This window comes from Pistacia vera, unplaced genomic scaffold, assembly GCF_008641045.1.
Source record: "Pistacia vera cultivar Batoury unplaced genomic scaffold, PisVer_v2 Contig78, whole genome shotgun sequence".
NCBI lineage: Eukaryota > Viridiplantae > Streptophyta > Magnoliopsida > Sapindales > Anacardiaceae > Pistacia > Pistacia vera.
In genome coordinates, this window is record NW_022196645.1 from 822,842 (window position 1) to 894,770 (window position 71,929).

The 71,929-nt window shown below is 33.9% G+C and overlaps 5 protein-coding genes and 1 non-coding gene across 7 annotated transcripts; 3 read left to right on the plus strand and 3 right to left on the minus strand.

The window, feature by feature from the left end:
- Nucleotides 1-14,927: 14,927 nt before the first annotated feature.
- On the minus strand, nt 14,928-17,004 carry LOC116116536 (probable 6-phosphogluconolactonase 4, chloroplastic). The gene is made up of 3 exons (XM_031402597.1): nt 16,630-17,004; nt 16,412-16,547; nt 14,928-15,618 (listed from the first exon to the last, which is right to left on the minus strand). The coding sequence occupies exons 1-3, from the start codon at nt 16,983-16,985 to the stop codon at nt 15,154-15,156; spliced, it is 957 nt and encodes a 318-aa protein (XP_031258457.1). The 5' UTR covers nt 16,986-17,004; the 3' UTR covers nt 14,928-15,153.
- A 5,645-nt stretch (nt 17,005-22,649) lies between these two features.
- LOC116116537 (ubiquitin-60S ribosomal protein L40) lies at nt 22,650-24,999 on the plus strand. The gene is made up of 5 exons (XM_031402598.1): nt 22,650-22,814; nt 22,913-22,999; nt 23,546-23,648; nt 24,501-24,567; nt 24,705-24,999. Exons 1-5 carry the CDS (start codon nt 22,712-22,714, stop codon nt 24,729-24,731), a joined length of 387 nt encoding a protein of 128 aa, XP_031258458.1. The 5' UTR covers nt 22,650-22,711; the 3' UTR covers nt 24,732-24,999.
- Nucleotides 25,000-28,477: 3,478 nt separating this feature from the next.
- LOC116116539 (ubiquitin-60S ribosomal protein L40) lies at nt 28,478-30,498 on the plus strand. The gene is made up of 5 exons (XM_031402599.1): nt 28,478-28,613; nt 28,712-28,798; nt 29,327-29,429; nt 30,251-30,317; nt 30,457-30,498. The coding sequence occupies exons 1-5, from the start codon at nt 28,511-28,513 to the stop codon at nt 30,481-30,483; spliced, it is 387 nt and encodes a 128-aa protein (XP_031258459.1). The 5' UTR covers nt 28,478-28,510; the 3' UTR covers nt 30,484-30,498.
- A 1,430-nt stretch (nt 30,499-31,928) lies between these two features.
- Nucleotides 31,929-35,972, minus strand: LOC116116535 (pyridoxal reductase, chloroplastic). 2 transcript variants are annotated; one of them, XM_031402595.1, is made up of 9 exons: nt 35,780-35,972; nt 35,467-35,695; nt 34,380-34,473; nt 34,075-34,198; nt 33,731-33,832; nt 33,231-33,382; nt 33,009-33,102; nt 32,240-32,421; nt 31,929-32,154 (listed from the first exon to the last, which is right to left on the minus strand). In XM_031402595.1, exons 1-9 carry the CDS (start codon nt 35,891-35,893, stop codon nt 32,151-32,153), a joined length of 1,095 nt encoding a protein of 364 aa, XP_031258455.1. In that variant the 5' UTR covers nt 35,894-35,972; the 3' UTR covers nt 31,929-32,150. The 2 variants fall into 2 exon arrangements, with proteins under 2 accessions (XP_031258455.1, XP_031258456.1); XM_031402596.1 differs by lacking the exon at nt 31,929-32,154 and having other exon boundaries at nt 32,236-32,421.
- A 991-nt stretch (nt 35,973-36,963) lies between these two features.
- TRNAL-UAG lies at nt 36,964-37,043 on the minus strand. Its single transcript has one exon. It is a non-coding gene; the product is annotated as a tRNA-Leu (tRNA).
- Nucleotides 37,044-56,424: 19,381 nt separating this feature from the next.
- On the plus strand, nt 56,425-57,782 carry LOC116116706 (homeobox-leucine zipper protein ATHB-12-like). Its single transcript, XM_031402764.1, has 3 exons — nt 56,425-56,850; nt 57,142-57,288; nt 57,319-57,782. Exons 1-3 carry the CDS (start codon nt 56,509-56,511, stop codon nt 57,394-57,396), a joined length of 567 nt encoding a protein of 188 aa, XP_031258624.1. The 5' UTR covers nt 56,425-56,508; the 3' UTR covers nt 57,397-57,782.
- The last annotated feature ends 14,147 nt before the right edge of the window (nt 57,783-71,929 follow it).

A 71,929-nucleotide genomic window follows, 5' to 3' on the forward strand; every position in this document is an offset into this window, starting at 1 on the left:
ATATCCGTTGGAGGATATATTCCATAGACACCGGTATTACCATCTTGTGGTACTCTGGTGGGTTGGTCTAGTGAACTTGTCATTAGCAAGCACCCATGCATCGCACCAGGTTGCCACCTAACAACTTTGGCATGTGAGAACTATCACTACCTCTCCGTAGGGTCATTCAACGCTATGATAACCTTACCGTAAATCTGTGTCCTGGTTAGATTAATATTAGGGCTACAGAGTTTTAGAATGGTCACCATATGTGATCAAAAGGTCCTCACAATTAAGATTTGAAGTACTTATTCCCTCGTTAAGATTCAACCCTTATATATATATATAGGAATATATAAATGAATGTAATGATATAGAGTTATGCCTTTATTGATATTCAATAATATTATTACAAATTTCCTAACATTATTGCTCTAGTGCACCTATCCTAACACTTCCTTCAAGGAACGATTAAATTAGATTTTGCGTCTTGAAAGTAAATAAGTGCCATCAAACTAACATCACATACACATACAAAATTCAGACCTGTGATCTAAACTGGTAGGTTAATCAGAGCCACATATAAGCAATAAAATAAGAAGCTTTTAATCATTCAAATTCCACGAGTGGTTTTCATCCACAACCACAAGAGTACACCGTCACTATCTAAACTGTTGAATATTTTAATAAACTGAATGAAATAAATGGAATGAAAGTGGTGGTGTAAGTTGAGAATTTGAAAGATGAAAGGTTAGTGGATTAATGGAGGAGGTTTTAAATATTGGAAAGTGAAAGATGGAAAATAATGATGGAATTCAAGTGTGTCCCACATTGAGTAGTATAAAAAGGTGTTTTTCCCTCATTTCAATTTTCAAACACACCAAAAATTTTTAATCTCTCATTTTCTCTCTAGTTTTTAAGGTTTCCTTTGTTAGAGTTAAGACTTAATTCAGTTCATTAGAATAGAAGAGTGGTGCTTCTCTTGCTTTCATTTGTCGTTGTATCATGGGAACAGACGTTGCTCAATCCTTGTGCACCGAGTAAAGGAGGCTGATCTGTTTTAAAGAAACTGTGTGTTACACAGATTCGGCATTCATCCTAAGGTTGTATCTCCGGATCTCTTCCTGTCATTCTGAAGGATTTCCTACACTGATCACGTTGTTGGTATGTTAATTTTATTGTATTGTTTTCATTTTATTACTGACTTTAATTCTATTGTTTTATATTCAATAGATTTATTATTTGTAGTTACTAATATAATAGTTGATTATTTTATAATATAATAGTTGATTATTTTATAACAATCTTAAAACACATTTGATTTTATTAGTAACTGTAATTATTTTGTTAAAAAACATTGGATTTTGATATTCCTAAAGGTTGTCGTCCTTGTGCAGTAAAAGTGTGTGGTGTGAAATTTGAACAGTACGATTTAGAGAAATTTGTCTAAGGAGACGGATTTTAAGAGGGATCGTTTTGTGGCCCCTCTAGTGTTTCTTGGGAATTATTTATTGACTACTGTTCAAAAATTCGCACAATAATTTTTTGGTTTGGATTTTTCAAAAAATGACATCTAAATCAAACCCCAATGATGTGTCGAACCAAGTTGTGGCTCCCACACCAACTCGTGGTACCGGCCTCTGTTCCTATGAACCATGTGGAAAAACCAAAAAAAATTTGGTAGAATGCATTTCAAGAGGTGGCAACAAAAGATGTTTTTTTAATCTGAGCTCCTTGAATCTTGCGAGATTCTTGACTGAGGATGCTCTCACACTCAAAGAAGATGAGCACAATGTTCAAGTTATCAGTGTTGTTGATGCTTGGAAACATTCTGAATTTTTGTGCCGAAATTATGTCATGAATTGTCTGACAGATTCATTGTATAGTGTGTACGCTTCGAAGAAAATGGCCAAAGAATTATGGGAGTCTGTAGACCGTAAATATAAAACTAAGGATGCTAGGTCCAAAAAGTTTGTGGTGGGATGATTCCTCGATTATAAAATGGTGGACTTAAGAGTTGTTATCAGTCAAGTGCAAGAGATCCAGTTGATTTTACATGAAATTCATTATGAAGGGATAGTGCTAAGTGAAACTTTCCAAGTAGCTGCTATTATTGAGAAGCTACCTCCCGTATGGAAAGATTTCAGCAACTATCTTAAGCACAAGTGAAAGGAGATGAACCTTGAAGAACTCATTGTTAGACCTCAGATTGAAGAAGACAACAAAAGTTCTGAAAATAAAGGGTTTAGTCCTATAGCAGCAAAAGCAAATGTTCTGGAGCATGGTCAGAGTTCTAATTCTAAGAAGATGGAGAAAAAGGCCAAGCTGAGGTCGAAAGAAGGCATATCTAAGAAGCCAAAAAAGTTCTAAGGCAAGTGCTTTAATTGTGACAAGAAGGGTCACAAAGCTTCTGATTGTAGATTTCCAAGGAGAAACCAATTCAAAGAGGTAAATGTTATGGAGAATATTACTCAGGATGTCTCTGACATGAGTCTCTCTACGGTAGTTTCAGAAATGAATCTCATTAGGTCTAACCCAAGCAAATGGTGGCTTGACACTGGAGCCACTCAGCATATCTGCTCAGACAAATGACTATTTAATTCCTTTGAATCAAGTCAAAATAGGGAAAAGTTGTACATGGGAAATTTAGCTAATTCTGAGATTGAAGGCCAAGGAAGGGTGGTTTTAAAGATGACATCTAGGAAAGAGCTAACTCTAAACAATATTCTGTATGTGCCAGAAATCCGTAAGAACCTGGTGTCTAGTTCTTTACTGAACAAGCATGGTTTTTGTATAGTTCTTGAGTCAGACAAAGTAGTTTTGTCAAATAATGAAATGTATGTTGGAAAGGGTTATGCGGGTGATGGGTTGTTTAAGCTCAATGTTTGTGTTGTAAAACCTAATAGCATTAATAAGAGAATTTCTTCTACTTATTTACTTGAGTCTTCCTATGTGTGGCATGGTAGACTAGGACACATTAATTATAATACTTTGCGTAAATTAATTAACTTAAATCCTATACCATTTTCCAAATCGATTCCAAACATAAGTGTAAAACTTGTGTTGAGGCAAAATTGACAAGGTTATCATTTAATAGTATTGAAAGAATCACAAATCCTCTTGATTTAGTTCACTGTGATATTTGTTATCTAAAGTTTGTACAAACAAGGGGTGGCAATAAGTATTTTATTACTTTTGTTGATGATAGCACAAGATACTATTATATGTTTTTGCTAAAAAGCAAGGACAAAGCTATTGATAAGTTTATTTTTTATAAGAATGAAGTTAAGAATCAACTCAATAAAAAGATAAAAGTGTTACGAAGTGACCGAGGTGATGAGTATGAATCACCACTCCGTGATTTCTGTGCACAACACGGAATTATACACGAAACCACAGCACCTTATTCACCTCAGTTAAATAGAATTGCTAAGTGAAAGAATCGTACTTTGAAAGAAATGATGAATGTAATGCTAATAAGTTCTGGGTTGTCTCATAACATGCGGTGGGAAGTTGTGTTGTCGGCTAATTATCTTTTAAATAAGATACCAAAAAAAAAAAAAAAAAGGAAGAGAAAACCCCTTATGAATTATGGAAATGAAGGAAATCTTCCTATAAATACTTGCGAGTGTGGGGGTGTCTTGCCAAAGTAGCAGTTCCAACACCAAAGAAGGTGAAAATAGGTCCAAAAACAATTGATTGCATCTTCATTGGCTATGCACATAATAGTAGTGCTTATTGATTTCTCGTGCATGAGTCCAAAATCCCAGACATACACGAGAACACAATAATGGAATCTAGAAATGCATCTTTCTTAGAACATGTATTTCCATGTAGATCCAAAGAAGGATCAAGTTCGTCTAAACGAACATATGAGACTATGGTTGAAAATAGTCAAAAAATTGAAAATGGACCTAGACGTAGCAAAAAAGGAAGGACAATAAAATCTTTTGGTCTAGATTTTCTAACTTATTTGTTAGAAGATGAACCTCAAACATTTGAAGAAGCTGTGATATCTTCAGAAGAACCTTTTTGGAAAGAGGCTATTAAGAATGAAGTTAACTCCATCCTGCAAAATCATACATGGGAACTAGTGGATCTTCCTCTGGGATGTAATCCTCCAGGATCCAAATGGATTTTCAAGAGGAAAAAGAAAGTAGATGGTTCAATTGACAAGTACAAGGCTAGACTTGTAATTAAGGGATACAAGCAAAAAGAAGGCCTAAATTACTTTGATACAAATTTCCCTGTGACGAGAATAAATTCCATTATCTCTGCGAAATCTAGAAGTACATCAAATGGACGTAAAAACAACTTTTCTTAATGGAGACTCGGAAGAAGAAAACTACACAGAACAACCCAAGGGTTTTTTTTCCCCCAGGGCAAGAAAAAAAAAGTTTGTGAACTGATCAAGTCTTTATATAGATTAAAGTAAGCACCAAAACAATGGCATGTAAAATTTGATACTGCTATGATGGCTAGTGGCTTCAAAATCAATGAATGTGACAAATGCGTCTACATCAAAGAAACGAATGATGGTTATGTCATTTTATGTCTTTACGTTGATGACATACTCATTGTTGGTAGTAATGATAAGATGAACAAGTTTACCAAAGATATGTTGAATTCAAGATTTGACATGAAAGATATAGGTTTGGCTGATGTAATATTGGGAATTAAATTTTCAAGAACTTCGAAAGGGCTTATTTTAAGTCAATCGCGTTATGTGGATAAAATTCTTGAAAATTTTAATAAAGATGATTCTAGCTTGGCTAGAACACCTTTAGATACTAGCCCATATCTATCAAAGAATAAAGGAAAGAGTATTTCTCAAGTAGAGTACTCAAGAATTATAGGAAGTCTGATGTACTTAATGAGTTATACTAGACCAGACATAGCTTACACAGTTAGTAAACTGAGTAGATACACAAGTAATCCTGGAGCTGATCATTGGAAAGCAATAATAAGAATACTTAGGTATTTACTGTATACTCGTAGTTATGGGCTGCACTATACTAAATATCTTAAGGTGCTAGAAGGATACAATGATGCAAATTGGGTATCTGATATAAAAGACTCAAAATCTACTAGTAGATATGTGTTCACACTAGGAGGTGCAGCTGTATCATGGAAATCCTCTAAACAAACTGTCATAGCCATATCCACTATGGAATCTGAATTTATTGCTTTGGATAAGTGTGGTGAAGTGGCTGAATGGTTATGCCAATTCTTAGAGGATATTCCAAAGTGGCCAAAGCATGTGCTAGCAATCTGCATTCATTATGATAATCAATCTGCAATTGGAAGGGCACAGAGCAATATGTACAATGGTAAGTCTACACATATACGTCGTTGACATAATACCATTAGACAACTACTCTCAACGAGAATTATATCTATTGATTATGTGAATCAAAAGATAATTTAGCGAATCTGCTAACCAAAGGGTTAAATAGAGAGGTTGTTGAAAAATCATCAAGAGGAATGGGACTAAAGCCCATGAAATAAGTCGATATAATGGAAACTCAACCTAATTGACTAGAAATCCCAAGATTTAGGTTCAAAGAGACAACTTAATTATAAAGACTTAGATAGATCATTGTGAGAGTTACTCTCAGTCCGTTCCTATTATTAAATGAAACAGTGATTCCCGTAAGGAATAAGGTTAAGCAAAAGCTTTTAATGATTCTTATGTGTTGGGTTTCCAAGTAGAGTAATGCGGGTTACTCTTAAAGGAATCGCCTATGTGAGAAAGAAGTAGGGCCGCTTCAAAGGGAATTGTATATGGCTCAATTCTTAAGAACTTATCATAGAACCAGGGGTATGTTCATGGCCAAAACGAACATAATAATGAGAACTGAATAATGTCAGGAAGGATTCTTATGTGAACTATGTCATCATTTACATAGGACATCATGTCTACTAATCAGTCAATAAAGTAAACATACTTTCACAATGGAATGTTCAAAGGGTAACACCTACCTATCCTATGCAAGTCCAATTGTTTAAACTCCATCGCTACATCATGTGTCTAGATCTGTCAATTTCATTCATGTGGGGGATTGTTGGAATATTTTAATAAATTGAATGAAATAAATGGAATGAAAGTGGTGGTGTAAGTTGAGAATTTGAAAGATGAAAGGTTAGTGGATTAATGGAGGAGGTTTTAAGAATTGGAAAGTGAAAAGTTGGAAAATAATGGTGGAATTCAATGTTTTGTCCCACCTTGAGTATTATAAAAAGGTGTCTTTCCTCTCATTTCAAACACACCAAAAAATTTTCAATCTCTCATTTTCTCTCTAGTTTTTAAGGTTTTCCTTTTTTGGAGTTAAGGCTTAATTCAATTCGTTAGAATAGAAGAGTTATGCTTCTCTTGCTATTCATTTGTCGTTGTATCATGAGAAACAGATGCTGCTTAAATCCTTGTGCACCCGAGTGAAGGAGGCAAATCTATTTTAAGGAAACTGTGTGTTACACAAGCCTTGGCATTCATCCTAAGGTTGTATTCTCCGGACCTCTTCTTGTCATTTTGAAGGATTTTCTACATGTGATCGTGTTGTTGGTATTGTTAATTTTATTGTATTGTCATTTTATTTTATTGACATTTAATTCTATTGTTTTTATAGTCAATAGATTTATTATTTACAGTTACTAATATAATAGTTGATTATTTTATAACAACCAATATCATTAGTGACATGAAAGATGTCGACACCACAGCCATGCACCAAACAGAGGCTAACCATAGACTGTTGTGTTGAGTTTGCTGACTAGTTGTGATTCTTGTGAAAAAGTTAAGTGAACGAGATAGAAACATTTGGAGACAAGAAAAGGGACGGAGAAGGACTACAGTGAGTTAGTGACTGTTGTGCTAACTGGTTGTGATTCTTTTGAAAAAGTGAAGAAGTGAACAGAAGCGGCGGAAGAGTTAGGAACAAAGTGTCTCAGGGTTTAGAACTTTAGATAAGGGTTCAAACTACTGATTTTAATTTTAGATTTAGGGATTTTAAAGATAACGATTCTGATTAACCGGTTTTGAATTTTGGATAAACTGGTAACCGAACTGATTTTTCTATTTTCTCACTTTCACAAACCAAAACCAAACTGGTTACTTTAGAAAACCAATTTTTTGAACTGGTTACGATCCGATTTTCCAGTTCGGTTCGGTTTTTGGATTTTTTATTTTTTTTGCAGCCTTAACTGTGCAGGATCGCCTTTTGGGACACTGTCCATGAACCATGTCACATGAGCAACACAGATGTCTGGGTCACACTCTTAAGATCTGCTACACTTTGAAGTCTTGTGAAGATAAGGAGAAGAAGGGTGATAGAAGAGAGGTTTAGTAAAAGACATAGGGAGAAAGGGCAAAATAATATCAGAGAGGACAAATGGGAGGGTGTGATGTGAGATTAGAGTTAGGGGTGGAAAAAGTGGGTATATAAACTGCACCTTGGGTGGCTAGGGCGAGGCGACCTTTATCCTCATCCTTGAGGATGAAGAATTTTTTTGTAATATCCCACTTGAGGTACGTATTTAAGATTTGTTGTATTAGTTAAAAGTTTATTGTTTTAACTTAAATTGAGTTTGTATGTTGAGTTGGTTGAATTGTTGCCTTGAAATTGGTAGAGTTTTGGTGAAGTTGGAAATCCAATCTTCGTCGGGGCGAAGAAGAAGTTTCGCCGCGGCGAGGAGGAGAAGTTGCACTACGGGTAGGTTCTGCCCTATTTCGCCGAGGCGACGAAAAATGCTTCGCCGCGGCGACGAGCCTAGGACAAAGATTCTTGAGTTTTCTAGAGAAATCTTCTTTTGGGACATAATGACCATTCTACCCCTAATTAGTAGGAAAAGTGGGGAGTAAAATGAAAGGAAATTTAGTAGAGATTGTGTTTGAATGGGGGTGTAGTTGTAAAGAATCAAAGGATATAGATGGAATTTCCAAGGAAGGACAAGGGCAAAATGGGAAATGAAGCTTATAATATGAACTAAAAAGAGTAAAGTGTAGGAAAGCATTTATTCATTTCATTCCACCGCCTCTTCCATTTGCCCATATTCTCTCAATTTCTCACCCAATTTTCAGGTTCTAAGGGATTTAAGAGGGGTTTTGAGTAGAGATTTCATCTAAAGCTTTTAAGGTAGATGACTGCTTTAGAGTGAGTTTTCTTATATATAGTGAAGTCTTATTTGGTGTTGCTGTCCTTGTGGTTGTTTTGAAGTAGAGAAGAGACAAGTCCACAAAAGGAAGGAAAGGTGCTAAAGAAGCCATCTTTGCACAAGGTAAGTAAATCCAACCAACTTGAGTTTTAAACAAGCTTTTGTGTAGAGATGTATGCATGTCAGTATGTAGTATGATTAATGAGAAAATTGAAATGAGATGAGTAGCTATTGTTGTAGTTGTTGGATAGATTCCATGTATGAGAAGTGTTTTAATGGGTATTGAGATTGGATTTTGAGATGAAGTTTGAGAGATGTTGTGTGAATCTTATGGGATGCTTTTCTGACAGGGATTATGAGTATTTGAGGGAGTTTTTCCCCATTTTGGATGGCTAGAAAAAAGAAGTTTAGTAGTAATTTTCGTAGGGTGTTTATATGCACTGAAATGTTTGAGGAAATGCCTAAGTGAAATCTGCCCTGTCATGCTGTAACTTTCTAAGTAATGTTTGAGTATCTACGGTTCGAACTGGGTGAGACCAAACAGAGAAACGTAGCCCTGTTCTAGCTTTAAAACGAGACCAGAACCGTAGTAATCCGAGGTGTATAGCATAAGTTATGGCCGTTTTGTTGTGACTGGTGCAGAATGATTGTTTTGAGGAAATCTGTAGTTGGCTTCCATTAGTGCATTAGGGAGCATGAGATAGCTCTAACCTTTGTTATACACTTGAGAAGTAGCTTGAGATTTAGTATAGAATGTGAGTATAAGTTTTTAAGAGTTAAGAGAATAGAGTAGGTTGTGCGATGGGGAATCCGTGAGTAAGGGTAGAGTATTCCCGCATGTACGCCGCATTGAGACGGCGCATGAGTATCAGATAGAGAAGTGGTGTAGCCCGTGAGGTGCATGCGGATGAGGGTATACCCGAGTACCGAGAGAGAGAGGATTATTACTCACATGGCCAAGGGTTCCGAATCCATGCATAACCGAGCCGATCGGCTAGAGTGAATAGAGGTCACGTAGAGCGGGGTGAGTCCGGCCGTGCCCCCGGTGAGATGGGGTCGTGATTTATGAAAGAGTATGAGAAAAGAGTTTCTAAGAGAAAGAGAAAGAGGAAAAGAAAGACTACCAAAGAGATATTGAACGGGGAGTTGGAAAGACTTAGGATAGAGAGTTACGGGGCTAGCATGAGTAGAGGATTTATTAATGAGCATTGTTGTGCTACCCCGTTGTTTTCCTATGTTTTGCAGGACCTAGGGGGGGACACTGTCGGATGGATGTCGGCGTTCGAGAAGGATGGCTACACTGTCCTTATGTTTTTGATGACTTTTGGATATGTCATACATTTTGTGTAAAAATTATATGTTTGAAAAAGATATGTATATTGTTTATAAAAGAAAATTTTGGGCCCAATTTCTTTTTTATTTTTATGTATTCATTATAATTTTTGGGTGTATGGCTATTACAGTTTGGTCCCCATCCCCGATTTTTTGGGGAATCCCAACCCGGTTGGGGTAGGACGGCACAGGGAAAAGGCCCATTGTTGGCATGTTTTACTTTGGTGGAATAGACAGTGCACTCCCATTACACCGTTACTTTAGCAAAGTTTTGAGATAATAGGCATTCAAGGCAATGCTCTTTCCTTGAAATGTGAGAATCCCATTCCTCTCAAGAGAGGAGGAGTACTAGAGAAATTCCATTTGCCCCTATTTTTTTTTTTTTCCCTGAACTTATTTAGGATTAAATTTTATAATTATATTAATGATAAAATATTTAAAAATTAAATAACTGGTTTCGTCACCTAACCTCCCCCACCATCAACCAACACCTCCGTCAATGTTTACGACCATCAATCATCGTCGAAACCACTTATCAATGTCATCACGACACGTGCAAAACCTATGTTCGACAAACTTTTGGTGGGCTAATTCTCCAACCAAAGCGTCGAGGTGAGTCACAGTGTGACGTGGCAGCATGAATAATTTTTCGTTGTGCGTGACATCACTCAAATTATCTTCAGCGGCAGAATCTACTCGATCAATAGATCGTTGAACACTGACTCCCCACATGTGGTAGAGACGTCAGAATGTGAAGAAATCTTTTGGGCCAGGAAGTGACTGCGGTTGATCATTTTAAAATTTAATATTTTTAATTTTTTTGTTTAAGTAAATAATATTTTTAGTTTATTAAATAAATAAAATTTATAATATATTTATTTATTTATATATATCCGTTGTTTTGGGGGTAAAATAATCAGTGTTTATCATACAAAAATTAACGAGTTATGATAAAGAAACTACAATAAAAAAAAAAATCCTCATAAAATTTATAATTTTATATTAAATAGAGGAATGTAACACTTTTCCCAACCAAATAATGGTTTAATGAACTTCCTACCCATAGAATATTAAATACCACTTATTATCAAATTATTATTTCGGCAGCGAAGAAAGAAACTCGGTCTAGACTATAGGGGCTTTAAGATGGGAGTTGATGAGCTTTTGGTAATGGAAGGTAGGATTTTAATTGTTGGGATTGATCGAAATTTGACTTAGGAGGCATGGTTGTGCAAACGTAATCGCTTAATTGCCGACGATTGACGAAGTCAATGAGAGTAGGGTTTGAGGCGTTTTGGTGAGTGATGATAGGGAAAGAGAATGGTGATAGTGGAGGTCGCAATAATACCGGAATCAGAAACGGAATATAAATTTTGGTAGTGAAATGGTATTTTAAAAATCTATGAGTAGAAAAGTGTCATTAAGCCATAATTTTGGTGGGAAAAAGTCGTTTACTCTAAATAGAGTAGAAAAAAACGTATGAAAACAAGAGAAAACGATGACTTATGATGAGTTCTATCTACGATGTCTTCATATCTTACCTCATAATTTAATGCAACACATAACAATAAGATATTGATTCACATGGCAAATAATAGAAGCTCAATATCTAACTCAGAAAAGTCTTATTATAACAACTTATGTATAAAACCAATTAAATTAAAATAATGAAATAGAGGTATGACTAAGCAAGTAGGTACAAGTTAAGTTCACCCAACCGATTGCATGCAATAGAATTGAGTATTGTATTACAAGAATTTTAATGAAGATAAAGCAAAGAGTTGAATAAGCTTCATTTCTTCAAATTTGGCTTACACTTAAAAGTCCCACCTTTCTAGTTCCCACTATCATTATTAATTTCTAACAACTCCTCAATCAAGGACGAACCCAAAAATTAATTTTAAGAATATAATCATTGAATATATATATACACGAAATAGTAAATGAGTAGAGTCAAATTTAATAACATTATTACAAATATGCGCTTAGTCAAAACAAAAACCCAAAACAAATTAATGATTTTTTTTAGTGAGTGGGGTCACTAGCCCCCACCCACTAATATGTAGGTCCATCCTTGGTGCCAAACCATATTTTCTTGATTTAAAGTATACAATTTTCTTTTTCTTTTCTTTTTCTTTTTCATAATTATTCATTAATTTTAGTCAAAACAATTTTAGGTAAGACTTTAATTTTAAGGTAAATTTTAGAGGTTTTTTCATAGTAAACCCCCCCGTATGTTTGGCATTTTTATTGTGAGCATTCTCTGGTTTTAAAAATACAATCCTAACTCCCATTTTTTATGGACTGTTATATTATTCTGTTTAAGTTTGAAGAAAATAACGTTCTATCAAATTTGATAATATTGTTGAAAGGTTAATATATTTTTTAGAGGTTGGATTGATGAAATTATTGATAAATTTGAAGGTTTAATTGATGATATTTTCGAGACCAGCAAATACTCATTACAAAATAGGCCAAACACATGAGGGCTAGTGTTATATTTCTAAAACCAACAAACACTAGGGCACATTTCTTAAACTAACAAGTGGTCACTGCAAAAAGGCGAAACAAATAGGGGTTTACTAAAAAAAATCCAATTTCCAAGGGAGCATAGGATGCTTTTTGATGTGAGCATAGGGGTTATTTGCACTTTCATCCTTCAGGTTCATAGTATATTCACTTATTTTAGTTTAGTCTATTAGATATGAACAGTTTAATCTAGTAAGGTGAGACTTTTAAGCAAAAGTCTAAAATAGCCCGTCATCTTATTCACATACTATTAGAATGAATAAAATAAATATGTTAGAAAAAGAAAAAAATTGGATATTTTAAATTTTTATGGTGTTCATTTTGGTTTTTGCTTTGATAAATTTTTGTATTTATAATGATAATTTAATAACAGTAATAAGAAATCAAGGGTATTATAGATTTTTTATTGAAAATTTTCATTTGAATGGTTAAACTGTTCCCATCGCATAGTACTAGAGATAATTGCAATAAACTATAAAGGGGCGTTTGGTTCAAGAATGTTAGATTACTGGGAATATTGAATTACTGGAAAGATAGATTACCTTGGAAGATTACTGGGAATCTTTAGAAAATATGTTTGGTTAGTGTGGGGTATGTATAGTATATTGATATATTTTGGTTATGGGAATAAATTGGTGGGTATGTTATTTAAATTACTAAATTGCCCTCTTTTAAATATTAATATAATATTATTTTTATTATTAATTTTTGAATAATTTTTTAACCCCAATATTTCAGATAGCTAAAACACCCCCGCTTATAAAAAACTTTAATTCATGACGAAATCACCCCCACTCCTGCCGCCGCCTGCCACCACCGCGAACAAACCGCGGAAATCGCCGGAGCCCCTAAAAAGAAGGAATTCTGTGGGAGGCTCCGGAAGGCTTGTTATGGCCGTTTCGGCCATATTGATGGCCGAAAACAGCCAATCAGGCCAGATCTGGCCGTTAACGGCCAGATTCCTGGCCATAGCGGCCAGTTCTGGACCAGATCTGGCCGTAACGGCCAGGTCTGGTCCAGACCGGCCGATAATGGCAGGGATCTGGTCGGAAATGGCAGAATAGATCTGGCCATTTCCTATCTGGCCATTTCCGGCCAGATCTGGCCCGATATGGCGTTTTCGCCATCAATATGGCCAAAAACGGCCATATCGAAGCCTCCCGGAGCTCCCACATAATTTCCAGTGTTTTTAGGGACTCCGGCAATTTTCCGGCGGTGGTCCATGGTGGTGGAACCGCTGTCGGCGGTGGTGGCTGGGTGGCTGTGGTGGTGGTGGCTTGGTGGCAGTGGTGGTCTGTAAATTATTTTAAATATAAGGGCATTATTGTCCAAAATTTTAATTAAACAAGGGTAAAATTGAAATAGGATATTAATGTAAATTTGTTTTAAAGTAGAGGTATTATTGTCCAAAATTTTTATTAATAAGGGATAAAATTGTAACAAAAAAAGATAACCCCTGGTAATCTCAGAAAACCTAAGAAAATTGAGGTATTCAGATTACCTCTTATATTACCAATAGTAACCACTATTGGTATTTGAAGATTACTGGTATCTTATATTATTTGACAACCAAACGTGGTAATCAAATAATATAAGATAATATTACCCCAGTAATGCCACTTAACCCTGAACCAAACTACCCCAAAGTATAAACCTTAAGGACGAAAGGTCGCTAACCCGGAAATAGTACAAGCTTTTAAAATTTTAAAATTTCTTCAATTAGGATTTGGTCAAATCCAGCCAAACTTGTGCTGATTTAGACAATAATGATAATCTTGTCCTTATCGTGGATGTCAATTAGACTTAAAAAATATTTGCTAATGGTCCACCTAGCAGAATTAAGACTTCAGAGCTCAATCAATTCCAGTTTTCACTTTTTCAATCCAATCCATTTTCTATCTTCATGCCTTTAAATCCTGTTGGAAACTATGAATATCATTTTATTATGTTTAAATTTTTTTTTCATCTTTTTCTCTTTCTAGAAATTGGTGAAATTATTGAGACAAAATGATAGGTGTTGATGTTGGGCTTGGGCGTGATTTTGGATAATAATATTTAATGATCTTTGGGAAAGTTAAATGGTTCCCAAATATGGCTTTGACACTCATACAAAATGTGAAAATAATAATGAATTTGAGTCAACAATTTGAGGCGCAGTGTCTATAAAAGATAAAGAGGAAACAAAAGAAAAGATTGGGACACTAAAATTAATTAAAAAAAAAAGATAGGGCAGACTAACTTTTTGGAATGATGAAAGGGATTGAAGAGAATAAATGAAGAGCAAAGAGAGGGCTCAATCTTCCATAAGACAGTGACTTCATTTCAATATCTTATTTTCAATTTCATCTTTATGCTAACATCTTTACTTTTTTTTGGGGGGGATAATAAAACCATTAGCATTATTACTTTTCTGTTTCAGCAATGGCATGCTATGGTATAGTTGCTTCAACAATTATACCACAATTTCAATACAATTATTAAAGAATGAGTTAGTAGCTTATGGAAGCAAAGTTGATTAGTAGATCCCAAGGTTTAAATAAGAAAGATAAACAAAAGATTATCTTCTTGGGCAGAGCATCTTCCCATACAAGACATTACTTGCTAGGAATTGATGATTTTGGTGGGTGATAATTCTCTTCTGTAGACATTACAAGAAAACTCTTTCGGTCACAATGTTCATGGCCATGGGCTTCTCAATCCAAGGAAACTCTTTGTCATTGGACCCACCCATGAACCTTGTAACGAGCCCACAAACCCATAATGAAATTTAACCAACTCATTACTTAGCCATTCACCCACCACCAACACCAAAAATAGATGAAATTGTTTACGTCTTCAACTGATTATATGAAAAATAAGAACCAAATGGTAATATCAGTGGCTACTCTAGCTCATCACAACTACACCATCATAAGGAATATTAATTCAAGAAAAATAAAACATAACTATAAGAGCCTTGGACGTAAAATTTTATTCGATTCAAACCCTTTTCTCTTGCCATAGCAGAAGAAGAAAAGCCTTATTAGTCCATACCTATTACCAGTATTACAATATCCAGTAGCTCCTATCCATCGATCAAACAAACCACAAAGTACACAAAGCACAAAATAAAGACAGTAGATATTACATGGATCTGCTCACATCGCTAGATTTTCCAACCACTTAAAGTTTTGAAGCTGCATCTTTGTCTAGAAACCAAGCTAATTCAACTTCTGCTGAAACCATTTGAACAGGCAGCTTATCAGAATTCTGACTATTTCCCAAAGCAGCCTGCACTGGACCAGCTTTCCCAGCACCGCACACCACAAGTGCATTATATGCAGATGAGTTGATTACTGGAAAGGTAAAAGTGATCCTCTCTGGAGGTGGCTTTGGTGAGTCTTTAATGAAGGTAACCCATTTCTCTTTCTCGTTTACAAGAGGATGCCCTGGAAATAGAGAAGCTACATGTCCATCCGGGCCCATACCCAGAAGCATGAGATCAAACTTTGGCAACCCAGTGGCTGGTGATACATCTATTATATTACTCTTAACCAAATGTTTGAGACAGATCTCATAATCTTCAGCTGCACCCTCCGCCGACAGTGAATCATTGATAGAATAAACGTTACCAGGGGTAATTGGTACCTTTCGGAAAATAGGGAAGAAGATTTAAAAGGTTAAGCAGGCATTTCAGAAAAAATACGACTAAAGATGCAAACTGCCTTGACTGAAAATTCACATTGTTATTCATACAAAAGGAATAAAAGCATATGACCAGCTAACAATTGCCAAATTAACAAAAGATCCCAAACCGTAAAAAGTTACTAGCAGATGTGAATTTTCTTAAATATACAACTGAATAAAAAAGAACAGAGTTTCAAACAAAAGCAATCATAATACGAGTATGAACTCACTAAGAACTCAAGATTGAGCAATTAAAGAGACAAATCACCTAAGTCTTATAATCAGAAGATTAGTGGCTGAAGGTTAGCCATTCAACTCAAGCTACAAATACCCAAATGTTCAAATACCATTATGCATTCCTGTGCTCCTCGGTAAATTGAAACCTATATGTTATTGACCAACTTGGTATCTTTTGATGTCTAATTGAGATTCTTGGAGCAGAATAAATAATCAATTAATTCCTAAGCGGGGACCCAAAAATACTTGTTGGTAAACACTTTTAAAAGTGATTGATTTTCAAGGGGATTAAAATTTAATCAGGTTTATAAAGGATGTTACAAAAACTAACTATATTATTTCAGTGTGCAGTGTGCAAATCCAATTAATTATCATTGAACAGGTGTGGCAAACATCAAAATAATTATAAAATCCAAAAGAGTTTCACTTTCAAAATGTTGATAAACATTTCCCATTTAATAAAGATTAATGATTCTAAAACGTTAAATGGTAAGTAAAAGACTTGTAAAAATTATACCTTAGAGAGAAAGCCATCAAACGCTAGTTTATAATTACTATCTTCATGATCCTTCGGAACAACTCTCTCATCCACCCAAAAAACGTGCCATTTCTCCCATTCAATTGAATCAACATACGGCTGATCCACCAATTTCCTAAATTAAAAAAAAAATCAACCACAATTTAATCAGCTCTATTAAACAGTCCCGAAACTTTAATTTCATTCCAATATGATACCTGAGTGACTTGATGAGTGAACCACCGGACAAAACGACAGTGAAACTACCCCTCTCTTTACAAAACTTCTCCGACAAGTCGGCCGTGTATTTGGCCAGTGAAACAGCGAGATCTTCCTCAGAATCAAACACTTGCACCTTCTTTTTGTTGTCAGTGGAAGTCTCAGCCATTGATGCCTTGGTTCTTACGCACTTGAACTTGCTCGGATCCGTGGCGATCACAGAAACGCTTCGAAAAACGATTGGCCGGCTTGATCTGATCAGTTGAAGAGCGTGGAGTTGAGTGTTAAATATGCTTCGTGGGGAGCAGGAAAGAGTGCGTAGAGCATTACAAAATGTGATAGAGGTGGAGGCCATTTGTGGGTTTGGTGGTGAATTTTACCTTTTGACTTTCGGCTAAAGATGGGAAATTATCGGGTCTGTTTTGACCCGGTTTTAAAATCTGTCAGACCTTATGTTATGACCCAAAAAAAAAAAAGGGAAATTATTTATTAAGTAATTCTTGGTGTGAGTCCATAAATAACTTATTTATAAAAGAAATTTTCTTATTCTGAAAATTTCAATGTTTGTTAGACTAAGTTATCTATTTTTTAATTAAAAAAATTTAAATAATCGAGACTAATTATTGATGAACAGATGAAATTAATTTTGTTTTAAGATGTTATTTTTATCAGTTTTCATTGATAATAGAGACTTACGTTTAGATTGTATCTCCAAATTTTATTCGATATTAATTTTTTTTTTAATTTTAAGACATTATACATATCAGTTTTTATTAGTAATTGATATAAAAGTATTTTAGTTCAATTGAAAACTTTTGAGGTATGACTATTTCTTGAATTACTTTTGGGAGCAAACTATTTTTAATTGAGTCTTTAAAAATAGTTTATTTAATATAATTTCTCTAAAAAGTTTGAATGTAATAGAATTTTACTATTTTTTTTCAAAAATAAAATATTAGAAAAACATATTCAATTGAAATAAGTTTTTTTTTTTTTTGAAATTTTATATGATATAATAATAAACACTAATTAAAATAAAAGAATAATGTTTATATACTATTAAACCCGATTGGAATTTGGATCTGTTAAAACCCGGGTCGGAAACAGGTTAATGGCTAGGTGGAACAATGCTAAAACGACAATGGTTGGAAAGTGGGTAAGTGCTCAGTGACGTGGCGTTAGTAACGAGGCATGACGACATTTGTAATAGGCACGTGTTGGTGTGTATGATGAATCGACCCCACGTCTAAAACAAATAAAACATCTTACCCTATTTGATAAAGAATTAGCTTTAAAATCAAGGGATCCTAAAATCTTTAACAATGTGTTTATTCAAACTATCTTCGGATTTTTTTTAATATTATCTGAATAAGAAATCTTTTTTTTTTTTTTTTTAATATTATAGCACCTTTTGTCTCTTACATTATATTAAATATTAAAATCTTGCTTTCTCAAATCTCCATTATAATCATTGACATAGGTATATTATTAGGTACGTTTGGTTTATTATTTTGGGTAGGATTTTAGGGATAGTATTGGATAGTTGGATAGGGAAGTATTACGAGATAAAATTTAAAAATTTATGAAAAAGCCCCCAAAGTTTGCTAATTTAATAAACACCCTAATATATTAAAATATTGTAAAATGATAAAAACACTCCTACCACCCGCAATGCCAGATTCCGGCCACCACCGTCGGAATCTGGCCGAAAAAATGGATAATCACACATACCGGTCGGATCTAGCGGGTATTTGATCGATATGGCCTTTTCCAGCCATATCCACTACGGATCTGGCCGGAAAAGGCCAGATCTAAGGCCGGATGTGGCCTTCGATTGCCGGAAAAGACCATCTTTGGCCAAAGATATGGCCGTCGTTGACGGCCAGATCTGGCCTTTTCTGGTGGTCGTGTGACAGATTCCGGCTACCACCGTCGGTGGTTGCTGGAATCTGGCAAATATTGGGGGGTGGGGGTGTTTTTGTTAGTTTTTAAACTTTTTTTCTGGGGTATTTAATGAAATTAATAAACTTGTTGGGTCTAAAAGTAATTAAAAAATAGACTAATATTTTGGGAATAACGTGCCAAACAACATTTGAAGAATATGATTGGGAATATGGATAAAAACATAAGCCAAAACCACCAATTTATTATATTATTCACTTCTTTATTATTAAATACTATTAGTATATTTTTAATATAAAAAGGGTGAACAATATATTACAACTTTGTCCAACATAGAGAATTTAATTAAAAAAAACAAAAAAAAAAAAAGGGTTAAAATGTGATATAAAATGAATGATGGATTAAAGAAAATGGAGGGCTTTTGTAATGTCACTCATTCACCCATTTCCATATAAAAACATTTGCATATGCAAGCCAATATTTAGGGAACTGATTAGTATTCCCTAGAGGCAGGAGTGTTCGTTGGTTTGAATCCAGTAATTTTTACTCAATCCAATTCGAACTAAGTTTATATTGGATTTTAGATTTTTCAATTTGGTCCAATCCAATTTTAAATTAAAATTCGATTCAATCCAATATATAGAAAATTAAAATATGATTCAGTTCAATTTGTACAATATTAAAATTTAATTCAATTCAATCACATCAAATTTAAGAAAACTGCATCCAATTGAATAAAAAATTAAATTGATTTTGTCTAAATCCAATTTGATTATACAACGTATTAAACTTTTTGTCAAAGTTTCATAATTAAATAATTTAGTCATTAGAGAGCTATTATATTATTTAAACATAGGGAAATGACTATTTTCAAATTTTAAAAAAATACTTCTATTATAGAGAGACATAAGTTGGTTGTCTATTACAAAGATAAAATAACAAATGAAAACAATCCTAATAAAATAAAGGGTTATTATAAATTGGAGAACATTTTTTGAAAAAAAACCAAAAGAAAAAGGACACGGGTTTCATTTATATTAATAAACAAACATTTTTATCAATCAAATTACACGTTTTAATTAAAAAAAAAAATGAAACCTTTTTTTGCCAGATCCACTGTGGATTTGGTCAGAAAAGTCCGTATCGACACACAATTCGTCAGATTCAGCCAGTCGTGCGCTATTACTATGATATCTAGCCACTCTTCGGCGGTGGTGGCCAGCATTTAATGGGTGGGTGGAGGTGTTTTTGTTAATTTTTAATGTTTTATTGTAAAAGTGTTTAGCTAAATTAACAAATCTAAGAGGGTGTTTTTGTTATTCAAATCTTATCTTGTAATAACCACCCAACTCAACTTTTTCAAAAATTCGACCCAAAATAATAAAACAAACACATTCGAATAGTTTCAATCTTTTAAACCCTGTTAACCCGGAATTTGTTATAAAACCAAACCAAACTGCATGGGTCAGTTTGGTTCAATTCAGATATTCGGGTTTTGCGTACATGCATACCCCTCATATACCCTATTACTAAATACATCTTTATTCTATTTAAAAAACAAAAATCTATTTAAACCCTATTTAATATCAAAGTAGTAGTCCTACTTAATTAGGTTTAATTGAGTTTTTATTTTTTATTTTTTATTTGTACCTCTTTCACTAATTTTAAATTTAATTAAGTTTTTTGTTTATACTATTTTTTCCCAGTTTCAAATTTGAAACATATTTTTTCTTTTTTCAATTCATATTCATCCCGTGGTTCATATTATGTGATTACTTTATTTATAGATAATCAAATACAAATATACTTGAAATTAAAAAAAAATGTTTTAATGGTTTAACAAATTTAGAGTTAGAGTTTATGTAGAAATAAAGGTTAAAAAAAAAAAAAATAGAGTATGAATGTATTTAGAAACTATTATTATTAAAAAAAAAAAAAAAATAGAGTATGAATGTATTTAGAAACTATTATTATTAATTTTAATTATGGTTAAAGAATATATTAAAAAGTGGGGATAATAATCAGCTTCATGGGCTAAAAATCACTTGCCCATATTTATGGCCAACCCACCAACCACATGGCCGATTGCCACTAAACTCTAAGCAGGCAGGAAGTGATTTATACCTTTGAGTAATGCTATATTTACATCATCTATTATACCATTTTCATTATATCATGATATCTCACATCCACACAAATTTTTAATTATTTTAAATTTTTAATACTATAATAAAATAATTATTAGTAAAATTGTGATGGTGTAAGAAAATGATGTAATAAGTGGTGTGTATGTAATATTACTCTTTACCTTTTTAGTACTCATTATTTTTGTCTTTAGCTTCTATCTTCAAGTTTAACTGTTTAAGTGGGGAAATAACTATAATTGAAAAAAAAAATAATTCTCTCCTTCCATACTTTTACTTCAAAGCTTTATGTTTGTAGTTATAAAAGTTAAAGTAAATTCAAATCAATCAAATTTAACAATAAAATATGAGATAAAACAAAACACCCAATATAAAAAATTCCTATTGATGAAATTTCGTATTTTATTGTTAATTCTAATTATTTATATTTACTTTTATTTTTTCATAACCGCAAGTATAATACTTTAAAGTAAAAGTATGGAAGATGAAAAATTAATTGTTTTATCACAATTATACCCTTTCTTAAAATTGAAGATAAAAAGTGTTATGCCTGGGAAATCAAGGGCTGACGTGGGAAATCACGTGATGAAGTGTGACCTGCTCCCGTCAGAATGGTAAGCGCACGTTAGGCCTGCCAAACGCTATGGAGCTCCCACGTGTCCATTTCCTTGCTCCAAATCGCGTGAAATCAGCTTGGGAAGTGGGCAATGTGACGTAAAGCCGGATTATGTCCTGACATTCACACTAACCCAAAGATTTAATGATGATTACTTGCATTCATCTTGTTACAAAAGGAGGAAGACCCCTTCATTAAGGGGATTTGGCTATTTTCACACTCGGAACTAGCTCTCTCTCGCTCTATGTCTCTCTCTCTTGTAAACTTTGTATTTATTTTTCCCAATCATTTGTAAGTCAATCCGCCGTGCGACCTGACCCACAATACTAATACAAATCAGTGGACGTAGAACTTGCTACCTTAGCATCCGAACCACTTTAAAAAGCTCTCATTGCATTTATTTCACATTTTTCTACCCATAATCACGTGTACCTCTTGACCAATCGACGTTGCGCACATATCGATTAATTGGTGTTAGAATCACGCATCAACAAAAAGGGTGGGGACTAAAAATGACTTCCGCGGGGCTAATCCATATGGATAGGGTTGAAGTGGGTTTGGTCCAACAAAAGACAATAGGAAGTGAAATCCTCTCTTGCATTTCCAGCATTTTATAAATAATTGCATTTAATTCGGTTAAAGAAAAACTTAAGAGGGTTAAAAACCTTAACAGAAGACATACAATCATATAATGAACTTTAAAGTTGAGCACAAAGCTTAGTTTATGTACTTTTTTCCAGCCTTAAACCTTGAAGATGTGTTATGAGCATGTATATTAGATCACTTAATGTTAACGGTATGACTCATGGAGCTCTATATGATCAAAAATGTACTTCATATATTTGTTGGAATAAGATTGGATAAACAAAATTGTTTGGGCCTCTAATAAATTAAGTTGATCAAAGAAAAACTTTGTATAATATAGATCATCATATGTGGAACTCGAATTTAAAGTTTGAGATTTTGTCCTTACAATATCCGTATATTTGTCGGAGAAATTGTAAAAAATTATCAATGTATTTGTTCAAGTGAAAATAGAAGAACGTAATCAAGAAAGAATATTAATTCTTCCAAACATGATTATAAATATAAAGATGAGAATGAAAACATAATAAATTTGTTACAACAAAAAGGATGTAAACTTGAAAGATTAATTATTTTTAATTGAATATAAAATGAAAATAATTTTTAAAATTAAATAGATAGTATCTTGATAAACAGGTCAAGTTTCAATAAAAATAAATGAATCCTATGTGCTTTTGTAATTCCGTAACCAATCAGGGACTGTACATAACCTTGTAACCAAACAAACCCTCTAAAAACCCTAATCCCCACCGCTAACCTTCAGATATAAACAAACTCATAACCAAAACCCTCAAACCGGTCTTTAGAGTTTGAGAGCTAGAACAGAGAACGAAAATGCAGATCTTCGTGAAAACCCTAACGGGGAAGACCATAACCCTCGAGGTCGAATCAAGCGACACCATCGACAATGTCAAGGCTAAGATTCAAGACAAGGAAGGTGCGTGTTTGAAAATAAAACGATGAATTTGCTATTTGTATTTGATTATGAATCGAGATCTGATGGCTGTGAGTTTTTGTTGTAATTTCTTTCTTCAGGTATTCCGCCTGACCAGCAAAGACTGATTTTCGCCGGGAAGCAACTCGAGGATGGCCGTACTCTTGCCGATTACAATATCCAGAAGGGTCAGTCTTTTGTTTTTGAGGGAATTTTTTGGCTTTACTTGTATATTTGACTCTTAATTAGTGCAGATGAAATTCAAATAAAATGAGTATTAATTTATTTTTATTATTGGGAAATGATTATTAATTTGCTTCACTTTTCACTCTTTTTTGTATTGAAGTTAAATAATCAATTAAGATTGTTTTGGTAGGGTTAGTCATTTGGTATGTTTGGATCTATAAGTTTTGATAAGATAATTGATGCTTAATTAATTAATGTGAATATTCATCTAAAATGGATGCTTAATAGGTTAGGTAATTGTGTAGAGTATTGGGAAGTTGTTTTTAGTTTGTTTTACTTTTAATGCCTAGTTTTAAGTGAAGCAAAAAACTAGATTATGAAACTTCAGTAACCATTGTAAATATGAAAATTGCTTTTGAGCTTGCTTGTTGTTTTACGTATGTTATGTAGGGGATTTTGTTAGAGTAGGTTGGTTTTCAGTATTTTGCTTTTAACCCTTTTGTTTGCAGCTAGTTAACTCACATAAATATTGATTTCGGTTGTTTCAGAATCAACTCTGCATCTGGTTCTGAGGCTTCGTGGTGGTATCATTGAGCCTTCTTTGATGGCTTTGGCTAGGAAGTACAACCAGGACAAGATGATCTGCCGAAAGTGAGTCTTGAGTGTTGTTATTTTCGTGATTAAAGATGAGTGATTGAATTTATATATATTGTATTATGGTTTCATGTTACATGGTAATTATTCACAAATGTTAAATAATTCCTATCTGTTTTTCTTCTTCAAATACCTTGGTTGCCCTCTCATTTGTTTAAGGTAACAATCTATTTTTTATGTGTCTGGAATTATGCATACTATTTGTTTATCTTGGAGTTATCTTTTTATTGTAAAATTGTGGTTAATTACGTTTGACTTCTTGGAGCTAAGAGCTAGTGTTTGTGGTAGCCCAGCCTGTTACTGGATGGCAAACCCTTTAGTCATTGGGGTTAGCTATACCTAGGGGTCTTGTGTTTGAGTCGTGGGAGAGACACTTACTGGGTTTCTTTCCTGAGTATGATGAGTAGATGGGTTATTTGATTAGGGTTGCATATGGCTTTCTTCTTATTACTTGTTCTGTTGTGGAATACTCTGTGCTGCATTAATCTTATAACAGATAAGCAAACTTGCAATGTCTTTGAGCCAAGTTGTTGCAATATGAATCGTTTTACCCTTTGTGGAAGAATTTTATTTCAGCTTTCACTTAATTGTATCCAATTTTGGTGGAGATATTGATTAATCCTCCCAAGGAAATTCTGTGATAATTTTTATAATCATGTAGATGACTATATTTTAAGTTGTTACCACATGGTTCCCTGGATGTTTGGGAGTTCTTTGTTGCTCTGTTTTGTTCCTGTTTTTCTTACTTAACATTTATAAATGAATAGTCCTCATTACTCTTTTTCTGTTAATTTGCAAATATTTGATATCTGATACTTAAAAGTTCTTCATGATTTATATTTGTAACAGATGTTATGCACGTCTGCACCCTCGCGCTGTGAACTGCCGGAAAAAGAAGTGTGGGCACAGCAACCAGGTAAATCTTACTTAAAAGTATTAGACCTTTTATATTGGACAGCTTTAAGAGATGGTGGTGTCTCGACGTTAATTTTTCTTCTTTTAATCATTTAATCACTGTAATCTCTTGACATTTCCCATTTCTTTGTATTGCAGCTGAGGCCAAAGAAGAAGATCAAGTAGAGTGTTGATTCTGAAGGGATGCTACATGTTTTGTTGTGTTGCTGGATAATTTACTTAAATGATGTAGCATCAAAGAGTCGGCTATTAATAGAACGTTTAGAATTTGACTTTTGTTATGATATTCAAATGTTTTGAGATTTCTGTAGCTCATTACTCTGGTCTTATATGCTTTTGACATTGGTTCATTTTTGAATGTGTTGATGAAACCATCGTTTTCATACCCTGAGCAATATCTTGTGTTAGTATTATGGGCTTACCGCATTATGTTTTATTTTATACATATTCACTCAAGAATTTGTGGGCAAAGAAATCGGCTAGTAAAGATGTGTATATTAGACTTTGGTAGTTCTTGGGAATATGACGATAAAAAAAGTACTTATATATTTTTGGAAAAGATTGGATAAACAAAATTGTTTGGGCCTCTAATAAATTAAGTTGATCAAGAAAAACTTTGTATAATATAGATCGTCATAGGTGGAACTCGAATTAAAGTTTGAGTTTTGTCCTTAGAAATGAGTTTTTCCAACTATCAATGATATCAGAAAGAATTTATTCTTCCAAACATGATTAGAATATGAGATGAGAATGAAAACATAATAAATTTGTTACAACAAAAAGGATGTAAACTTGAAAGATTAATATTTTAATTGAATATAAAATGAAAATAATTAATAGATAGTATGTTGATAAAAATAATGAAACTCTATGCTTGAAAGCATTTCTTGAGTTACTACACTAACACCATCTGGTAACTCTATCTTAATGGGACAATCCACTCTAATAGGTTTTAAACCTAATCTCTCTAAAATCCCATGTGCAATGAATGAATGTGTGACTCCAGACTTAATTAATGCAAAAAGGGGAACTAAATGAAATAACAACTGACCCGTAACTGCGGATGGGCTAGCTTCAGCTTCACTCTGGGTTATTGTGAACACTCGAGCATTGGTACCTCTAGGTGTCTGTGCTGCGGGTGTATGAGGGGCTTTACAATCTTTCATCATATATCCTGGTTGCTGGCACCTATATCATACATTTCGGCCCAAATCTCTAAGACACTCCCCATAATGATTTCTTCCACACTTCTGGCACTGGGATCAATTGGCTCATATTTACATTAAAGAGATAAGGAGATTGCATGGAGTACCCAAGACAATAGTATCAGATAGATATTCTAGATTTGTCCCAGCTTTTTGGAGTAGTTTACAGAGGAACTTGGGTGCCAGATTGGCTTTTAGTACCATCTACCATCCTTAAACAGATGGTCAGACAGAGAGAATGAATCAAATACTTGAGGATATGTTGAAGACTTGTTGCATGGATTACAGAATGTATGTAAAGTTGCTTAGGATTGAAAATCTACTCAAAAATACCCAAAATCTATGAATTTCTTTTGAAAAATAAGTGAAGAAATTGAGAGGATTTGGAGGAGAAGTGGCATGAAAATGGGTTGAAGAGTGACTAGGGTTTCATTCTTCAATCCTTGATATAACATAAAATTATATATAGTTTCCCATTGCCCTTACACTTTCTTTAAAATTTCATCTATATCTCTTAGTCAATTACCATAATGCCATCATTTTTATTGCATTCTCCATCAAATTCTCTCTCTTTTCACTCCCCACTTTTTCAACTAATTTTGAGTGAAAAAACCATTTTACCTTTAATGCAAATTTAAGGCATTTTCTTCACATTTTCTTAAAATAACTTTAGCAAAAATCAACCAAAGGTATAAGAGCATAAATTAAATTACGTACCTCCATGTGGACGTTTTCAGCCAGTCGTGCGCTATTACAATGACTTCTAGCCACCCTTCGGCGGTGGTGGCCAGCTGCCGGCATTTAATGGGTGGGTGGGGGTGTTTTTGTTAATTTTTAATATTTTATTGGAAGGGTGTTTAGTAAATTAACAAATATAGGAGGGTGTTTTTGTTAATTTTCAAATCTTATCTTGTAATAACCACTCAAGTCAACTTTTTCAAAAATTATACCCAAAATAATAAAACAAACACATTCGAACAGTTTCAATCTTTTAAACCCTGTTAACCCGAAATTTGTTATAAAACCAAACCAAACCGCATGGGTCGGTTTGGTTCAATTCGGGTATTGGGGTTTTGCGTATATGCATACCCCTCATATAACCTATTACTAAATTCATCTTTATTCTATTTTTTAAAAAAAAAAAAAAATCTATTTAAACCCTATTTAATATCAAAAGTAGTCCTACTTAATTAGGTTTAATTGAGTTTTTATTTTATTTTATTTTATTTGCACCCCTTTCACTAATTTTAAATTTAATTAGGTTTTTTGTTTATACTATTTTTTCCCAATTTCAAAATTGAAACATATTTTTTCTTCTTTAGATTCAGATTCATCCCGTGGTTCATATTTTATGTGATTACTTTATTTATAGATAATCAAATACAAATATACTTGAAATTAAAAAAAAATGTTTGAATGGTTTAACAAAGTTAGAGTTAGAGTTTATGTAGATATAAAGGTTAAAATTTTTTTTAAAAAAAAAAAATAGAGTATGAATGTATTTAGAAATTATTATTATTAATTTTAATTATGGTTAAAGAAAATATTAAAAAGTGGGGATAATAATCAGTTTCATGGGCTAAAAATCACTTGCCCATGTTTATGGCCAGCCACACCAACCACATGGCCAATTGCCATTAAACTTATAATTCGGTCCAAGGGAAAAAAGAAAATGAATTGTTCAAAACTCTAAGCAGGCAGGGAAGTGATTTTTACCTTTTTAGCACTCATTATTTTTGTCTTTAGCTTCTATCTTCAAGTTTAACTGTTTAAGTGGGGATATAACCATAATTAAAAAAAAAACTATACTTCAAAGCTTTATGTTTGTAGTTATAAAAATTAAAGTAAATTCAAATTAATCAAGTAAAATATGAGATAAAACAAAACACCCAATATCAAAAATTCCTATTGATGAAATTTCGTATTTTATTGTTAATTCTAAAGTAAAAGTATGGAAGATGAAAAATTAATTGTTTTATCACAATTATACCCTTTCTTAAAATTGAAGAAAAATGACTTCCGCGGGGCTAATCCATATGAATAGAGTAGGAAGTGAAATCCTCTCTTGCATTTAATTCGGACTTAGAGGGTTAATAACCTTAACAGAAGACATACAATCATATAATGAAGTTTAAAGTTGAGAACAAAGCTTAGTTTATGTACTGTTTTTTCAAGATGTGTATATTAGACTTTGGTAGTTCTTGGGAATATGACGATAAAAAATGTACTTCATATATTTTTTGGAATAAGATTGGATAAACAAAATTGTTTGGGCCTCTAATAAATTAAGTTGATCAAAGAAAAACTTTGTATAATATAGATCGTCATAGGTGGAACTCGAATTTAAAGTTTGAGATTTTGTCCTTAGAAATGAGTTTTTCCAACTATCAATGATATCAAGAAAGAATTTTAATTCTTCCAAACATGATTATGAATATGAAGATGAGAATGAAAACATAATAAATTTGTTACAACAAAAAGGATGTAAACTTGAAAGATTAATTATTTTTAATTGAATATAAAATGAAAATAATTAAATAGATAGTATGTTGATAAAAATAAATGAAACCTATATGCTTTTGTAATTCCGTAACCAATCAGGGACTGTAAATAACCTTGTAACCAAACAAACCCTCTACAAACCCTAATCCCCACTCCTAACCTTCATATATAAACAGACTCATAACCAAAACCCTCAAACCGGTCTTTAGACTTTGAGAGCTAGAACAGAGAACGAAAATGCAAATCTTCGTGAAAACCCTAACGGGGAAGACCATAACCCTCGAGGTCGAATCAAGCGACACCATCGACAATGTCAAGGCTAAGATTCAAGACAAGGAAGGTACGTGTTTGAAAATCAAACGATGAATTTTCTATTTGTACTTGATTATGAATCGAGATCTGAAGGCTGTGAGTTTTTGTTGTAATTTCTTTCTTCAGGTATTCCTCCTGACCAGCAAAGACTGATTTTCGCCGGGAAGCAACTCGAGGATGGCCGTACTCTTGCCGATTACAATATCCAGAAGGGTTAGTCTTTTGTTTTTGAGGGAATTTTTTGGCTTTACTTGTATATTTGACTCTTAATTAGTGCAGATGATATTCAAGTAAAATGAGTATTAATTTATTTTTAATATTGGGAAATGATTATTAATTTGCTTCACTTTTCATTCTTTTTTTATTGAAGTTAAATAATCAATTAAGATTGTTTTGGTATGTTTGGATCTATAAGTTTTAATAAGATAATTGATGCTTAATTAATTAATGTGAATATTCATCTAAAATGGATGCTTAATAGGTTAGGTAGTTGTATAGAGTATTGGGAAGTTGTTTTTAGTTTGTTTTACTTTTAATGCCTAGTTTTAAGTGAAGCAAAAAACTAGATTATGAAACTTCAGTAACCATTGTAAATATGAAAATTGCTTTTGAGCTTGCTTGTTGTTTTACGTATGTTATGTAGGGGATTTTGTTAGAGTAGGTTGGTTTTCAGTATTTTGCTTTTAACCCTTTTGTTTGCAGCTAGTTAACTCACATAAATATTGATTTCGGTTGTTTCAGAATCAACTCTGCATCTGGTTCTGAGGCTTCGTGGTGGTATCATTGAGCCTTCTTTGATGGCTTTGGCTAGGAAGTACAACCAGGACAAGATGATCTGCCGAAAGTGAGTCTTGAGTGTTGTTATTTTCGTGATTAAAGATGAGTGATTGAATTTATTTATATTGTATTATGGTTTCATGTTACATGGTAATTATTTACAAATGTTAAATAATTCCTATCTGTTTTTCTTCTTCAAATACCTTGGTTGTCCTCTGATTTGTTTAAGGTAACAATCTATTTTTTATGTGTCTGGAATTATGCATACAATTTGTTTATTGTGGAGTTATCTTTTTATTGTAAAATTGTGGTTAATTACGTTTGACTTCTTGGAGCTAAGAGCTAGTGTTTGTGGTAGCCCAGCCTGTTACTGGATGGCAAGCCCTTTAATCATTGGGGTTAGCTATACCTAGGGGTCTTGTGTTTGAGTCGTGTGAGAGACAATTACTGGGTTTATTTGATTAGGGTTGCATATGGCTTTCTTCTTATTACTTGTTCTGTTGTAGAATACTCTCCTGCATTAATCTTATAACAGATAAGCAAACTTGCAATGTCTTTGGGCCAAGTTGTTGCAATATGAATCATTTTACCCTTTGTGGAAGAATTTTATTTCAGCTTTCACTTAATTGTGTCCAATTTTGGTGGAGATGTTGATTAATCCTCCCAAGGAAATTCTGTGATAATTTTTATAATCATGTAGATAACTATATTTTAAGTTGTTACCACATGGTTCCCTGGATGTTTGGGAGTTCTTTGTTGCTCTGTTTTGTTCCTGTTTTTCTTACATAACATTTATAAATGAATAATCCTCATTACTGTTTTTCTGTTAATTTGCAAATATTTGATATCTGATACTTAAAAGTTCTTGATGATTTATATTTGTAACAGATGTTATGCACGTCTGCACCCTCGCGCTGTGAACTGCAGGAAAAAGAAGTGTGGGCACAGCAACCAGGTAAATCTTACTTAAAAGTATTAGACCTTTTATATTGGACAGCTTTAAGCTCTGGTGGTGTCTCGACGGTTGATTTTTTCTTCTTTTAATCATTTAATCACTGTAATCTCTTGACATTTCCTATTTCTTTGTATTGCAGCTGAGGCCAAAGAAGAAGATCAAGTAGAGTGTTGATTCTGAAGGGATGCCACATGTTTTGTTGTGTTGCTGGATAATTTACTTAAATGATGTAGCATCAAAGAGTCGGCTACTAATGGAACGTTTAGAATTTGACTTTTGTTATGATATTCAAATGTTTTGAGATTTCTGTAGCTCATTACTCAGGTCTTATATGCTTTTGACATTGGTTCATTTTTGAATGTGTTGATGAAACCATCGTTTTCATACCCTGAGCAATATCTTGTGTTAGTATTATGGGCTTACCGCATTATGTTTTATTTTATACATATTCACTCAAGAATTTGTGGGCAAAGAAATCGGCTAGTTTCATTGCTTAAATCTGGCACAGTTGTGAGAAGACTGGTGTTTTAGGGATCTATCTTCCATGAAACCTTTTTTTTTTTAAGTTTTCTAAGCCCCACGTCTGCTTGTCACTTTATTGACATGTTTGATTTATCCTCGAGGTAGTAACTATGTTTATAAGTAACTTGGAACAATATTTGTGAAACGACTGAGTTAAACACTCACATGAAACTACAAATTCTAATGAAACGGCTGTCTTCATCACTGTTTTAAAGCCCGGCCTGATTGGTTTAGTCGGGATTTTGGAGCTTCATTGGGTCGGGTTAACATTTTCTCTACTCACCCAAAAATCAAAATCCTAGAATTTGGCACGACGGTTAACGAATAATTAAAGGTTAGGATGTTGGGGCTTTTTAAGATAAAATGTGGTGAGTGCGATGGTAGCGATGAAGTTGATTTTCGGTGAATGAATCGATTGAAAATCTAAAAAAACTAGTTACGGCAACAGTAAGCTTTTGTCAGTGATTGGTGAGGCTAACAAGGGTGGGGTGAGGTGGGTTTTGGTTGGGAGAAAGAGGAGAATATTTTTGGGGTGATGGGGAAGGTTCAAGGTTGTCAACGTCAGTGAGATCTGGCCTAGAATGTTGATGTCAACGTCAGTGAGATATGATAGAAATTGAACTGATTTCAACTAGATCTTGAGTAGAGTTTCTAGGGAATGGGCTTAAGGGACGATTAGGATTACATTTGGGGTGTCGTTGCGGCCAATTGGTGGGCGACCGATTTGTATTTGAGGTGTGTTTGCTAAATTTTAAATTTATAGGGACTGAACGAATTTTTAGAGATGTATTTGTTGAATTTTAAAAGTTTTATCACCCGGTTTGATTGTCTAGTCAAACCGGTCAACGCAAGACCCGACAACTTTGTCGAGTTTTACCCATGTTTGGTTGTTAAAACATTGGTCTTCATGCATCAGAAGAGAAATTTGCAACTTCTTTTCATAGTAAAAACTCATCCAGCAGGCATGGTAGCCTAGCTACTAGTATGCAAGTCATCATTCAATAAACATCCAGGTGAAAAAATTAAATAAAAACAAAGTGATTTACTTTTTGAAAAAAAAGCTTTAATAGGAAAATACTTATATTTTTTAAAATAATTTTAATTATTAATGGGGTTTACAAATAAGTTTGGTGGGCTTAAATAATAACTCCTTTCATTCTCTCATAATTTTCTGCATTTGTAAGCAGAATCATATAAACCTAGAAAATAAAACCCTTGTAATGATTGATTTAAAGCCTTTACATAGACCATGGTCTATTTTATCTTCCGACTCCAACATGGATCTCCTCAGCTGTTGCTTTTCTCCAGAATTTATCTGTACACAAATCAAAGTGATTTGGAATATCTTCACATTATGTTATGGCTGTTCTAGAAAAGCAATGTGAGGAAATAAGAGTCACCTTGTCTGGAATATGTTTTGAATCATTTTCCTGGGAGACTCACTTGCGGCCTTTTCTAACTGAAGCACTTCATCCGAGTTGAGGTGCCAGCCGAGAGCTCCCAAATTTTCTTCCACCTGTTTAACTGTCTTAACTCCAGGTATCGGAATGGTACCCTTACAGATGCACCAGTTTAATGCCACCTGATAACAAAATGAGTAACATCAGGCATGCAAAACAGGAAAAAAGAGAACTTATGGTTGAGAAACATGAGCATTACAAGTTGGGTGCCTCACTGACGATAATGAAGTTTGTTATGAAAGCAATGTCCTTAGTTAAAGTTTGCTTTTTAGAACCATTCTTAAGGTCAAACTTTGTTCTAAAATTGAGTTTTACAATGCCAATATAAATGCCATGAACAACAGCGGATGAGATCTATGGCAATACTGTAAGAGATGGAATGAGCCAATAGTGAAGTGTTATCAATTAAAAATAATTGGCAGCATGGAGAAAATGGCTGTACAACTAGAGATGGAATGCAACGACGGGATACCACAAATTGGAATTGATAGCTTTTTTGAAATGAAAATAGTTTCCATCATATATAGCAGCCATAAAACCCAGTGTAAAAGCCAATAACAACTGTCATAAAATTGAATGAAATCAAGAATACTGGTATACGATTTAATTTTTATTTAGTTATTGCGTATGCTGATATCTAATTGAAAAAAAAGGGTTTAACAAGCATAAAAGTGAAGCAATCAATAAAACAAAGTTCAAAAACAAATACCTGTGGTATGGTTTTGTGCCGTCTTTCTGCAATTTCTCTTAGAGAGCTCAATAAAGGCTCCAATCCGGGAACGATTTGTCTGAATAGCAGGGCCCTGATAGCAAGCAATATATCCTCTCATGACACAACCACAAGCAACTTAAACCAAAAAAAAAAGAAAGACAAAAATCTGTCAGCCATTCTACCACTTGTTAAATGTTATAGCCAATAGAAGCAATATACCGAGGTCCACTTGGAAGTCTAGAAGCTGTATATTTCCCAGTAAGCATTCCAAGTCCTAGAGGACTATAAGAAATCAAGCGGATGCCGAGAGAGTTGCATATATTTTTTATCTCCAGCTGATCGTCTCCCACACTTAGCAATGAAAATTGCACCTGAAATTAGGTTCTCCTTAGATGTAAGATATACTTTTACAATTAACCACTAAAAAGAAAAATGTTGCTAATAACAAGCAATGTAGATACAGCATTACAACCATAAATAGTATGGTAATTTAGAGCCTTTGTTTTCATATCATATTTGAGACACAAGAGACAGTAAGATATTATAATTCAATCGGACTGTAGTAACTAGCCATATTCAGTAAACTTAGTGCTACCATTTATGCAGAGTCTAGCAAAATAACATTCTGTTTTGTGTATGGGTCCTAAAAGAAGTCAAGCCAACATGTCCAGTGAAAGTCACGCCATCCTAATCTTGATGACATTGCATAAACTTATTACCTGAGCTGAGCAGAGAGGAACTCCTCGGGCTTTGAGGTAATCGTGTATCTTCACAAGCTGTCTTGGTCCATAATTGCTCACCCCAACTGCTTTAACTAAACCCTACACATGACCATTTGCTTGAGTTTAACAAATTAAATTATAATTCTGCAACATTATTTAATAGGGCATTAGGGATAGCTTAAAAATTCAGATGCTTCCTAAACAAAGGAAAACGAAACAAACTTTTTTGGGTATTTAAACAAATTTATTTCAACCTACTATATGAGGAATATTCATAACCAATGGTAATTGATAGAAATCATCTGTTAAATGATGAGCATTTAAACATAAAGAACGGTAACCTTCTCGTACATTGCCACCAAACCATCCCAAAGAGCTAACTCTTGTGCTGGTGCATAATTCGCAGTAGACCAGTGTAACTGCCCTATCCCAATTTGTTCAATTTGCAGCCGATCACGGGAAGCCCTAGAAAACCAATCTTCATCAAATTCTACAATCAATGAAATGGCCAAGGCTAGTGAATACCGTCTTTGGTTATATTTTCTTTTTTTGCAGAGGTGGAACAATTATTTCATAAATTAAAAGTCAAAAGAGAATGAACCACACACTATTTAAGCATCAAAACATCAAATTGAGCAAAACATACCTGCAAGCTTTAACAAACTGCCCTGGTGTCAGACGCCAAGGATATGCAGCAAACTTAGTAGCAATCACAATGTCATCTTGTATCCGCTTTTGCCCTGAGAATACAATCATATGTAAGCTTGATGACCAAAAACACCTATTACATACAACAATAATATTATATTGTTAAATAAGCAGAAATTTGCTTATCATTGCCAATCAGTCGTTTATTCAGGAGATCAAATGAATGTTAGATTATTCTCAGTTATCTTCATAGCTTCACAGACAGAATTCAACCAGAGTGACTCATAAAAGTAGTGTGAAAATCTTTCTCACTTGACAAGTTGCTATTAATCATTTCACTTGAGGATCATTTCACATGGGTAAATAATAACTATTTTAACATCTTGTTAAAATCAAACAATTTGGCATAGAATCAAGCATACTTATCTGGTTCAGCAAGTTGCATCTCCGTATTAAATGATCATAACTTCATTCGAAGGTTAAACGACCGGATAAGATTGACCTGATACAAAAGCTTAAGCAACAGGTGGAAACTGAATTTTTTTTCCCATCTTGGTTCTAATAAGGCCGTAGAACATTAAATTACTTCAACATTGAGCAATAAGGAATTAATTCAACCAAATTAAATCAACTATACCACTTGCCAATTACATTTCAATTACTAACTATTCATAAGATAATTCAAAGTTTAGATATGTACAATTTGTCAAATGGCTAAGAGCAGAAAGAACAACAAAATTAATAGAGATGGATCTTTTAACTTAAATTGGAACATAAATTTATGGCTAGCTAACGGATATGAGATGAAAGTTGGAGGAGGTCATTTTCATTGCCTTCTCATTAACCCTTAAACCATTGGATTGTAACAGATCAACCACTGAAAATTTGCGTCAATAGTTTAAGTGAAAAATCTCATCCCAAAATAATATAGTATCTGCCTAATTTGGATAAAAATATTTTTTAACGGTCAGCGATGTGCAAAAAAGCCTATACTTGAGTTCACATTAGCACATAGTTTTAAAATTGCAGCTTTAGTCTAGTGTACATTTTTACAAAAATAACAAATAAATGAAACAAACACCAACCCTGAATATCGGTGATGAATTTGCCAAGAAGTTTTTCGCTTTTTCCATTTAGCCTGCCAGTCCCATAAGAATCAGCAGTATCAAAGAGATTGATACCATTCTCAACAGCTAAGTTAAAGGTTTGTTGAAGCTGAGCGTCCATGGACTCTTCATACCCCCAAAGAAACTGGTTGCCCCATGCCCACGTCCCAAACCCCATTGGAGACACAGTCATTGGTCCCATCTTCACCTGCCCATCACACCAAATTATACTCTTTAACATGCCTTGTGCTTGTTTCAGAGAGAGAGAAAGAAAGAAAAGAAAAGAAAGAACCTTTTGCCATGGCCAAAACAGAGGAAGTTTGGGAGGCTTGAAGGGTGTGGAGGAAGAAGATGAATTGATAGTAAAGTTGAGAGTTGGAGTTGAGGTAGTGAAAGAGAAACCCATTTTACTCTTCAACTATTTTCTCATTCACAAAACATTAGTCTAGTCTTGGTTTCATTTTCTTACTGGTTTTGTGGTGAGAATTCATTCTCACCCGTTTTCAATCGTTAATGGATAAATAATTAATGAAGTCTGGAAATTATCGTATTATATTAACTTAAATTAAGATATAAATTCTTAATTATTATTTATTACCATACAATATATTAAGGGCGAAATTTGAAATCTTTAAAAATAACCCTTTTATCTTTTTACCTCCCGAAATAGTGCCCCCTTGAAAGAAATTCGTTTAATTACTATTTTTTGTATTTCACTTTTTATAAAATGCTATATATTTTTTTTTCACTTTATTTAAAAAAATCATAATTCGAATAAATGTCTTTACTTTACTTAGAATTAATAATTGACATCTCAAGAGTTACTAAAACAAAATTAAAAAATCTCTGTTTTTGAATATTATATTTTTATAATATAAATACATAAATAATTATCATCTATGTAACATTATTTAAATATTAAAATTCTTGTGGTGCTCTCTTTCTCTTTCAGTTAGTTACTATATATATATATACTTGATGTTTAAAGTTACAGCTTTTAGATTTTAAATTATGAAAATTTGTGTTGCTTTTGCTATTAATCAACATACTTAATACCGTGGTTGATAATTTATAAAAACTGAATAGATTAAATTAGACATAAACTAACAATATCCATATATATGAAGATGATATTAAAAGTGAATAACAGTGTTATTAGTTTTCTATAATAAAAAAATTCTGCCCAAGTTTTTTTTTTAATAAAAATATTGCATACTTGTAGTTATAAGCATGAAATAGATTTTTAAATTAATTTATTTTGAAAATCCATTTTATGTTATTAAAACTGAGTAATAGTGTTATTATTTTTCTATAATATAATAATAAAATTCTGTACTTAAATGTGATATTGGCCAAGGTTTTTTTTTTTATAAAACCATATTTGTAAATTGTAATTGTAAGAAATAAGAATGAAACAGTTTAAAATTATTTTAGTGTAGTCTGAAAGAAAGATATTTTAATGAATAAATAAAATTATGACAGCTGTGGGATTTGAACCCACGCCCTTTCGGACCAGAGCCTAAATCTGGCGCCTTAGACCACTCGGCCAAACTGTCTTTAGAGTTTTGTAAACTCCAAAATATATTATTAATATTTAATAGAACAAAATTGGCTCTCTTCCCATCCCCTCGAGAGTGAAATTCCCTACCGCTTTCCTAGAGAACTTATAAGCCTAGTTAGTAAATACGGGTACGGCAAAAAAATGGTACGGAAATTTTACGGGTATAATACGGCAAACAGTAAAAAATACGTTTATAAAAATTCGGTCATAAAATTCGGATACGGAAAAAATACGATACGGGTATATACGGGTTTAATACGGTATATTATCAATAATACATTTTGAAAAATACGGTAATATTAATCCTAGTTTTGATATTTTTATGGACTAATTATTAATGTATCTCAGCATTGACTTAAATTAAATCTTTTGCTTTTGCTTTTGCCTATGGTAACGTTAATTTTTTCTTTGCCTTAACAAATTCCCAGGCCCATGTCTTGTTCTATCCCACCCCATGTCTTGTTCTATCCCACCAATAGAAAATATATATACATTTTTTTGTTTTGTTTATGCAATAGAATTATAAAACGCAATCTACAGTTACAGTGTTGAGTGTTGAAATCCACCACAAACACAAATTAAACACCCGTGACCCATCTTGAAAACCCCCCTCTCTCTCTCTTCTTCAATCAAATCATCTCTCAGTGTCTCACGGTCTCACCCACAAAGCCAACTGCTTCTTCCAGAGTTCCAACAATGGCATCTGCTTTACAGGTTATTTTTTCTGCCAATACTTTCCTTTCTTTAAACTTATTCTTCTCCCCCAAACAAAAACACAAACCCGTTAAAACCCTCAACCAGTTCGCCTTCCACAAATTTATTCTTCTCCCCCAAACACAAACACAAACCCGTTAAAATCTCAACCAGTTCGCCGTCCGAGCTGAGGAAGGAGAAGTATTGGCAGAAAAGCTGAAAACGTCGAAGATCTGAGGAAAAAAAGCTGAAAATGTCATCCATCGCAGAACTGAGGAAGGAGAAGAACTGAAGAAGAGAAGAGATACCGTGTAATTTTGAATTAAACCCCCTAAAACGACGTCGTTTTGGGGTGAGCAATAGGTCTTTTTTTTTTTTTTTTTGCAATAATACGCGAATAATTCACGAATTATACGCGTATAATTCGCGAATTATACGGGTATTCATATTATACGCGTATAATTCGGCAATTTTTATAACATACGTTAAAACGCGTTTTATACGCGAATTATACGGCTGAGCGTATAATTCGCGTATAAAACGCGTATTTACTAACTAGGCTTATAAGTCACCTGACAACCCAAATAGCGTCAATACGACATTCGTCTAAATCAACAAAAGTCAACATAACGAGGGTGTTTATTAGGGATGTGCAAAAAAAACTGGTCGGAGTCGAAATCGATGGATACCCGGGTTCCCGCCATTAGCAGAGATTAAACCTTAACAAAAAATAATATAAGAAAATAATGGTCATGTTTGGTTCATTATTCCTGTCCATATTCCCAACCCTATTCTCCAAATAATTTTTGGCACATTATTCTAGAAATATTACTCAATTTTTTTTAATTACTTTTAGACCCTATAAGGTTATTAATTTCATTAAATACCTCCTAAAAAAAAAGTTTTCTGGCAACCACCATCGGTGGTAGCCGGAATCTTCCACAACGGTGAATTACCGACCGGAGATAGTTGGTAATTCACCGATCTGGCCGAAAGTGACGGCCAAAGAAACGGTCGTCGTTGAGGGTCAACGATGGCTATATCTTTGGCCATCGCTGACGATCAAAGATGGCCATCGTTTTGGCCTTTTCCGGCCGTTGACTGCCATAGCAGGCCGTAGATTTGGCCGAAAAAGGCCATAATGATGCGTTACGACATAGATCTGACCGGTTTGTGTCGTAACGCGATTTTTCAGCCAGATTTCGACGGTGGTGGCGGGAATCTGGCATTGCAGATGATAGGGGTATTTTTGTCATTTTATATGTTGGGGTGTTTAATTAAATTAGTAAACCTATGGGCTTTTTTATAAATTTTTAAATTTTATCTCGTAATACTCCCCTATTTAACTATCCAATATTATTCCCAAAATTCTATTCAAAATAATGAACCAAACGTACCCAATATCTAAGTTTAAAGACATTTGCCAACTTCCCCATCATTTAGCGGAGATTAAACTCCTAAATGCATAGAAGAGAAACTTGGCTTGGGCTTTAAGGATAAATCCATTCCCAATTTTCTAGAACAAAATTACAGTTGTCAATTTGATATAGTTTAGGGACAATGAAAGAGATTGCATAAACCCTAAGGGGTTGGTCTGATAGTAAAAAATGTTTGCTTATTTCATTATTTTTTTTGGTTCGAACCACCTTGAGGCTACTTATCCCATTTGTGGCTTACCTTGAAGCATTGAGTTTGTAGGGTATTCAATGGACTTTGAGTCTCAGGGATTAGTTGAGGTCAGCTTGCAGCCCTGGCACCTAAATCTTCTCAAAAAAAAAAAAAAAAAAAAAAAATATTAGACTTGTAGGGTGTTCAATAGGTCTCGGGTTCTGAAAATTAGTTGAGGTCAGTTTGCACCTCGGTCATTAAAAAAAAAAAATAAAAAAATAAATAAATGATAGATACATAGTTATTATTTATGAAATAATTTAAAGTACCAGTTGGAATTATTATTTATTATAATTTTAACATGTGTCGTTGACTCGAGAGTTGTGAGTTACTTAAATAGTATTTTCTTATTCAAATGTTATTCTTCATCCATGCTTATTCAAGTGTTTACTTTTTTTTTTTTTCTCCTAATTGATCTCTTGAAGCAAATAAAGTGGGATGACTGATTCATTATCAAAGCTTAGTCTTTAATTATTTTAATTTTTGGGTTTTTCATAAAAAATAACAGGGGCATAACTACACAGCAAAATTAATTTGTTTATAAATTTATTGTTTCTAGCTAATAATTATCACATTACTAAAAATTATTGAATTTTAGATACTTTAAAAATGTTATATTTACATGTTTTTGTGAAAAACTAACATGTAAATTAGAATCACCTTCTAGATTTATACATAAATGTACAAGAAAACTTAGGTAAAGCTAACACCATTTTGTCGTATATAAAAAAAAAATTGTACAAATAAGGAAGTAAACAAGTTAGCTATGAGTCAAATTTTATTACCTTATATTAGTTCAATTATCATTACTAGGGATGGACAAGGGCCAGGCGAGGCCGAGGACCCCTGTCTCTAGCCTCGACCTAAAAGCCCAAGGGTATCATATATATTATAATAAATTATAAATAAATAGCTACCATAATATATTATAATAAATTCTAAATAAATAGTTTCCATTATATAACAAGGGCAATTAGGTAATGGAATTGAAATAATGCTTCAACAAGGAACCAAGAAAAATTTATAATGATTTATTAATTTATTATAATCAATCAAAATATCAAATGATACATTATACATGTATAACATACATATTATGTATTAACATATGATTATAGATAATAACATATTATGTATAATGTATAACATATATATATGTTATATACATTATACATATATAACATATATATTATGTATATCAAATGATACATTATACATATATACAATATTTATTATATATATCAAATGATACATTATACATATATAACATATTTATTATGTATTACAAATATTTATAATGATTTATTATATTTAATCTAGTTTTATTTATTACTCATTTGTATATGATTTCATATATACTCACACAATTATAATTTGTTATTCTATAAAACTAGATCAATTCAGTTCTTGGCCCGTCCCTGAATTCAGGGACCTATCTTCGGCTTGGGCCCTGTCCAAACCCCGAATACCCCGGGGAAACTCCTCCCCGTTCGGGGCAGGTATTATGCCCATCCCTAATCATGACGACTAATTGTTTTTTTTTTAATTAAAAAAGACTTCAGAATCAACAATGTAATAAGGAAACGAACCACCAGTCAAATTAATTGTTTCATTTTTCTCTTAACTTTAATTTGGTAGTTTATGAAATGCTCATCTTATAAATAGATACCATTTTAGAACCAGATGCTATCAAGGCTGTTTCCTGAACTTCAAAATTTCATCATCTTACAGTTTTTTTTTTTTACAATTTTGGGCTTTCAGTGTTTTTGTGCATCACTGGTTACAGGGAGAAGTAGTGTAATTTGAAGCCTCAGGATCTTAATCACAAAATTGTAAGTATGCAATAACATTAAAACAATAATGCTAAAGTTATCGATTAAACTATCGATTTGACATACTGACTCATGTGAATTGAGTTAAATTTTGAGATTTGGATAATTGGGCAGTGGGTCAAAATCGGTAGTTTAATCGATAAGTGTAGTAAGGTTCATTTTAGCATTTGGAAGACCCGATACAATAAATTCTCTTGCACATTGCACAGGAATAGAAGGAGAAAAAACGTTCATTCTTCTTGCACATCTTTGTTAATATTATTAAGTTAAATTAATTAGCTTCTATATATATAAGAGTATTCAGTTTTATTTTCATATATTCCAATAATTATTTTTGCATTTTTATTCATGATTGGATTTAATTATGCTCTTCTAATATATTATTTTTATTATTTGTAATTTATTCAAATAGATATTAAAATTTATAGTAGCGAATTGAATTACTTTAAATAGAAAATATACTCTTTCTATGGACTTGGGTGGTCTAGACTATCATCAATACAAAAACTTATCGATGTGAGGTTATTCTAAGTATATTCATTATAATTTTTTTGATGAATAAGTATTCTTTTTATATATTTTTATCATTATAATATTACATAATTATAGAATAATAAATATTTCATAATTTATCTTTGTTTATGTTCTAGTATTTGAGTAGAAGTTTATTGATTGGTTTTATAGATCATAAAAGTAATTTATTTTTAGTAAATAAAAGATGATTTCATATGAATTTAAAAATTAATTATTTTGGATTAGTTTAATATAGTATTTAGTATACAATGAATGACGAGTGGGGACCACAACCCCCACTCAATTTTTAAAAGAGTTTAGATTTATTTAAATTTTGGGAACGGAACGCCCCCACGATAAGTTTGGATTTGGTTTTTGTAAAACCCAGTTTTTAATCCTAATATATATATTACATATTTTTGGTGATTTTTATTTTTATGCAAGAGAATTTGTTAGTTTTTAAAAGTTTTATTAGGAGTGAAAATAAAAGGAATAAGAGCTGATGAGTTTGCATGTAATTGAGAATCAGACGGAGACTTATGTTATTGACATGCGTTCTTGTGATGAATTTGTTGAGTTACAAGGAATTGATGATTTGGTTAAGAATTTAGTTCGATTTAAGAAAGACATTTTGTATCCGTTGGTGTATAAGTTTGTGAAACTTGCATTGGTTTTATCAGTTGCGATTGCGATTGTTGAAAGAGTTTTTTCTGTAATAAATCTTGTCGAAAGTTGGTTACGCAATCGAATGAGAGATCAATGGATGAATGATTGCTTGGTCACCTATATTGAAAAAGATGTATTTGATACAATTAACGATGAGATGATTATCTAACATTTTCAGAATATGAAAACTCGTCGAGGACAATCGTAGAAAAAATGTTTTTATTTTACAAAAATTGTGTTTGTTGAAGATATTTATTTGTATTTTGTAACTTTTTTTTTAAGGCCGTTGTAATGAAAAAAAAATATGGTTATGGTTGGTTTTAATTTTTAATTTGTTTATTTTTTACCTCCATCGAGTGAAATTCCTAGATCCACCACTGCATATAGTATCAATTTTTATTTAAGATATATCCTTATAGGGTAACTATAAGAACTGCATATTATCTACCACTTTGGACATTTAATATCATGTGATCATCAAATCATTGTACTTCAAATTATACATTTTACTTATTATTATTATTTTTTTTAAATTATTACTAATTCACAATGATGATGTTCCGATTACAGCAAAAAGATAAAGATGACCAATTGCAAAGATCTTACATCTCTTGATTTTAGCGACTTCATTGAGAAAAGAGTTCCAAGTATTGTATCCTTCATCCGATGAATGCTGCATTTATAGGGTTCCTCAGAGGATATGTAAGTTAAATGAAGTGCTCTACACTCCGAAAGTTGTCTCCATTGGGCCGTTTCACCATGGTAGGCTATGGAAGAGTTTAAAAGAAGATACTTTCAAGATTTTCTTAAACGAACCAACGTAACGATGGAAGATTTTCTTACATTTATAAAGGAAAAGGAACCAAGATTGCGAAATTGTTATGCCGAAACCATTAAGCTTGGACGTGATGATTTTGTAAAAATGATTTTATTGGATTCTGTCATCGGCCATCATAAATAGAATACTGGTGTCGATCGAATATTTACAAAACCATGGATGAGATATGATGTAGAAAGTGACATGTGTCTTCTAGAAAATCAGCTTAGACTCGTTTAATCTAGCCAAAAGAGGAATGCAATCTAACATTTACGAGGGACAATACACACGTATGCTTTGGAAAGGGAAGTATGAAGATCTCTTGATAGAGGATGAGTCGTTAGAAAAGCACTTCCATGAAGCAGAACATTTTGTTGATTTGATAAGAATTTGTCTTCAGCCACCGGATCAGACATCCAAACAAAATGTTAAACTCAAAACTCTAGTCACGCCCACTATAACGGAACTTCAACAGGCTGGAGTCAAGTAACAATTTATTTGACATAAGATTCGGAAGAGGGATTCTGGAAATTCCAAAACTAGTAATAAGCACGAGAACTGAATCTTTATTCAGAAATATTCAGGGCTTTCAGGTATTGAATTGTGCAACCAACCATGTGAATGATTACCTTGTCAAAAGATGTGGAAATACTTGCGCAGAACGGAATTATTGAGAATAGGCTATGGGATAGTGAAGGAGTTTCAATTCTTTTTCATAACCTGAAAGAGACAACGGTGGATACTGAAAATTTCTACTACTCAGGTCTTATTGAAGATCCAAACGCCTACTGCAAATCCTCTTGGCACAAGCAGAATGCAACTTTAAAACATAAGTACTTCACAACCCTCCATGGGCCATCATCTCTGTCATTGGAGCCGTTGTTCTCTCCTCCTCCTCATTTTCATACAAACGGTTTCTTCCGTCACCAAATAGTAGGCTTTTTCCTCCGATTGCACCCGTATTACTAGATTCTAGTGTAATAATACATATGATCCTTTTGATTATGTACTTTTGGTTGATTATTTCTTTAATATATATTTTATCATCTTTGTCAATCCAATTTTTCATTTGAAGTGAAGTCAACTGTTAACAATCTATAATGCACATATAGTACGATCACGAATAAACTAAACTTTTATCCTGATTAAAAAAATGCTTAATGAGGTTGAATTATTTCCTTTTGTCTCTTCCCCATTAATAGGCATCAATCAAATTATTCCCACTATAAAGTGATGATGGAAGGTGTAATATATCCAGATGTATTTATTTCATTAAATGAATGTGATTATAAATTTAGAATATTGGTGACTAATAACACTATCAATTCCTCTGTTTATTCCTCTAAAAGTGAAATTTTCTGGGAAGTTTTCTGCATAAACAGAGGCATAAAAATAAACTGCAGACTTTTGATTTTCAGCTTTGTTTGCCGAAAGATTCTTCCCAAATCATACCTGACTTAAGAAAAGTCTGTAGTTGAAGATCATTAAGGTTCCCTATCTGATTGTAAACCTTGGGTGTAGTTGAAGATCAGTTCCATGATAATAAATGATTTTTGATAGAATTTGAGGCCGGTCTGACTTCTCACCCAATAAGGTCTTGTTGAATGAGAGGATTACTCCCTCTTATAAATCAGTAGGTAATAGGCTTGAGTGTGCTTAGTTAATGTGAGACTCCAACACTCCTCTTCACGGTTAACCCATATGTTAGGTCATGCCTCCTCACCCACTGGTCAAGTACTTAACTCAACTAGAGTTTAACTCTGATACCATGATAGAATTTGAGATGAACTTGACTCTTCACTTAATAAGGCCTTGTTGAACCCTTCTTATAAACCAGTAAGCAGTAAGCTTAAACGTGCCTAATTGGTATGGGACTCCAACAATTTTTGTTCTGAAATCCAACGACAAAATCATAAGCTAAAATGTGCCACCCCAAAACTCATATGCCATGTTGAGAAATAAATGGAGGACTGATGTTGACTGAAGGACTGTCATTATAAAGATGGATTTTGGGTTAATGACTGATGTTGATTTAATGAATGGGCAGGAGGCCCAAGACATTGTTAACGTTAAAATGCTCTGCTTTAGTGATCTTGCATGTAGATTGTGGTGGTGTAAATGGAATACTCCCTGGTTTGTGACTTTTTTTATTGGGTGGAGTAACCTTTGCGGAAATGGTTTATTTGATGTTGGCAAGGCCCTATATGGGGTCACTGGCGTTTGGTTTTTGCCTCTTGTTTTGGAGGTTCCTGCTGGTACTGGCGGTTTTCTAGGGGTTGCAATGTGGATGAAGTGGCGGCCCTCCAGAAAGGTCTTTGTTTTGCTAGTGTTGCTGATTACCATTGTATGTCTGATAAAGATAGGGAGGAGGAACAAAACTGCAAAGCAGCAAATGTGAAGGCTGTTTTTATTGCGGTCTGATGTTGCAGTGTGTGCTGTTTGGGTTGGCAGTGAGGGGCATTACAGCTTCTGGCAGTTCCAGCAGGTTTTCTCTGTGTTTTTCATGGTTACCAGGACCAAATACACATTTAAATGCAAGGTATATGTGTGAGGAGGGGTCTGGTGAAAAGTTGGTGGTTAATTTTTGCTGCTGCTTTGGGATTTCTGCTTGTGTATCCTGTGTATTTTCTCTAGGAAGTGCAGTTATTGTTTTTTGTGTAGTGCTATCTGGAGTGGGCAGCAGTGTATAGGTTTACTCTTGGGGTGATTGTGCTGCCCGTGTAAAGGGATGGGCTATTTGCCCCCAAGGTTGTCGCTCCTTGCTCTTTGTGGGTGCTGTTAAGTGTTGGGTTAGGATTGTTTATCCTTGGACTTTTTGTTCCTTTTGTTAGGCGTGGCTCTTGGGCATGTCCAGGAGTCGGCTCTGCAGGGTTGTCTCTATCTTAGGATGTATTCTTTATTCTTCAAAAAAAAAAAAAAAAAGGACATGTGACCGAATAAGAAAAACTCAATAACCCTGTACACAAGATATATTACCTAAAATATTGGATACTACAAGTGATATTTTCCTACTTAATGGGCCTACATATCATGGATTGCTTACGAGTTAAGAATTTTGCTAACGACCCCTGCTTATTTGTTAAAACATCCCCAATCTCCTATATTAAACAAGGATAAATTTGTAAATAAGCAAGGGGAGAAAAAATGGAGTGGGAGGTTACAAGATCGTTCATATCGACATGTGAATCCATTTTAATAAAAATAAAAAACTAATTACTTTTGCATTGGATTTGGAACAAAGAAAATCAGGATTCTACTTTCTGCTTTAATAAAAATCCATTTTAAGAAGAATTAATTGCGAATGTAACGTCTGATGATAAGGATTCTAGCAAATTTGTCATATGATATTCTCTATTCATTTCAGTGTTCATCAAATCCGCACACGGATCAAAAGCATGGAGCTCTCAGGTACATACAATGTTGCTTCCCTTTTCTTTTTGTTAGGAAATTTCTTTCCTCTTCTTCTTCATAGTATTATCACAATAGGTTAAATTAATACATAAGGCTATGTTCGAAAATGGCTTTGTCATGGTTAAAGCCATTTTATATAAGGATTCAAGCTCTTCCCCCTACAAACAGTCCTGGACATGAAAGAATTTCAGTCCCGATATTATTCTTTATTTTAGCATTTATCTTGATAAAAATATTTGTTTTATGATTTTATTTGATATATAGATTATTCAAAAAAACTTTCAAAGGATATTCTTCGCCAACACTTTTTGATGTAAGCCTCTTTTTAATTAATTATTCTATCCAATGTACATACTCGCTATTGTGTCTACATTATTTTTTGCAATCATATTTATCCTTATTATTTTAATGGATATTTATCTCGTATAAGTCTCTTTTATTTTAATTATTATTTTTTTAAATATATTTATACTCCTTTTAGTTTCCATGTTATTTTTTTAATTATTTATTTCATATAAATCACTTCATTGAATTCACTCTTAATTATCTTATTTTCTCTTATTTATCTCTTTTAATTTAATTTTTTATCACTTATTTCCAGCCTTCTATATAAAAATTGGTGTATCAATCAATGTTCTAAAACCTGGACTACCCCTTGACCTGATCAAGGAGCCGGTTTTGGGGTTGCTCGGTCCAATCGGTTCAACCAGTCGGTCTGAGCGAGGACGTCAACATATCTATCAAGTTTAAAACTTGACATACATACCTATGAGAAATTACATGTCAATCCCTACAAGTTTGAAATCTAGGAAACACACCCCTATGATCAAAACTCAAGGAAACCTTAGTCACCACAACTACAATCCACCATAGTTTAGGCACTTTCCCTGCTCCATTTTTGCTGATTTCCAGAAAAACACCATTATATTTATTCAATTTATACAACTTCTTAAAATTTGAAAAAAAAAAAAAGATTCATTATTCACTTGAAAACTGAAAAGAAGAGCACCCTAGAAGAGCAAGACAATCTGAAAAAATTGCAGACGAAGCGAAAAAACCAATATTCTAATAGCCAACCCGGGGTGAAACCTGACAAAGTGGTTGGGTCCTGGTTGACTGGTTGAACCAGTCCAACCAGCCAGTTCAACCAGTGACATCATCATGTCTTAATAATCAAATGCATATATATTTATTATGACAAAACAATTAATTTTTTATCAAATTAATTGCAAATATTAGGATTTGAACTACTGTTTTAAATTTTTACAATATGATGTCGAACCATTAATCGTTCCAGCAAGTCAACTTAAACATTAATTAGAGATATAATAAATTTTTTACAAATTTCTTGCCCAAGGAGTTTGCAAATGTTTTACCAAAAAAAGGGAAAAAAAAAAAAATCAGCATTTCCGCGTCCAAAAGATTTTCATAAAATAAAAATTTTCAATTGAGCCTACAGTTCATTTTACTCAACAATGTCATCAAAATCTTTTGAAAACGAAGGCATAAACAACCAAAGTGAACATTGATTCACAGAATCACATGTCAATCACAACAGCTTAACCAGGCGACTTCACTAGCTCAATAACATAAAAATCCAAATCAAACTCACACAACTCTTCAATATTTTCTTCAAACAAACATATCCACATAATCCTATATATATAAATCCTCCTCACCTTCACCACGGAGCTTCACAAACTTAACCATTACACGTATTTCAAAAGATTCCCAAGAACCAAACAGAAATACAAAACACGCACCTCCAGTCAAGTCGTTATCGACGATCACATGACAAAAAACATAGAATCGCATCACACCCAACATTAATCAAACATACATCAAGAGATTAATTGATCGAAAGAAAGATGAAATAAAGATGGGTACCTCGGGCGGCGATTGAAGCTAAAGATGACATGATGATAAAATGAAGAAGTGAATAGATGAAATGAAGACGAAATGGAGAAATTGGCAATGGAAGAGACAAAATAGGGTTAGGGCTCGATAGAATGAAAAAATGGTGAACAGAAATGGAATTTTAACAAATAAAAGCCGAGGGTAAGAGAAGAGTTGACCCAGTTTTTCCCCAAAACTGGATTGACAGGTTGCTACAGTGACCCATGTCAAACTGTGGGTCATATGACTCATATCGGGTGAATTCATACCCTCGGGTTTTTGCTGGCCCAGCCCAACTCAATTGTAGGGATTTAATCGTATAAAGTGCGGAATAATAAACAAAAATTTTATTCAAAACCCATTTAATCCCAGACCATAGGTTGATGTTAATAACCTATTCAAAACAAATATATATAAAGGATTAAAGAATCGTTATAATCAAACCTTCGATTGGAGGCTCCACCGATTTTTTGATTGTAGAAAATGCTTGCACTTCAAGAGGAAAAGTGAACGAACGGTGATCCACACAAAGACAAGAATATCCACACAATCAATTTGCTATTGAGAGTGAAGGTTCAAAGAAGAAAAAGGGAAGAAACTTTTCTAGGAAATTTTCTCTCTACAACTTTTAGCTTGGGAGACAAGAATGAGTTAATTGGGAAATAAGGGTTAAGGCCCCTTTTTATAGGCAAATGGCCCATTTTTATAGGCAAACCCTAACACTAATATTCTCTTGGTATATTTCAAAGAATATTCTCACTAATATCCATTATTTATAAATAAATAATTAGACTTTACTTAGTGTCCAAGAAAAGGTTGTTTTGGTTTTTCATTATTATTGCTTTAATCATAAAATAACAAATTAAAATCCAATATTAAAATTGGACATAGACAACAAACTTCCAAGCGACAACCTTTAGCAAATTTAATTGCATCATAAGAACTACCAAAATACCCTTTTGCCTTGAAATGACGAAATTGCCCTTATTCCAAATCTTCTTTGATTTGTCTTTTAAGTGTGTTACTTGTAGGCACCTTATCATATCAGTAGTGGGTATTATCGTAATTGACACTCAATCAATTATTTCATTACACAGTGACCCATATTGATCTCTAGCTAAGCATCATGGCCACCCAATAGATTCAGATTCAGCATATCAACTACCTGTCAACTATACGATTACTGTGTAATCGAATCTTTTCATCAACTATTATCTCATCAAGGTTTGAAGTACAGAAATAATGTCAACTTCAAATATACTACCTTGATATGTTTGTATCAAGTAATTCAAACTAGCGACTTAATTGAACTTGAGCACCGACTCAATTCCACTGTGACCATAGTTTTGCGGTCATTGTCATTTATCGAATTACTCAGCGAGATAAATTCTCTCGTACCCAAGAGTGATGAATCTTGTGTCGATCCACCATAGCCATAGTGTACTTCTCAATGTAGCCAATCACTCTCGTACTGATAACCCTAAATAGGACTACGTTAGGCCAGCGTTAAACTACATCGATATTTATACACGACGTTCTGGTGACCTCAAGTCTAAGGATCACATGCACCACCATCCGTTGGAGGATATATTCCATAGACATTGGGGCTACCATCTATATAGAATCCTTTGGTTGGTTAGTTTAGTGAACTTGTCAACTACAAGCACCCATGCGTTGCACCAAGTTGTCACCAAACAACTTTAACATGCAAGATCTGTTACTATCTTTCGATAGGGTTGTTCAACACTATGATAGTCTTATCATATTATCTGTGTCCTTACTTTAGAATAATATTAGGGCTATGAATGATTTCTAAAATGACCATCTAATTTGATCATAGGTTTCTTACAATCAAGATTTAAAGCACTTGATACCTTCGTCACAATACTAGAGTTGTAATCGAGCCGAGCTGAGTCGAGTTGAGTATCTAGTTGTTCGAACTTGGCTCGGCTGCTACAGTAGCGAGCTCGAGTTTGAGCTCGACCTCTGTGAGCTTGAATTCGTCTCTAAATTCGAGTACTCGAGCTCGGGCTCAAGCTCAAGCTCGAATTGAGCTTGCTTAGGTTTTGTTAATTTGATTTCAACTAATTCACTCTGTTCAATTGAACCTACAAACTCTGATTTGGAGCCTTCAAGAAGGAGAAAAGAACAGATGAAGAAAGCACTTGGATCCAAACACAGGCACTTAAGTTCAGCAGCTTTAGCTGACTGTTTTGACTGCTGGGGTAAGATATGTCTTCTTTCAACCTCGAGCCCCTACCAAATAAACTCTCTTCAATTGCACAAGTTTTTGTTTTAATAAAAAATTCTAATATAAAAACAATATCCTTCTTTGAAAACTGCGTTGTTGAGGTGCCACAATCAACTTGTCCCAACTCCCAAGTCAAATGCAACATTAATTAAAATGTATTTAACTCTTTCAGTTTTATTCAAAAATTAAAGACTCAAATCTTGTCGTTTCCAAAAGCTTACTTCTTGAAACTAGCCGTTTGAGCTCTGGTATAAACATAGAAGAAGATCCAATTATGAAAATGAAAGCACCAAAAGTCACAATAGATTCGAACGAAAGGAAACACCAATCGATTTAATTTTTAGCCAACACCTCACCATCTTCACAGCTATCAATCATATTTTCTGTTGTAGGTGGCTCCCTGCCTCCCTTTATCTTTTTGTTTTCATAGGAAAATTGTGGAGGTGGAAGATGGCCATTTGCGGTAAGAAGGTGATGGAAGAGAATTGAAGATGGAAGGCGTTTGGGCATAGACTAGATTATCTTGGGCTGTTTCTAGTTCTCTTGCTTTCTCTCACATAATCTTATTCACAATCATCTTAGATTCTATGATTTTGGGTTTTTGTTTCTATTCTAATTACAATTCGATATTTAATTGATTTGGGAATATGGGTGTGTTTGTCTTTTTTAGCTAACTTCATATACCCTTAATAGTTGTAAAACTATCATATTACCCCTTTTTGAGCTCATTGAAGCTCGGAAGCTTGTCGAGCAGAGTATTGGCACGTTCGAACTTGGCTCAACACTCTAGATGAGCCACTCAAGCTCAAGCTTGGCTCGCAAAAAATCGAACCGAGCTCGAGCTTTTTTCGAGTCGAGCCTAAGCCGCTCGCAAGTGGCTCGGCTCGACTTACAACCCTAGATTCTACAATTCTAAGGATATATATGATAACATATTCGAAATACGATTTATTTTACATAGTGCTGAAACTATTTATTTTACAATTCTTGAAGTTTTGCAAGAATATTTATTAACTGATAGAGTTGTAGCGCTAACGCTTGATAATGCAGCTGCTAACACCGCGACAATCTCTTTATTTGAAAAGAGATTGGATCTGCATGGTGAAGGCAAATTTTTTCACCAGAGATGTGCTTGTCACATCATCAATTTGATAGTTAAAACAGGTTTAGATGCTATACATTCAAAGATGGAGAGGGTGCGCAGAGCTATCGGATTTATCGTCGGCGGTAGCAATAAAAGATGGTAGGAGTACATCAAATATTGTAAGCAAGAGGAGCCACCGGTTCGACCTTTGAAGTTATGTACAGACATGCCTATCCGTTGAAACTCAACCTACTTGATGTTGGAAAAAGCTTTGCCAACCGCGAAACAAATTACAGATTTCGTCAACCGGAAGAATTCAGAGGAAGTTGTCAGCTATGATGATTGGGCGGTTTGTGAACTTTTTTATTCATTTCTTAAAATTTTTTATGATGCTACTAATACATTAAGTGGTATTTATTATCCAACTACTAATTTAGTGTTAGATATTTTAGTTCAAATTGCTAAAACTTTTGCTCAATATAGACATGATAACATTTTAAGTGAAATTGTTTTAAGTATGAAAGAAAAATATAAGAGATATTGGTTAGATATTCCATTCTTATATAGATTAAGCCTTTTTCTAGATCCTAGGTTTAAATTATCCGTAGTCAACGGTATAATTACTGAGTTAGGCCATCATTTAGGATATGATTATACGTCTTATTTGATTGACTTTAAACACAAATTGGATATGCTTTTTTCTTTATATGAGAACAGGTACAATGGAAGTGGAAGTGGAAGTGGAACGTCTAGGAGAGGCGATCAGGACCTTGATGTAGCCCCCCCTCAAGGATCGAGCAAGTGGGCGTATGTGGAACGTGGTGGAAGCTCCAGCTCGTACATACATGGACCAAATGAGCTGACTCGCTACCTACAGGCGAACCTGACCTTTATGACGATGAAGGAGCAACTTGACATGGATATTCTTCAATGGTGGAACCAACATGAAAGTTGATTCCCCATGATATCCCAAATGGCACGTGACATTTTATCTGTATCGGTTTCTACAATTACATTCGAGTCAACATTTTCAACGAGTGGTCAGATAGTTGAAGACAGAAGATGTTCTTTAACCGATGAGATGATTGAAGTGATAACGTGTTTACGAGATTGGACTCATACAGAAAGAAGACTACAACAGCACCCTGAAGATCCCGAACTACTCGAACTCTTTAGGAATACAGATTTGAATAATGTAACTAGTGTTGATGATGAAATTGAAGATGAATAATTTAATTAAAAAAATTATTTAATTGTTTATTTGTGAAGCATGAATGTGTGAAATGTGAATATTACATTTATGTTAAAAATTAAAATTAACTAATAATTTATTATTTTTTCAGATTTATTAAATTTTTAGAAACTTACTAATCAACCCCTAAAAAATACTAAAAACCCCCTATAAAACTTTAATTCGCCCCTAAAATATAAAAAAAAAATCAGGGGGGAAAAAAAATTATCCAAGCCCATAGGACCGGTCCTAGGATCGGTGCTGGGCCCATAAGACCAGTCCCGACCAGGCCTAGGGCCTGGTTAGAGTCCTGATTTTTCTCATGGGCCTGGGATCGGAGTGACTGGTCCCATTTGGGACCAGTCCCAAACGGGCCCAGGCTTGAGCCCGTAGGGGACCGGTCCCTGCCCACCTCTACTCTCTTCACTAAATAAATATTATTTAATAAGAAATAAAATAATGTAACCTCAAAATATTAATGCTTGTACCTTTCCCTCACTGTGGATGGACCATCCTCCCCTTTGTAATTCAGATATTGTTGGACAACACGTCACCATGAATATTTTGTTTGACACTCAATAACAGGTTGGACTTTATACAGGAATTCACATTAACAAATTGGAAATTAAATTAATTGAATCATGGCCGATTGAAGACAAATTAAAGAGTCATTTTCACGAACTAGTTCATCGTTGAGAAGATGCATCCCTTCACACGCAGTCTTTAAGATAAGGAAATTTACACAAACATGATAAAATATTAGAGGAGATGACCCAATTCTTGATTGTAAAAGGTAATTAAAATTAATTTTGTAAAAGGAAAGGAACCACCTAACTTTGAAAATTGTTCCAATTAACTTTGATACAATTTAAAATAAAGTCAAATTAGGAACATGCATGCAAAAATACTACATTTATTATTTATCCTTTCTTGTTTAAAGCTGAACTTGCAGCCTAAATTACTTGTTATGTGTAAAGAGTTTAATCAATTGTTTTTAATTTTCTAGTCTACAATTAATACTTTCTTTCTATTCTTGTCATTGGGACCTGCCGCCGCAACGGGATGCAAACTAGCCCCCGTCCTTTGGTTGCCTTTTCAGGTGAACAATTTTTTTTTTTTTTTAATATATTTTTTTATGAAGACCTTGTTGTGATTTATTTATTTATTTATTTTTTTAAAAAGAAAAAAACAAAAAGCATTGAAGAAAGATGAAGCCAAAGGAAAACTAGTAACCTAAATTTATATCCCAAGTTTTGCATATTAAATGATTTGCCATTATTTCTAAAGTATAAACAAATTACTTGTTTATACTAGTATATATTAACTCGGAATTTATTTCAATATTAATCACTAACTATGAATAAAACATTTAGATAACTATGTAAAACTCCAATGTTTGGCTAATTTAATTAATATCCCAATGTTACGTATTAATTAATGAATTGTAAGTATTTTTAATGTATATATAAATTACGTATTTATATGATATAAAGTCGGGATATATATCAATATTTATTACAGACTAAGAATAAACCATTTCAATAACTATGATTTAATGGGTCCTTAATTAGTGAATAATTGTCAAAGATGAGGGTCCAGATGCCTGAAATCTGGTCATTCTCCTTAATTGACACATGAACTACACTTTATCAACCATTAATTAAATAATGATACGTTGAAGATAATGAGACTAGATTCAATTTTTGACAATGACTCAGCCATATTGCTCATGTTAGAAACCAAAAGAAGAATGAGATAATTTCATCTTAAGGCCAGCTGGCGTGATTGGCCATATAAGCAAAGCTCAGTGATTTAACTTAACAATCAAACATGTATTTGTCCATATTAGGCGATCCTCATCTTGTCCTTGATGATTAAGATATTACAACTCAATCAGGCATCAATCACCATCATCTTCTACTTCAATTTTTTTCTTACTTTATCATTATGATATTGTTGAAGAGAAACTGTAACCCATTAATAAGGTTATCTGGTTGAAGTAGAGAATTTGTTATCATCTAGCAGAAGTACAAATACAAATGGCAAATTTTTCTACGCTACAAGTCAAATTTTGGTCATCTTAGATTGCAACCAGTGAATAAAAAATTAAAGCATTAGAAGAACGCTTATTTCACAATCTGAATGGAGAAATCATAAATTAATATTGAAAAAAGAGTGCATGCATGTATCTTTCAATAATCTAATTACTCGAACTATATATATACACACATACAAAAAAAGAAGTCAAAATATGTTACAAAACTTTGAATAATATATATATATATTTTTAATATGATTGACGCATGCTAAATATTCTTCTAACTATACTAATTACATAATACAAAATCCAAAAAGAAATTCATGAAAAGCAGCAAATTCATATACAGCTAAACGAAAAAGGGTATAAGTATCTTCTTCTAATATTCAGAACTGTCAATATTATTTCTTGTCTTTTCCTCTGTTTCAATTAAGGAAAAATGGTAGATACGGTTGTAAAGACAGAAGACTTGAAAAAAGTAATGATAAATGGAATATAGTTTAGAAATAGTAAATAAAGAAGACAAAAGCCACAAGTCATTAGAAGGAGAAAGCCATACGACATCTAACTCTATTGGTTCAGATGACCCATCAAATCAAAATTCTAACTTAGATACTTCCTTCACGTTAATTAAATATGTAACGTAGGCCATACTCCAGGGTGCTTTAATTTCATTCAATATTCAATTCAAATTCATCTATGATTTAATTAAAATTGATACAGCAGCAAATATAATCAACTGTTTACAGATAATATGATAAATCATTGCCCACCATAATATATATATATATATTAAAGTTGACAGGTTAATAAGTTAGATTTGTCTTAAAATCTTGTTAAGAATTTCATATATTGACTTGCGTACGTCATGAAAATTTTGTCTGTCTTATACAAAAATATCGTATGTAGTAGTTGAAGTGTTAATTAAAATTTGACTGGTTTATTTGAATATTACAAGACAAATGCATCCAATTTTACCAATCATCCGTATACAGCACTAGATTCATGATTATACAAAATGGTTTCTTTTACTTTTCTCCTGTGAGATTGTTTCGTAATATTCGTTCAAAAAGTATAAAATATCCTCTATCAAGATAGTTCCATAATTTTGTTATGGAGTGTTTGATATTTTCTAAAGGAGTTTTTGATATTTCTAGGGATGTTTTCGGTAATTATAAACTTAATACTTTTGAAACGAAATAAATGAATTTAATATTTAAAGATCTCACAACATAAAATAAAACCCTCACTTTCACCCTATTTCTTAAGAAAAAGTGTTGTAAAAACTATCATATCTTCTATTTATAGTTGCTTATAGAGCTGAACAAGAGACTTCTCATCACACAAGTTGAGAAATAATATGATGGAGCGAACTCAAAGAAGAGAGGAAGAGAAATCTGAAATGTCAATTACGAAGAAGAAGAAGAATAAAATAAATAAGAGCAGGTTCAGTGATGAACAAATCAGATTACTGGAATCAATCTTCGAGTCAGACACAAAGCTTGAACCAAGGAAGAAGTTGCAACTAGCAAGAGAGCTTGAGCTTCAGCCTCGCCAGGTTTCTATATGGTTTCAAAACAGAAGAGCTAGATGGAAATCAAAACAAATTGAGCATGATTATAAAATACTCAGAGCTAATTATGATAGCTTAGCGTCTCGTTTTGAATCCTTAAAGAAAGAGAAAGAATCCTTGCTCTCTGAGGTAATTAGTATCCTCTTAACTTTTTTTTTTCTTTTCTTGAGAATCAAATAATTCACTAGCACCTGCAAGTCTGGCTTCCTTATTGGTGCCCCCCCGTCAAATCCTACAATCTTTGAGGAGCGGAGGTGGCCCTTGATCATGCAAGTGCCCATAAGGGATCTCGAACTCTAGACCGTGTGGGAGCAAACCAGACCTGACTATGCGGCTAAGCCTTCAAGGATAGAATCTTAAAGTTTCAAAACATTTAATTTCTGCAAGTAAATATATGTAACTCTTTTTTACTATTAACAGTTGCAGATGGTTAATGAGCTCCTTGGAAAAGCTGATGATGGAAATAGTGATATCAAGGATTTATTGAAAGGAAGTTCAGGCAAGTGTGAGGAAGAATTGAGGCGTAATACTAATAGCATTGACAGTGGCCACTCCGGATTAATGAACGTTGATGGTTGTGCAGTATCATCAGAAAAGTTTGATGGTGGCTTCGAGTCTTCTGGTCTATTAGATCCATCATGCACCAACTCACACTGGTTAAACTTCTGGGTTTGAAAAACTGGTCTTCAAATCGCATCTTCAACAGTTAATAAATTAATTATACGATGTTTGTTTGATAAAATACAATTTTGGGAAGTTGATACATGCATGTTTGGTTTGGCAGTCAGCTGAAATGCGTAAAGAGAGAGTGATATTAGATTTATCATTATATATCGTAGTTTATGAATCAAATTAAACATGATCCTGATGACACAGCGCAAACTACAATTCACAACCCAAGTTAATAAGCTTTTATGATGAAAAAATGTTATATTTAATTTAGGCTCTCGTTTATGGTTTTCTTTTAATTTATTTTTCATTATGCTTCTCTTGTCATATACTTTACTGTGTACTTAATTAATAAATGAATGGTTAGGACTCTTTTGCGCCTTTGTGGTGTTTTTCAGAAATTAGATGTGGAATATGAATTTGGAATACTGAACATATAGCAACAAGGTTTCAATTGTATACAACACTAATTTTTAATTAGTTTTATTGATCAACTTTAAATCTCCCGAGGTTTGCCCTAATCCGATCGATTAACACCCTATGGTATTGGTAATTACTCTCAACTCCCTGTGTCAGCCGCCTAAAGTTTCTTGGTTAGTTTTAATAGAATCAAGGGTAAAGAGTAAAATGCATCTAATTTTTTATAATTATTAAAGGTTAATACATTTACACCCCTAAAACTCTTGAAACTACCTTATATCCCAAAAACATTCGAAACTACCACATAGAACTGAACAAATATGGAGTTGATTGAATTTTACCAAACATATTTACGAATTACTTGAATTATATTTTGAACTTGACTAATTTACCCTAGAATTTATTAACAACTCATTTTTAATTAAAAAAGGTAAAAAAAAAAAAAAATTAAAAATTTAAAAAATTCATATATAACAAAAATAATTAACTTAAAATCTTAGATACTAAATAAAAAAGGATTTTAAGAAATAATTAAAGATTTTGAAAAATTAATAATACTTTAAAAAAAAAAAAACTAAAAGAACCTAAAAAAGAAAGGTACAATCTAAAATATATTTCCCAAGTTTAAAATTTTAATTTAATTTTTTTTATATTTGTATTAATTTTTAAAATTTTTATGAAGTTTATTTTTTTATTTTTTATTTTTTTATACATTTCATTATTCTAGATTTATTTTTCCATTTTTTGGACATTTTTATATTTATTTTTCAATATTTTTATTTTATTTATTTATTAGTTTCTTTTCTATTTTCTTATAAACATTTGTAATATTTTACATAATTTAATAATTTATTAAGCCTAACATTAGTGTTGGGTAGGGGTGGGAAACCAAATCTAAAAACTGAATCAAACTAGAAAACCGAACCGAAATCGAACTAAAGAATCGTTTTTTTTTTTAAAACCAGTTCAGTTTTGATTCAGAAAAGTGGCTGAACCAGTTTTTCGATTCGGCAATTGATTCAGCCATTTTCAAATATAGTTAATCGAAACTAGTTTTAAAAATATCCTAAATCTAAAAAATCCTAAATACACTAAAAATACTAATTTTTGTTAGAATTGGTGCTCTAGAGCCAATCCATTTTGTAAATGTTGACTCTTGTAATAATGTTTATAATTAATAAACATCATTTCTACATTATGTAATTCGTATTTAATATATGTTATAATGTATGTCATTAGAATGGTAAAACCGTGATGAGGGTATCGAGTGCTTCAAATCTCGATAGTGAGGGCTCTATAATCACATATGATGACCATTCTAGAAAGGTCCATAGCCCTAGTATTGTTCTGACTAAGGACATAAATAATACAATAAGACTATCATAGTGTTGAATGACCCTGTTGAAAGACAGTGATAGATCTCACTTGTCAAGGGTGTTTGTCGACAACCTGGTGCAACACATGGGTGCTTGTCATAGGCGAGTTCATTGGACATACCGAGGATTCCACATAGATGGTAACCCTAGTGTTTATGGAATAAATTCTCTAACGAATGGTGGTGCATGTGATCCTTAGACTTGAGATCAACGGATCACCTTGTGCACCAATTGGTGTAGTTTGACACTAGCAAAACATAGTTCTATGTAGAGCTATTAGAATGGTAGTGATTAGCTACATCAAAAAGTGTATCAAGACTATGGTGGATTAATAGAGGATTCATCACTTTTAGGTACAAGAGAAATTATCTCGCTGAGTAATTTGGTAGATGGCAATGCCATTAAATCTGTGGCCACAGTGGGATTGAGTTGTAGCTTAATCTAATATATTCCGGTCGCTGGTCCAATAACCGAATACCGAGATATTAAGGATATCTGAGGTTGACATTACTTTTTTGTCTTAGCCTTAATGAGATAATGGATGATGAAAGGATTGGATTGCACGGTAACTATATCGTTGATAGGTAAGTTGTTTCGCTGAATTCAAATCTATCAAGTGACCTTGATGCCTTGCTAGAGGCCAATCTTGGTTTGTGTTTAGTGAGATGATTGATTAGTGTCAATCGTGAGACTACTCACTGGCTATATGATGAGGAGCCTTCGGATCACACATATAGAAGATAGATTAAGGATGGATAAGTGAGAGGGGCCTTTTCGTCATTTATAATGAAAGGGTATTTTCGTCTTTAAAGACGAAAGGGCATTTAGGTAATCTCACAATGCAATTAAATTTGTTGAGGTTGTTGCCTATATTTAATTTCATATGGAAATTAAATTAGTGAGATTGTATATTTAAATATTTAGTTTATATATATATATATTATTTAATATTAATTTTGATAATATGGAATTCAAATTAAATTTTTAAATTTGAATTGAAATGCTTTGTTTGGTATTGGAATATTTCTAATCTTAATATGGAATAAGTAGATTGCTATTCCATATTAAATTAGGTTTTTAGTGTGTACTATTTAAGTGCAACTAAAAATTAAATGAGATAATTTTTTTTTTTTTTTTGCAAAATAAAAGAAACCATAGCCACCCCTCTCTCTCTCTCTCTCTCACACACACATTTTCTCTCTAGGTGGAGAAGAGAATTTTTCCAAGAAAAATTCAACATCCTTGATCCTTGCGTTTTTTGCATTCTTGAGACCGCAAGGCGATCACCCGTCTTGTCTTCGTGTGGATACCAGAAGTGCACTCTTGGCTTAGAGTGGGAGCAATCCGCATCGCAAGAAGGAGCCTCCAAACGCACGTATAATTCTGTATTTTTACTTCTTATACAAATAATGTAAATCCGGTATAAGTTCCTTGGCATCTAGGTTGTTTTGTGGGGATTTCTTTTTGTTTTTCCGCCATGTAAACCCCACCAGTGACTAATAGTGGTATTAGAGCCATCTTATGATGGTTTTAGAGCTGAAGAATTCTAAGGAAAAATGTAGCTGTTATGTTGGCACACACACTGAAAAAGGTTGCATACGGGAATTGTCTTTCATTGAAAAAAAAATAGAATATAAAGCATGGTTTGCACTGCAGTTACACCTACTCTGCAGCAGGCTTACAATCAAAATTAAACAGCCATGCTTTACTAACTACTACATACACATCACATTACATTAGCACCTAATCCACAACATATTTTTAGCTGAATTCACCTAAGGTATACATTATAATAATCAAAGAAATGCCGGTGCATTACAGTGGAAACTAATAGCAACAGAACTCCAGATTTTGCCACCAGAATATGCAGCTCCAGTATTACAAAAATGGAACCAACTTCCTAAGTTTCCAGCATAATATCATCTTGATCAACACTCCTCCTTGATATTCATGCTGGAAACTCCAAGTTTGAGTCTGAATTCTATAAACTTGGACTTATTCAACCTTTTGGTCATGATATCAGCAACTTGGTTCTCTCCCAAACAATGAACTAAGCTGATTTCTTTGCTTTGCTCTGCCTCTCTCACAGCATGGTATTTAATTTTGATATGTTTAGTTCGACCATGGAGAATAGGATTCTTATCAATTTCAACTTTTGACATTTTATCACATTAAATGGTGGTAGACTCATCTTGATTCAGCCTCAAGTCTACCAGAATTTTTCTCAACCAGACTGCTTGGTTTGTAGTAGCTGCGGCAGAAATGTATTCTGCCTCAGCAGTAGATTGAGCAATTGTATCTTGTTTTTTGGAGAGCCAACTGAAGGCACCATGGTTAACAAGGAAAACATATCCAGAAGTGCTTCTCATGTCATCAACTGAGCCTGCCCAGTCACTGTCTGAATACCTAATTAGGCTGAATTTTTCAGCCCTTTTGAACCAGATTCCTAACTCAGTAGTCCCCTTAATGTACCGTAGCACCCTCTTTGCAGCCTTGTAGTGCATCTCACTTGGCTTGGTCATGAATCTGGACAGGAGGCTGGTGGTGTACATCAAATCAGGCCTGGTTGCTGTCAAGTACAGCAAGCATCCTATCAAACTTCTATAGACTCCTTCATCCACCCTCTTGGCACCATCTTCCTTGCTCAGCTTCTGGCCAGGAATCAGTGGAATATCAACTGATTTACAATTATCCATATTGAACTTCATTAGCACCTCATTTGCATACTTCCTTTGACGCACAAATATATCCTTTAAGCTTTGGTATATTTCCATGCCAAGAAAGTAGCTCATTTCACCCAAATCAGTCATATCAAATTCCATCTTCATTGCACTTTTGAACTCTTCCAACTGATCAAGATTGCTTCTAGTCACCAGGAGGTCATCAACATAAAGAGAGACTATCATCACTTCTCCTCTTTGTTCCCTTACATAAAGGGTGTGCTCGTTTGGATTTCTAGCATACCCTAGCTTGCACAAATAGTCGTTAATTCTGCTATACCAGGCTCTAGGGGCCTGTTTGAGACCATACAAGGCCTTCTTGAGTAGATAGACCTTCTCCTCCTGTCCCTTGACTTCATACCCCTCCGGTTGCTCAATATAGATTTCTTCATCAAGTAATCCATTTAAAAATGTAGATTTTACATCAAGTTGGAAGATTTTCCAACTGAATTGAGCTGCCACTGCCATGAGAAGCCGAATGGTGTCATGTCTTGCCACAGGTGCAAAGGTTTCTGAAAAATCAATTCCAAATTGTTGTGCAAAGCCTTTAACAACAAGCCTTGCCTTAAGTTTGTTCACTGATCCATCAGGATTCAGTTTACTTTTAAATATCCACTTAACTTGTATTACTTTTCTATTAAGTGGTCTATCAACCAGCTCCCAAGTTTGATTTTTCTCAATCACATTCATCTCTTCCTGCATTGCAACCTTCCAGGCTTCAGATTTTGCAGCTTCAGCATAGCATGTAGGCTCCAATTCAGCCACATTACACCTCTCATATATGTCATGCAGAGACCTGGTGCCCCGGACTGGCATTTCATCCACTTCTTCAGGATTCAATTCTACATTCTGAATTTCTGGATCTATGTCATGTTCACTGCTGGTCCTCCTCTCAACTTGCCTTTTTTCCCAATTCCAAGTAGCTCCTTCATCAACCTTGACATCCCTACTAATCACAATCCTTTTGGAGCTTGGTTTGTAAATTCGGTAGGCTTTAGACTGGCTGCTGTATCCAATCATGATGCCTACTTCAGCCTTCTCATCCAACTTAGTCCTTTTGTTTGCTAGAACAAACACATAACACACACTTCCAAATACTTTCAAATGATCCACATTTGGCTTGACACCATACCAGGCTTCAAAGGGAGTCTTGTTGTCAAGTGCTTTGGTTGGTAACCGATTAAGTAGATAGATCCTAGTGTTGACAGCTTCTGCCCTGAAAATTTTTGGCAAATTTTTCTCAATCATCATGCACCTAGCCATTTCCATCACTGTCCTATTCTTTCTCTCACTCACTTTATTTTGTTGTGGAGTGTATGTACTGCTGAACTGATGCCAAATTCCAGCCCCTTTGCATGCTTCTTCAAACTCATTGGATGTATACTCTCCACCATTATCACTTCTCAAAGTTTTGAGTGTCAAACCTGTTTGGTTTTCAACCAACAGCTTGAACCTTTTGAATGTAGCAGCTACCTCACACTTTTGGTTCAAGAAATGCACCCATGTCATCCTAGAAAAATCATCTATGAAAAGGATGAAATATCTACTTCCACTTAGATAAGTTTGCTGCATTGGACCACACACATCAGTGTGCACAAGCTGGAGCTTTTCACTTGCTCTCCAAGCTTTATTTGTAGGGAATGGAGGCCTGCTGAGTTTACCAATTTGGCAGGTTTTGCACAATCCTTCACCTTGCTCTATTTCGGGTAGGTTATGGACAAGGTTTTTGTGTTTGAGTTTCTTGAGGGCGTGATAATGAAAATGTCCAAATCTTCTATGCCACAACTCCGAATCATCTATCATAGTTGAGTGGTTTTCAAAAACAAGCTTTCCCTATTCTATAGGAAAACATTTTCCCTGCATCCTAACCTTTATCAATTCAGTCCCATCACTCTCTAAAATAACACAAGTGAGGTCCTTGAAATGCAAAGAATACTTTTTCTCTAACATTTGTCCTACACTAAGTAGGCTCAAACTGATTTTAGGCACAAACAAAACATCAACTATGAGTTTAGTACCTGTTTTGGTTTGGACAGCAACATCACCTTTGCCTTTCACCTCTAGCAGCTCACCATTTCCCACCTTCACCTTGGATTGGTAACCCTCATCTAGGCTCACGAAATTGTTGGCATTTGGGGTCATATGGTTGGTGCAGCCGCTGTCAATCAACCACACGTCAGGGTTGCTTGCAACAATGCATTCAGAGACTATAAACAGCTGCTCTGAACTCTCTTCTGTCTGCTGGGAGTGCTGGGAACTTTCTACAGCTTGAGCTTGTTGTTCCTGCTGATTCCCTTTGTTCTTACACACTCTTTCAATGTGCCCAAATTTTTTACAAGACCTGCATTGAATGTTAGGCCTGAACCAACATCTATTTTCAGAGTGGTTCTTTTTTCTACAGTGAGGACAAGGAGCAAAATTTCTTGCTGCACCCACATTCTTTCCTCCTTGATTACTCAGCTTTTCTTTCCCCTTCTTCTCTCCAGCGTACCTTCTGCTTTCCCCTTGAAATCCCTTCTTTTTTTTACTTGCAAACATAGCTCCTTCACCCAAATCTTCCTACCTCAGCAGCCTTCTCTGTTCTTGTGCTTGAAGATTCAACACTCCTCCTTGATATTCATGCTGGAAACTCCAAGTTTGAGTCTGAAATCTATAAACTTGGACATTAAACCTTTGGTCATGATATCAGCAACTTGGTTCTCTCCCAAACAATGAACTAAGCTGATTTCTTTGCTTTGCTGCCTCTCTCACAGCATGGTATTTAATTTTGATATGTTTAGTTCGACCATGGAGAATAGGATTCTTAGCAATTGCAACAGCTGACATGTTATCACAATAAATGGTGGTAGAACATCTTGATTCAGCCTCAAGTCTACCAGAATTTTTCTCAACCAGACTGCTTGGTTTGTAGTAGTGCGGCAGAAATGTATTCTGCCTCAGCAGTAGATTGAGCAAATGTATCTTGTTTTTTGGAGAGCCAACTGAAGGCACCATGGTAACAAGGAAAACATATCCAGAAGTGCTTCTCATGTCATCAACTGAGCGCCAGTCACTGGCTGAATACCTAATTAGGCTGAATTTTTCAGCCCTTTTGAACCAGATTCCTAACTCAGTTCCCCTAATGTACGTAGCACCCTCTTGCAGCCTTGTAGTGCATCTCACTTGGCTTGGTCATGAATCTGGACAGGAGGCTGGTGGTGTACATCAAATCAGGCCTGGTTGCTGTCAAGTACAGCAAGATCCTATCAAACTTCTATAGACTCCTTCATCCACCTCTTTGCACATCTTCCTTGCTCAGCTTCTGGCCAGGAATCAGTGGAATATCAACTGATTTACAATTATCCATATTGAACTTCATTAGCACCTCATTTGCATACTTCCTTTGAGCACAAATATATCCTTTAAGCTTTGGTATATTTCCATGCAAGAAAGTAGCTCATTTCACCCAAATCAGTCATATCAAATTCCATCTTCATTGCACTTTTAAACCTAAAACAAATCTAAAAACTGAATCAAACTGGAAAACCAAACCAAAATTGAACCAAAAAATTGTTTTTTTTGAAAACCGGTTCAATTTTGATTCAGAAAAGTGGCTGAACCGGTTTTTCGATTCGGTAATTGATTCAGCCATTTTCAAAAACTGGTTAATCCAAACTAGTTTTAAAAATATCCTAAATCTAAAAAAATCCTAAATACACTAAAAATGCTAATTTTTGTTAGAGTTTGTGCTCAAGAGTCAATCCATTTTGTAAACGTTGACTCCTGTAATAATGTTTATAATTAATAAAAAGCATTTTCTACATTATGTAATTCGTATTTAATATATGTTATATGTATGTCATTAAAATGGTAAAACCATGACGAGGGTATCGAGTGCTTCAAATCTTGATAGTGAGGACCCTATGATCACATATGATGACCATTCTAGAAAGGTCCGTAGCCCTAGTATTGTTCTGACTAAGGACACAAATAATACAATAAGACTATCATAATGTTGAACGACCCTGTTGAAAGACAGTGTTAGATCTCACTTGTCAAGGGTGTTTTCGACAACTTGGTGCAACACATGAGTGCTTGTTATAGGCGAGTTCATTGGATATATGAAGGATTCCACATAGATGGTAACCCTAGTATCTGTGGAATAAATCCTCTAACAAATGGTGGTATATATGATCCTTAGACTTGAGATCACCAGAACGCCTTGTACACCAATTGGTGAAGTTTGACACTAGCAAAACGTAGTTCTATTTAGAGCTATTAGAATGGTAGTGATTAGCTACATCGAAAAGGGTATCAAGACTATGATGGATTAACAGATGATTCATCACTTCTGGGTACGAGAGAAATTATCTCGCTAAGTAATTTGGTAGATGGCAGCAACATTAAATCTGTGGCCACAGTAGGATTGAGTTGTAGCTTAATCTAATCTATTCTGGTTGTTAGTCCAATAATCGAATACCAAGATATTAAGGATATCTGAGGTTGACACTACTTTTGTGCCTCAGCCTTAATGAGATAATGGAGGATGAAATGATTAGATTGCACGGTAACCATATTGTTGATAGGTAAGTTGTTTCGCTGAATTCGAATCTATCAGGTGGCCATGATATCTTGCTAGAGGCCAATCTTAGTTTGTGTTTAGTGAGATGATTGATTGGTGTCAATCGTGACACTACTCACTGCCTATATGATGAGGAACCTTCAGATCATACACATAGAATTTTATTAATATTTATAATGAAAAGGTATTTTCGTCTTTTAAGACGAAAGGACATTTAGGTAATCTCACAATGCAATTAAATTTGCTAAGGTTGTTGCCTATATTTAATTTCATATGGAAATTAAATTAGTGAGATTGTATATTTAAATATTTAGTTTATATATATATAATACATATTATTTAATATTAATATTTATTAATATTAATTTTGATAATATGGAATTCAAATTTTATTTTTAAATTTGAATTGAAATACTTTGTTTGGTATTGGAATATTGCTAATCTTAATATGGATTAAGTAGATTGCTATTCCATATTAGATTAGGTTTTTAGTGTGCACTATTTAAGTGCAACTAAAAATTAAATGAGATAACTTTTTTTTTTTTTTTTTGCAAAATAAAAGAAACCATAGCCACCCCTCTCTCTCTCTCTCTCTCACACACACATTTTCTCTCTAGGTGGAGAAGAGAATTTTTCCAAGAAAAATTCAACATCCTTGATCCTTGCGTTTTTTGCATTCTTGAGACCGCAAGGCGATCACCCGTCTTGTCTTCGTGTGGATACCAGAAGTGCACTCTTGGCTTAGAGTGGGAGCAATCCGCATCGCAAGAAGGAGCCTCCAAACGCACGTATAATTCTGTATTTTTACTTCTTATACAAATAATGTAAATCCGGTATAAGTTCCTTGGCATCTAGGTTGTTTTGTGGGGATTTCTTTTTGTTTTTCCGCCATGTAAACCCCACCAGTGACTAATAGTGGTATTAGAGCCATCTTATGATGGTTTTAGAGCTGAAGAATTCTAAGGAAAAATGTAGCTGTTATGTTGGCACACACACTGAAAAAAGTTGCATACGGGAATTGTCTTTCATTGAAAAAAAAATAGAATATAAAGCATGGTTTGCACTGCAGTTACACCTACTCTGCAGCAGGCTTACAATCAAAATTAAACAGCCATGCTTTACTAACTACTACATACACATCACATTACATTAGCACCTAATCCACAACATATTTTTAGCTGAATTCACCTAAGGTATACATTATAATAATCAAAGAAATGCCGGTGCATTACAGTGGAAACTAATAGCAACAGAACTCCAGATTTTGCCACCAGAATATGCAGCTCCAGTATTACAAAAATGGAACCAACTTCCTAAGTTTCCAGCATAATATCATCTTGATCAACTTCTTATACCTTTTACATTGTTTTTGTGACGTTTGCTTTGCTTTGCTATATGTGTTAATCAACTAGGGTTTTATCGGTTTGTATAAAATCTGTAAAATTGGTTTAAAAGAATTTGTTTTGGTTGACATGTTGCGCTAAGATGTGATTGCATCTAATCTGATTTGTGTGTTCGATCAAGATCAAATAAAACTTGATCTTGATCTAAAGAGTGGATTGCCGTGAATAGCAGAACCTGCTGCTGTGCATTGCCACGCACGACATCAGCCATTTGCGCGCTGCTACTGGTTAAAACGCACGACAACAGGTAGCAGCTCTGCTATTGTGCGCTGCCATGTATGGGAGGTGCTAGTTACATGCTACATCATGTGGCCTTGGGCTGTGTCATCATAAACGATACGACATAGCATCAGCGTTGTGAAACAGCACAAAGGTCGCTGCCACACTAGCAACAGTGCTTGCAAATGTGCTGTTGTTGTTCTCCTGTTGGCTACTGTTTTGGGGTTGCCCCATGGTGGCCAAGTGCTCCCAACACTTGGTCTTGCTTGGCACTTGGTTTTTCAGCCAAGGGCCTGATCTGGTGCACATTTTACTGAATTTTTGGGCAGCCCGCGCAAAAGGTGCGTGGGTCAAATTTTGGGCCAGGATCTCATTATTGCACGATGAATTTTAAATCCATAATTTTCCTAGTTTATGTTGCTGCATGTTAGAAATATTTTGGAGGCCCAATTGAGCGAGGCCTGATAACAAAGGACTAAAATAAAAATTTTAAAACTTGTTGGACTTAAAGAACATTACTGAAAATCAAGGGGTAACTAGTAATTGACCAATCTAATCAAAATTTAATTTTGATTGTTTATGTATGATTCTTTTTTTGAATATGCATGGTGTTTGGTGCATAAGCCTACTGACCTAGTTTAATAGTTTTTGGATAATGTAATTTAAATAAGGCCTACGTGCCCTGCCTTTCTCTAAATCTCCAATGTAACTTCTTTCTCTCATCTTACTCCCCTTGAATGTAACTCGAGGTTTCTTTTCAAATATATAAAATTAGAATTGTAATTTTATTTTGAAAGTTGTGTAATGTTTGAGAAGAAAAAACGAAGGAAAAAAGATGGTGAATTACTTGAAGAATCCAAATTTTTATTTAAACCTAGGTTGACCTACCGATTCCTCTTGACTTGAGGAAATTGGTTTTTGTTAAGGCTATGCACCAACACGTTTCCTTTATGCACAGTATGCATGCTAAGGGTGTATGTTATGACTATAACATGCTAATAAGATAAAATTGGTGAGACATAAAATAAAAACCCCTCAATTAAAGTATATTATGGGTTTGACCAAACCACTGTTCGTCGGGACCTTGTTTGCTAGGGGTGTTCAAAAGAACAGATCAGAACCGGAACCGACGGGTACCCGAGGTTTGGTTATGGTCTCTACCCAGAATCGGCCATCAATGGGTGGGTTTCGGCTCCAAATTTTTGGAATCGTCACTGTGAGGTTCTGGTTTTGGTTCCAGCAGTCAGGAATTGGAACTAGGAACCGAGACTAATATGAAATAAAATTAAAGAGTTGGGGGGTTATTGTAATTTTACTGTCATATATATAACAACGAGTAGTCTGTTTTTATGTTGTTATTTTGTAGTGTTTTGTTCTATCTGTTGGGAGGTTACTATAGACACTGTAAAATGTGAGCAATTGAAGTGTTTAATAAGGAAGCTATTTTAGTTTAAGGAAGGATACTGAGATCAAGACTGGGTTTAAGTTGTAACTAAAATGCAAGAACAAGTGGGCGCATTGTGGAAACTAGAAAGCAATTAAAGAAATCCCCAAACCGTTCTTCGAATTGTCTAAGTACTTTTCTCTGCAATTTCTTCTTTCACTTCTCAAATCACATTTAATGCGAATACATTGAATACATTAAAGTAATATGAATAAAAACTTTTGTAGAAAAAGTAATGTGAATACATTTATATTTATATTTCATAAAATTTAAAGTAAGTTGGTTTGACTTTTGAGTTTCTTCCTTTACAAAGTAATGGAGTTTGTAATTTTGAATTTGTGATTTGTGATTTTATTTTTGTTAACAAGTGCCAAGTTGGGTTGGGTTGGGTTGGGTTGGGTTGGGGGGAGGGGGGGGGGGGGGGGGGGGTATTTGTAAGTTTTTAAGGGTTTTTTTGTCATTTTAAAAACTTCTAGGGGGTAATGAATTTTATAGTAGGGTACTTGGAACCAAACACCCCTATTGTTTGCTAAAGCGAATGGTACACTTCTACCAGTGGGAGGTAAAACATCATTGGAGTTTTCCTTAATGGTGATAGGTTGACTTAAATGATGTGTTTTGTTTGTTTTCCAAAGCGAAAGTTGATAAGCAAATCATAGGCATAGTAAGAGAAGTACACTTGTTATGTATACATGGTGACATGTAGTGTCCACTCTATTAATACTGAGAATTATAATTGAGGACAATGGTTTGGGCCATTGAATTGTGTAATTGGTTTGTTGGCTTGATTTACATTAAAGGTTGGTAGTTGGAGCTATCAACTGGTGCAAGTTAAGTTTGTTGACCTCCCTATTCAACCCATTTTAGCTTGTTTGCTAAAGTGAAGGTTTGAAATGAGCTACATGGAATCTTGGTCCACTAGAAAAGCCAATAGGCTTTCCTGAGTTAATAGTGAAGGCTATTGGCTTGAGAAAAATAGTGAGAGCAATTATTTAATAAAAGTCCTTATTAAATAATTTTAAACATTATAATGCTTTTTTTTTTTTTTTTTCATTTGTAGATCTATTAGAATGAGCAATATGAACCCATCATCACTATGACAAATCATCGAACTGGAAAACAAAGGGAATGGTGAGAATTTCGTTGATTGGTATAAAAGCATAAATAATATACTTAAGTCAAGCGATAGATTATACACCATTCAGCAGAATTTATCACCAGAGTCTTCTAATAGTTCTATTCATCAGACTAGGTATGTATATATGAAGCATACACGTTATGCTAAAGTAGAAATGACAAGATACATTGTGCCTGCATCAATTACACCATTATTGTGACTGTAGTGCTAGGATATGGACTTAGCTTCCATTCTTTATACTCTCTAGAAAAATGAAAAGCATATGGTGTTTCAATCACTACTCAGATGCAAGATGGAAGAAGGTATCAAAATTGCCAATCATATACTCAAGTTGACCGAGTATATGAACAAGCTTGAGATTTTGTGATGTAGACTTAATGGGTTTCGCAATAGACCTAACATTACAGTCTTTGCCAAATTCTTACTCTCAATTTGTTCATGACTTTATTGAGGATGATAAGAAGAATACCCTTTCCAAGCTTCTGGATATGTTGAAGGCTACTGAATCAGGCATCAAAATGTCAAAAACATTGATGTTGGTTGAAGCTAACTCAAGTGTAAATGAAAAGGCTCAAAAGTCGTTGGAAGAAACTATTGTAGATAGGAAGGGTGTTTATCCTCACTATGGGAATCACAACCACTAGAGGAAACATTGCAAGGCCTTCCTAGCGAAAAAGAAGAAGAATGCTACTTTTTTGTCAAGAATGTTCATGATTGAGATTAACTTCTCCTTTTCAACATCTTGGGTCATTGACACAGGAGGTGGTACTTACATTTGTACTGATGTTAGTGACTAAGGCATAGTAGACTGCTCGTCAAGGGAGAGGTGGAACTACTAGTTGGAAATAGAGCACGTGATGCTGCATTAGCTATAGGATCTTATTGTTTGACTTTGCCTACGGGATTGTTATGGAACTTATGGATTATTATGATTTTTCCCCAATTTCAAGAAATGATATTTCTGCGTTCACTTTGGACAAATGAGAATATTGCTTTTATTACAAATGGATTGTTGTCTCTCAGTATAAATAATATTCTTTATGGAATTGTCTCATAATATTTTATATGTTCTTGAAATAGACAACATGGTTAGTCTCAAGGTAACTATGCCAAGTATGGCAAGTTAAGTTAAACATACTTGAAAGAGTGTAGGATAGTATCACAACTCACCCCTTCGTATACACCTCAACATAATAGAGTGTCTGAAAGGAGGAATAAGACTTTACTTGATATGATTAGGTCCATGATGAGTTTTAGT

What these genes read in the sequence shown, in the direction of transcription:
- LOC116116706 (XM_031402764.1), top strand. Translation starts at nt 56,509, where the DNA reads ATGATGGAGCGAACTCAAAGAAGAGAGGAAGAGAAATCTGAAATGTCA. An exon ending in AAGAATCCTTGCTCTCTGAG is followed by an intron (nt 56,851 to 57,141) that starts GTAATTAGTATC and finishes TACTATTAACAG; the next exon opens with TTGCAGATGGTTAATGAGCT. An exon ending in GCCACTCCGGATTAATGAAC is followed by an intron (nt 57,289 to 57,318) that starts GTTGATGGTTGT and finishes TCATCAGAAAAG; the next exon opens with TTTGATGGTGGCTTCGAGTC.
- LOC116116537 (XM_031402598.1), top strand. Translation starts at nt 22,712, where the DNA reads ATGCAGATCTTCGTGAAAACCCTAACGGGGAAGACCATAACCCTCGAG. An exon ending in TAAGATTCAAGACAAGGAAG is followed by an intron (nt 22,815 to 22,912) that starts GTGCGTGTTTGA and finishes TTCTTTCTTCAG; the next exon opens with GTATTCCGCCTGACCAGCAA. An exon ending in GACAAGATGATCTGCCGAAA is followed by an intron (nt 23,649 to 24,500) that starts GTGAGTCTTGAG and finishes TATTTGTAACAG; the next exon opens with ATGTTATGCACGTCTGCACC.
- LOC116116535 (XM_031402595.1), bottom strand. Translation starts at nt 35,893, where the DNA reads ATGGGTTTCTCTTTCACTACCTCAACTCCAACTCTCAACTTTACTATC. An exon ending in TGGTGGCAATGTACGAGAAG is followed by an intron (nt 33,833 to 34,074) that starts GTTACCGTTCTT and finishes GGTCATGTGTAG; the next exon opens with GGTTTAGTTAAAGCAGTTGG. An exon ending in GGCACAAAACCATACCACAG is followed by an intron (nt 32,422 to 33,008) that starts GTATTTGTTTTT and finishes TTTTGTTATCAG; the next exon opens with GTGGCATTAAACTGGTGCAT.
- LOC116116539 (XM_031402599.1), top strand. Translation starts at nt 28,511, where the DNA reads ATGCAAATCTTCGTGAAAACCCTAACGGGGAAGACCATAACCCTCGAG. An exon ending in TAAGATTCAAGACAAGGAAG is followed by an intron (nt 28,614 to 28,711) that starts GTACGTGTTTGA and finishes TTCTTTCTTCAG; the next exon opens with GTATTCCTCCTGACCAGCAA. An exon ending in AGTGTGGGCACAGCAACCAG is followed by an intron (nt 30,318 to 30,456) that starts GTAAATCTTACT and finishes TTTGTATTGCAG; the next exon opens with CTGAGGCCAAAGAAGAAGAT.
- LOC116116536 (XM_031402597.1), bottom strand. Translation starts at nt 16,985, where the DNA reads ATGGCCTCCACCTCTATCACATTTTGTAATGCTCTACGCACTCTTTCC. An exon ending in TCACTCATCAAGTCACTCAG is followed by an intron (nt 16,548 to 16,629) that starts GTATCATATTGG and finishes TTTTTAATTTAG; the next exon opens with GAAATTGGTGGATCAGCCGT. An exon ending in TTGATGGCTTTCTCTCTAAG is followed by an intron (nt 15,619 to 16,411) that starts GTATAATTTTTA and finishes ATTTTCCGAAAG; the next exon opens with GTACCAATTACCCCTGGTAA.